The sequence below is a fragment of the Hyaena hyaena genome, unplaced genomic scaffold (genome assembly GCF_003009895.1).
Source record: "Hyaena hyaena isolate Hyena2069 unplaced genomic scaffold, ASM300989v1 scaffold_1508, whole genome shotgun sequence".
Lineage (NCBI taxonomy): Eukaryota > Metazoa > Chordata > Mammalia > Carnivora > Hyaenidae > Hyaena > Hyaena hyaena.
This window is the reverse complement of record NW_024082142.1, coordinates 264-72,352: the sequence shown is the minus strand read 5'-3', so window position 1 is coordinate 72,352 and position 72,089 is coordinate 264. Positions and strand designations below refer to the sequence as shown.

Below are 72,089 nucleotides of genomic sequence, written 5' to 3'. Positions count from 1 at the left end.
AAGTACACAATCTTACACAATAACATACAAAAAGAAGGAAATAGGGGCACCTGGGTAGCTCAGTAAGTTAAGCGTCCGACTTCAGCTCAGGACATGACCTTGTGGTTGTGGAGTTGGAGCCTCACATTGGTCTCTGGGCTGACAGCTCAGAGCCTGGAGCTGCTTCAGATTCTGTGTCTTCCTCTCTCTCTCTTCCCCTCCCCCACTCACGCTGTCTCTCTCAAAAAAATATTTAAAAAAAATTTTTTTAAAGAAGGAAATAGTGTAGTAGAACTGTGGAAAGGAACTTTGAGCACTAGAGATCCAGAACAGGGATTTTTAAAAATATTTTAACAATATTTTATTTATTTCTGAGAGAGAGAGAAAGAGAGAGGGTGAGCAGGGAAGGGACAGATAGAGAGAGGGAGATACAGAATCTGAAACAGGCTCCAGGCTCTGAGCTGGCTGTCAGCACAGAGCCCGATACAGGGCTCGAACCCAGGAACCGTGAGATCATGACCTGAGCCAAAGTCGGAGGCTTAACCGACTGAGTCACCCCAGTGCCCCTGGAACAGGGATTTTTATCCAGCACTTAACAGTGTCCAGACCAAAGAAATGGGAAGAATACTATGCATTCTTGCAAGCTTGTGAGGAATAAATGAGATATTTAAAAACCACTTTATGTACAACTTGGTGCTTAAGAAGTAGTAATAATAATTATATAATCATTTTTTTCCCACCGCTAGAGCATCTAGAAATGGCACTGACTGAGGGTGTAAGTAAATAACCCAGAAGCATAGCAGCCATTGCTATACTGTATTTTAGAGAATGAAAGCATAAAATGGTATCGGCTCTTGGTCAGACTTTTCAAAACTTTGATCACTCACGTATCACCAACATGATTTCTGAGACATCCAAGTATTGTAACTTAATACTTTTCTTTAAATCAACTCATTTTTCTTTAATTGGTCCCATTCTCAAAATAATAGCTGTGAACTGATGAGTTTTATGTGTTATCTTTTTTTAACCCTTAAAGTATTCATCCCCATAACCACCCCTATCGTTTCCCAAACCACATTCTAAAACTGCTTTTGGCTGCTCTACTTTTGACCCTGGCTAGCAATTGGTCAGTTTACTTCATTTTAATGCTATTGACGATTACCACTTACAAAGGTTTGCAGGACATACCAATGAAACCAACCAAATGACAAAATTCATGCCAATAGTTTTTTCATGGGAAGTCTTAAGTTGCCTAACGTTAAACAGACAACCCAGCAATTTGTCTTTTATTTAATCCTTCCACCTTTATTTTCACTATTACAAATGAAAATAAGATTAGGAATAAAGACTCATTTTGTGGCTTAGTCTGAAGAACAAAATTATGGGGAGGAGAAATACAGTAGTGAGTTTTGTTCTGAAGCATTGGCATTTATTTCAGTCAAAAGAAATGGTAAGCATGCAGATCATCCAAGTGAAAATATGCTATCTTCAAAACAGTGGAACACTCCTCTTTAAAAGCAAATCACAGCTATTTACTTCAGCTATTAACAAGTATCTTTTAAGTCTGCACTTAAAAGATAAACCAGGAGGCTCTCCATCATTTCACTAACAAAGATCACCAACTAAAACCAGGAAAGAGAACTTCATTCACTGATAACAACTATAATTTCTTTACATAGTGATTTTTGGAGCCAGTCTTAAATTCACTATATTAAGAGCCACACAATACACTTTTTAAGTTACTCATACAATCCACTCTCAGAATTACTGACCTATTCATTCAGGAAAAAAATGTATCCTAAACCCAAAATATACAAGACATTATGGAGAATATGAAAAGATCAAAGAGTGTTTACAATCTAGCATAGAGAATAAGATTTATATATTTCCCAAATGGTAGCTCTCAGGACTGCAGAGGACTGCTGGGAAGTTTCTCCCCAATATTTTTTTATGAAAAACTTCAAACAAAGTTGGCAAAGTTGAAATTTTACAGTGAGTACATAAATACCCACTGCTGAGATTCTACCATTTTCACTACACCTGCTTTATCACATATCAATCCATCTTATTGTGATAAACTGCTGGGATTTTAAAAATAAGACTATTTGTGATGGAGAATTTTGGTAAGCCATGTTAAGGTTGCCTCTCAAAACTTTTGACTGGGGCACCTGGGTAGCTCAGTCTGTTAAGCGTCCGACTTCAGCTCAGGTCATGATCTCACGGTTCATGGGTTTGAGCCCCGTGTTAGGCTCTGTGCTGACAGCTAGCTCAGAGCCTGCTGCCTGTTTCAGATTCTGTGTCTCCCTCTCTCTGACCCTCACCTGTTCATGCTGTCTCTCTTCTCTCAGAAATTAAAAAAAAATCATTAAAAAAAACTTTTTGATGACTGATGGGGGTACATGAATAGAGAAAGTTTGGAAACCACAAATCCATACTCCATATTTAACTCTCCTACCAACCTCTAATCCAAATCCATTCAGATCTCACGGCTGGCCATTTTAGGTCTCCACATCCTTGTCCACTACCTGAACTACCCTTCCCAGCCCTCTCCAAGGCTTAGCACCAATCTGTGAAGCCTGCCCCAACTTTCAAACCCTCACTCAGAATTAATTATGACCCCTGTAGGGGGCATATTTATCATCATTTGCAATTAGCTAACAGTATCTGTAACTTGGTTTTGTCGTTCACTAAACTGACCTCCTTAAGTATAGGGATTTTTTTTTTACCTCTGATTCTTCAGCAACAGGCACAATACCTAGCCTACAGCAAGCACTCAATAAATGAATATAAATGAATGACCCACCCCTGTATTTACCAAGGAGTCAGGGAAGATTTTAGTTGAGTATGGGAATGATCTAATCACACTGGCACTCTAGAAAGATTCATCTTAGACCACCGTTGTTAAGAGCATGGACTCTGGAGCCAGACTGCCCGGGCATGGATCCCAGAATCTGAGCTCTACCATTTATTGCTGGGTGACTTTGGGCAGATTTCTAAACCTCGTGTGCCTCAGTTTCCTCATTTGGAAAACAGGGATGATATTTCTTCACAGGTTATAGTGAGGATCAAATAAAAGAATTTTGTTGTTCAAGCACATAGATGAGCACCTGGCACATACTAAAGCATTCCATCAGTTAGCCACTGTTGCCAGCATCCAGGTTAATGACAATAAGGTAAAAAGTCCTTAAAGTTTAGGTGGCAGCAATGAAAACAAAGTGGAAAGAATCATCATGAATGAAGAATTTACTGAAAAATGGTCAGGAAGACAATCAAATGAATGGGTTTTTTTTACTTTATATGTTTAAGATAGCTCATGGCGGGATTTTTTTAATTATTAAAAACACCTATAATATACCCAGCCCAGGCACAGACGTGATGATGTGCACAAGGCTTTCTAGCATGACTGGACTGTAGCCACAAACTATGATCACTGCAAGCTTCTTGATGCAGGTCTTTCAGTTGCTCAGATGAGATTTTTTTTCCCTCCTCATTACTCCACCCAGGACCATTTTTTATGATTCTCAGAATTCCTTGTCCTGTCTTTTAACTGTGAACACACACCCAAGAGCCTCGGTTGGGACTGGGTTTGAGATTTTGTCCTACCCAACCCTGCACTTTCTTCTTCCTGCCCACCTCCTTTACTTCTCAAGCCTTGCTATTCCCTACACGTAAGAGCTTGAAACCTTAAGAGTATGAGAAAGCAACAGAGCAGCAGGAGTGGTGCCAAGAACTGGGGGGAGGCTGCCAAGCTGTTCCCCAGGCCCCATAAGCAGTGACCAACTACATGCATAAATTGGACTTAACTGCCCATGGGGCCTAAAATGCTTGATATTCCTTTTTGCTTCTTTCTGATCATTCTTTCTCTCACTTAAAGCAGCCTCCTCCCAAACCCATAAACCATTCAAATCCAACCCATCCCTGAAGAAATAGATGGGATTCAACTTCCTTGAGGAAGCCTCCCCTGACCATTTTAGTCCACAGTTATCTCCCAACACACACAAAACAGATACTGTACTTACAATCTGTACCATGAAGCATAACCGCATACACACTTATACCACTAAACAAATCTTCCATGTTTATATATTTGATTTTCCAAAGGTAGGACCCCATGTCTCACATGTCCCTTAAACCCCTTACTCTCAGTGGTCTAATAATTGTTGAACAGTGACTGAATCCGTGTGTTTTTAAAATTTTGTTTGGGCTAAAGCAGGAGGAGACAGAAGCATGTTCAAATGAAAAAGACTGAATGGACACATGGGTAAAAAATAAATTCTCAATGGATCAAAATGGGGAGAAAGTTGTAGAAGAATGGCATTCAACTAACATCTGTTTAACTGATTTGCTGCAAGGTTGGAAAGAGACATACGGAAGAGATGGCAACTGGAAAAATTTGGAAAAGGGCATTTTCAGCTTGAGGCAGAAGACAGCAGGAGAAAGATGGGGCAACCAAAGAAATTCGGCTAAAACCCAGAGACAGGTCACTGGATACGTGAAAGTAAAGAGAGTTATTGGGATGACATGGGTAGAGACGTAGTTTTGTTGGTGAGTGAGTGAATCGGTAGGGGGTGGTATGAAGTGGAGGGTGGATGGATAAAATGACAGAGGATAGTTAGGCACGCGGGTTAGCTGATTAGGCGGTGAGTGGATAGATGGGTGGCAGGTTAGTGGGTGGTTAGGTGTTTAGCTGGGAGGGAATAGGTGTGGGGCATATTATTTAAGATCCGGCCCCTCCCTCACCTTGACCCGGAAGCGGATGAGTGCTAGCCTCACGCAGTGGCTCAGGCAGGCCGGTGGCAGGAACCAGGCCCGTGGAGGAGGGGTGCCCTTGTTGCCCACGTGTCCCACGATCAGTTGCGCTGTCTGCCGCTCGGCCTGGCACCGACGGCCCCACTCGGCCAGCCGGTCCTTTCCCAGGCCCCCGGGGAACATGACCACCAGCTCCAGGCCGTCGCCGCCGGGATAGGCACAAGCCTGGCAAAGCGCTGACAAGTAGCCCAGCATGGCGTTCCATTGGCCACCACACACCCAATCCGTCTGGTAGCCACCATAAAGCCGCGGAAGCGCCGAGCCCGCGTCTACAAGCACCCGGGCCCCGGGCAGCGGAGGGGGCGGCGGCGGCGGCGGCGGGTGCAGCCCAGGGTGCGCCTGGCCGTGGTGGTGGAAGTGGTGAGCGGGGTGATGGTACCGAGTCGGCCCCGCGCCCCTGGAGTAGGTACCCAAGGCAGCGGGCGGGAGCGGCGGTTGCAGAGGCGCGGAGCCCCTGGCGGCGCGTGGAGCCCCGGGCGCTAGCGCTGCCGGAGGTGGCAGCTGGCGATGCTGGTGCTGTTGCTGCTGGCGCGAGACTGTGCGCGCGAGTTTGAGGAGGTCCACGGGCACCACGGCCCCAGGACAGCGCTTCTCCAGGAACTCTTGGAAGCCCTGGACGCCCATGCTTCGTCGGTGGGCAGACGAGACGGCGGCTGCGCGAGGTTAGGCGGCGATCTGGGCGCGAAGCTTGGGGCGGGCGCGTGCGCACTCCGCGGGGGGCGAGGGGGCGGGAAAAGGATTCCCGAGGGGAGGGGTGAGCGAGCGAGGGGATGAGGGCGGGGTGGGGAGGAGACCAACAGATTGGATTTGGATGAGGAGGTGGGGTGAGGCCGACTGGATTTAGGAGTGGCTGAGAGGATAAAAGCGATGACGGGCTCTAGTCACTTCTCTCTCTCTGTTTTTCCCCCCCCCCTCCCCTTTCCGGCCGCTCTTCACCGCTTCAAAAGGGGTGAAGCCTCTTCCTTCCACCGCCGGGAGCCATGTTGCCTCTTCTCTGTGGTACACGCTTTCTAGCCGGGGGAAGGGGAGCGGGGCGGGGCGTAGCGGAGGGGCATCCTGGGAATTGTAGTCTTCTCTACGGCTTCGGGATGCGGTCTAGGAACAAGATTGCTACTCCTTTCTGCCGTTTAGCTAACGGGATCAGAAGTGGCGGGGCGTGATGTGTGTTTAGGATTTGCACTCCCAATTCCTGACACCCGCCGAGTTGCTTCAGGCTGATTATCGCCTTTCCCAGGAAAAGGAGTTTGGGGAGAAGTGATGCATCATGGGAAGGGAAGTAGAATGGATTAATTGAATTCAGCTAAAGTATGCCAAAATTCTCCAGGAGGGAGAATTTTCCTTTGCTGGGGCTGAGGTGGGGGAATAATATGCGTAACTTTTAGTGAATGAACTGGGACACATGAAACGTAAAAGCGATAACCAACGTTTCTGTAGTAATCCACTTAACTTTTAACTACCGTAATTCTTCAGAGTTGTTGGCCCCAATTACTGAGTGGTGAAATTGACATTATTTGCCTGACGCAATGCAGAAACAAAATGAAATTGAGTATCCCTTTTCTTCAGAATCTCTTTGGTTGGGGAAATAAGCACCAATATAAATTAAACTTCAAGTCATATCTTTCCAGTACTCATTGAGCTAGTGTTGTACAGTTAGGACCTTTGTTTCTTTTTTTTCTCAGTTTATTGTCAAGTTGGTTTCCGTATAACACCCAGTGCTCATCCCAACAAGTGCCCTCCTCCATGCCCATTACCTCCCTTCCCCCCTCCCCCAGGACCTTTGTTTCTAAATCTTACTGTGAATCAATCTGTCAGGAAGCTCTTGCAAAACAACTGCAAGGGCTACAATTCCAGACGGACAGAATCGTAATCTTTTGAAAAAATCGATTTTCAGTTGATTTTGATGTAGCACCAGTTTTCTCACTGGCCTTTAGGGCCCACCCTTTTACGGGGAGGAGGACAGAAAACAAGATCTGTTTTGCAATAGTAGCCAGATCTGTCTCGGAACGTAATGAAAGATGGCAGATCATGGTAGGCGGAGTTAAAATGCAAAAGTGCAGAACCCAAGAGTAGTCAAGATGAATGAAGTCTGAGAACAGTCTATTAGGATGCAAAAGCTGTAAAAGCTTCTAGCTCCATAAAGGAATTTATAATAAAAGAATAGTGGAGCTAGAACAAGACAGATTGGTAAAGAATAAATAAATGTTGAAGCAGTGCACATAGGTAACTCTTGAAAACAAGCAGTTAAAATAGGGAACAGTAGCTTAAAGGGATGAAAGATGGAAAGAATAGAGGTTTTCTAGTACAGTGAACACCTTTTGGATTGTCTGCTTAGCTCTCCTTTTCTGGAAAATGACTCTCCTCCCGTTGACAGAGTTACAGCAAAAACTGTCACGTTCTTATAACCATAGCTCAATGCATTACAGGTGGACAAATAATTCAAGCTGGGTCGATCAGAATCTCATTTCCTAGAAAGCTGGAATTGGACCACAGAGATCAGTTTTTCTCTAAGCATAAAACATGGAAGCTGTCAGCAATTGTCCTACCAGAGGGACAGAGGTAAAAGATACTGGTCTACAGAAAGAGAATAAAAATGCAGATTCTCAGCACAGAGATGAGAGACAGTCTTCACTGTGTTTAACTTCCAGGTTCTTTATCATTGCTGAAACATTTCTGGTCCTTGGTTCCTGTGAGACAACCCCATATCCTTTATTTTTACTACTTTTACAAAGTGCATAGAAACTACCTATGACCAAAATAAAAGTTCAAGAACTGATATGAGAAATGGAATGTGGCAATTTTCAGACCCGAAAATATGAAACTGGCAGGGATAGGAGATATTCCATATCAATTAATGGGAAGTTGGCATTCTGTGTGATCTGGCAGTGAAGCAGTTTCTTACTGCTCTTGGGGCTCAAAACAGAGCAGCCCTTCTGCCTGTATCAAGAGATCTGCAATTGCTGACTGTCAGGTATTCGTGGGCTTTGCTGACTTAACATAGGTAGAACTCTGTCTCATGTCAAATGTTTTAGTGGTTAGGAAATTGGCACCTAAGTAATTGGAATAAGGTTATCTGTGGAAGCCTCCATAGATTCCTTGTTCTCCGAATCCCCCAAATGTGATGAGGCCTCCTTCTGCAAATGGATTTAGCTGGAATGAAAGGAAGAAAGGGTAGGCGTAACATTCCCAGAGCAGATCAGAAAAGAGACGCTTTACAGCCCTGAACACAGCCCATTATTTCCTCACCTAAGCTCTGAACTGAAGATGTTGAGCAGAATGCTAGGGAGAATGAGCCAAATCATTAGGTAGAGTGCTAAGAAATAGAAACTGCAACAAGTTACTCCCTTTAGTAGATCTGAAGATTTCAAAAAGCATAATTTGGCAAGATTCTTGGACTTGTTATTAGCATTCAGAGTCCCCTCAAATGAAATCCACAGGCAGTCAAATGAAGTTTTGAGGAAGTTTTATCATTAGAAAATCATATCTAGTGAATAGGGCCCAGGGTCAGAACAGTGATTTTCAAAGTTTGGTCCCTGGACCAGCGCATCAGCAGCACCTACAAACTGTTAGAAATTCTCAGGCCTCACCTCAGACCTCCAGAATCAGAAACTGTGAGTGGGACCAGCAATCCTTGTTTTAAGTAATGTCAAAGATAAAACTCTACATTAGTTAAAGGAGTGAAAACAGATTTTATTCAGTAACTACTGCAAGTAGGGGGGAAAAGCTCTCTTCCCACTTGTGCAGAGATGACTAGGTGTTTAAAGGGAGGATGAGGGAAGACAGAGAAGGAGGGGGCAAGGACTCAAGTAGAGTGAGGGAAGTGAAAAATTACAGAAAGCGGGTGAGAGTGTAAAAGGAAGTAGGCCAGCTAGGTCTGCTAGCTGGCAGTTGTTGAACTTAAGATGCTATCCTCTTACAGAGACTGGGAGGTAGAGGCCCTAGCCTTCCTGATGATTACATTTCAAAGGAATCTCAGGTCCTAAAGAAATACCTGAGTTGTAGGAGATACATATGTATCTCAAGGGGACAGGGGAAGAACTCACCAGCCTCTAAAAAAGGGAGGCCAGGGGCCTATCTTTTAAGTGTTGACTAGAGCAAACTATAAATTCTTTTGACAACCCTGAGCTTTCCAGATGGGAAATGGGTCATCTAGAGACTAGCCTTAGGCTGCTATAAGTCATACTAAAGTTTGAGCAAGTCTCTTGGAGCAGGTGTTTGAAGGGAGTGTCAAGAAAGTTTTTGCCGGTCTCACCTCCAGGTGACTCTAATGCAATCTCAGGTTTGAGAATCACTGCTCTTCTAGAGCATGTCCTAGGCGCAAGTACAGACTGGTTAAGTGAGAAGGTAAATTGACTCCCATAAATTTTCTATGCCTGTAATTTATTCCTTTATTCCTATTCAGGTGTAAGTGGTGCATACTTGGACCTGGTGGCTGATAATGGTGTGCCATTCTCCTTGCCTAAAGGGGAATTTTGATTGTGGTTAATCTGTTTCTCTATTTCTCATGTTAGACCTATTGGTAGTAGTTAACTTTATTAAAAGTTGCAGGATCAAGAGGAGCTACATTTAGCTTGTCGTTGAAGTAGACGTGGAAGGGGCAGGTCTATGCCATGCCATTGCTTCTGGATGCAGAAGTTACATGTGACTTGCAATTGTCCGTGGATTATGTTAGTTATGGGTATTTTGGGAATTGTAGATATGGGGAAATGGCATATGTGTTTATGGACCATGAAGAAGAGAAGTATAGGTAAACATCTGTTTTGTCTTCCCAGCACCCCTTTTCTACCACCTTCTCTACCTTATCCTCAGGGTTGCAGCAGGAGCCATCCTTTATGTACCTTCACAGAGAATTTGGGACTGAGCTGGAGGAGATGAAAAATCCTGGCTGCATGCAAGCATCTGATGTATTTGTTCCTAAGGCCCATCTACATTATCCCTGGGTTTTGTGAGACACCACCATCTTTATAATAAATTCCTCTTTTTGCTTAAGTTTGTTCACATCAGATTTCTATGACTTGTACACAAGAATCTTAACATACCTCATATAGGAGAAACTTTATGCTGGGTAGGCCAAAGACAGTTGAGATAACATAGGCCAAAGCCTTGAAAGCTGAAGCCCTAGATGGGGACAATAGATAATCACAGAATAGTAGTTGAAGTGCGTGCTTTGGAACCAAGATCTGGGTTCCAATACCAGTTCAACTCCTTATTAGCTATCTAAGAAGTTACTTAGCCTCTTGATCCCTTACTGTATCTGTGAAATAGGGACTCATTAATTTATTCAACAGATTTGACACCTACTACATGCCTGGAATAAAGCTAGGCCCTGGGGGAAAAGTAGTTTTCGACAGTCAAGGAGCTTAGAAGGGAAATGGTAATAATACTTACACCTCAGAAACTTGTGAAGATTAAATGATGTAAAGTGCTTAGCACAATAACTGGCACAGTAAGTACCTAATAAACATTCACTCCTATCTTGAAGGGTGGAGAGAAGCATAAAGAGGTTACATGGAGAGTTCACACTGGACTCAATCTTCTGACTTAAGTAGCAATCTTCCACTTAAGTAGCAACTAGCTGTTCAGTTTCTGAAAGGGGCCCACTTAGCTTTCTCTATTGCCCAAATCCTTGGGGCCTGTTTGAGAGGTTCATATGGTTATAGAAAATAGTTCATTAGAAGGTCTAATGAGACTGCCATATTTCTTTTCTTGAACCAACAACTGGCTAATAGCAAGTAGAGAAATCATTTGATTAGTAAAGGAAATGATGACAGTGGTTCTCAACCCTAATTACATTACTATGTGTGTAACAATACTGGTTATAGGGATAGGACACAGACACATTGTTTATTTTCAATTGTGGTAAAATACAACAGAATTGACTATTTTAACCATTTTCAAGTGTGCAGTTCAGTAGTGTAAGTACATTCACGTTGTGCTTTATGTAGTAGCGTTACATAGCTGCCCAGGTGATTTTAATATGCCATCAGGGCTGAGAACCTCTGACCTGGAACGGAGATCCCTTACAAATACTGCTTAAATTCTTGAGGCTAACATGCATGTGAGCTAGTCCTTTCCAATTCTTTATCACAAGGTCCTGCTCCTATTTGGACCATTACCTATGCTGTACATCTTCATTTCTGTCTCGAGCTTCCTTTGTAAGACCCCACCTTCTTTTCCCTAACCACTACTACTAGTTTGGCTCCTTCAAAACTCTTTAGTCACAGACAGTTCTACCATCTCATTCTTTTATCTAGTGGTGCACATTTTAAATGGGTTTTATATTGTCTTACCCCCCAACTTAAACACTTTCACCTCTGAACCTCACTCTATCACATCATCTAGCACCTTTTGGGGCAATACATAATCTCTACACCAACAGACCCCACATTGACTCACAAGTTGGGTCTAGTTTTGTCATCTGTTTCCTCTTCTCTTAAAATAGTGATATGTAACATCCCTTGAGTAGTCGTTACTATCATTTCAGCAAGCTTACTGTGTACAGGGTATAATGGTAAAATATGCTTTTTCATTTAGTCTGGAAACAACCCCACCAAGACAGCTATCCTTTTTACAGATAAGGAAATTGAAGCAGAAAAGTTAAGCAGTTTTCCCAAGTTCACAAAGATAGAATAAAAACCAAAGTCTGCTAGACTCTAAAAAGTATTTGTATTAACTGTAATAAGAATCAGGGCCCATTTCCAAACCAGCCTGGTTTCCCCAATACAAGTTTACTGTGGAAGTCACCAGAGGTATGTCACGGTGAATACAATTAACAATTTAGGGACAAGGTGGCTGCTTTTACATATCCTATTTAATATTCACAACCACCTCATTTTATAAACAAGAAAGTGGAAGTTTGAGAAGTCTGCAAATCAAAACCCATGCTTGTTCCATCATGTACCTTAGGTCCTTCCTTTAGCAATCACATAAGATAGAATGCCTTAGAGTTACTGGGTCAATAAATCAAGGTAATAGATGTTTTAAAACACTTTAAAAATCCTCATCTAATCTTGCATAGTTTTGATAAGCCTCTAACTCTTCCTCCAGGGCTATTTGCATAAACATGCACATTTCTTCTAAGCTATCAAGTGAACAAGTGATCTGATCTCATTTGGCAGTTTCCCAAGTCCCTGTAGTGTGGTAAATGAGAGATGTGGGAGAGAAATTTCAAAATTTACTTTTTTCTAAATGTGTACCATTGAAACATTGTCAGTATGAAAGGAAAACTCCTGAATAAGTTTGTGCAAAGGTCACATTTTGAATCCTTTATGAAACAAGCACTGGATATAACCTCATGAAAGATATATAAGAAAAGAGTACACACTAATACTGATAAAGATGAAAACTTATTATAAGTGTATTTGGCTTATTTTTCATGCAGTATATCTGAGAGTTGTATGGCCCGGGTTTTTTTCCCATGAGCTTGGGAGTCAGACAGACTCGGTGTGTATCCAGTCTTCACCATTTCCTAGCTATGTTACCATGGAAAATTCTTGAATCTCTCTGATCCATAAATTTTCTCTGTAAAGTGGAAACAGCAACAGACTTAGCTTATAGGATTGTTTTGTGAATTAAAAATATCACAGGTAAAAGCCTTGATAACACAATGGGAACTAAGAAAGTCATAGTGACTGTTACAATTATGGCTCATTGAGAAGAGTGGAGAAGAGGTACAGTTCAAAATTTGTTGGAGCTATAAATCAAGAGGTAATACACGGTTTGGTTAATTTGTTCAGCCAGCATAATCTATAGGATTAATTTTTAGATCTGCTAAATTACATTTGATGAATGAAGAACCAGTTTAAGGCAGGTGATTGCAGTGACTATGAAAGCATTTTAATAAGATAACATACTCATTTTATAACACAGCCTTTATTTTCTGTTTCAAAACAAAATTTCCAAGAAACAAAATACTTACAATGGCTGAGTACAAATGAAATAATCACAGTTTCAAAGAACCAAATCAGACAACTGCTTAAAGGCAGATTACTTGGTTTACCAAAACAACAACAACAAAAAAAAACAAAAACGCAAAAAAAAGTTAATTTCAAGAAGGATTAAAATTAAGTTTAACAACATACTATATAATGCTACATTCCCCAGTTAAGAAAGGAGAGTTCACATATACAACTAAATGTTAAGTGTAGAGAAGTGGCTGAAATTCTGCATACTTCATAGTAAATTATGCATGAAAGTTTATTAATTGCATAAACTTCCTGAGTGGCTCCCATGCTGCACTAGGTCTACATGCTTAATATTCATATCAAACAAATTACAGCTTTAAGTGATTGAGCATGACAGACCTTGAATAACTGCACTTTCCGATCAGTCACTATTTCTGCTGAGGGTATGTTCTGGACCACAAACCTCAATCTGAAATCTTAGCTTGTAGTGAAAAGAAATGCAACTTAAAAAAACCTGGAAGGATGACAAGCACACATTTAGGGATTCATTTTACACCAGCAATTTTTTTTCTTAAGAGCCCAGTTTCTCTCTTCCCTTCTTGCTTGACTTTTAGCCTTTTTTGAGGTGTTTTTTTTTTTTAATTAAAAGAAAACCTTCCATAATGGAAGCTGTTGGCTTGTACACTCCTCCAACTATCTCAGTTGAAAATAACTTGAGCATAACCTAGCCACTATCCCAGGGCCCTGCCTATCTTGGCTATCAAGGACCCTAACCAATGTATGTGTTCATCCTTCACATACAAAGACTATTTCCATGGTGATCTGAAGGCATCTGGCTCCATAAAAATGTCATACTAATTTCAAAGGATTTTACCAAGTTTGAGTGTTACAATTTTACCGTCTGGATTGGTTTAAAAAAAAACTGAATCCCAGAAATTACATTTATCAAATCAATGGCCTTTTCTACAACCCACCTCCTTTTCTGGTTCATCATCAAAACAAAGGGGGACCAAAAAAAAGTCTACAATAAACAAGAGAATAAAAATATGAACAACCTATTCTAAAAAAAATGGCCTGCACACCACCTCAAATCTCAAGTTTTTCTGAACCAGACAGAAGATTAAATAACTGAATCCCAAACCAATGCCAAATATACTTCAGGAATGTATACAGCCTGAAATACAGTATTTGCTAACATTACATATGCTGTAGTGTTACACAGAGTAAACATGGGAAACAAGGAACATGTGGCTTACAAACATTAGCTGAGTTTTCTGGAAAAATAAAAGGAATGCATCATTCAAAAAAGACTGCAAAGAAGAAAGTTAATGCTTCCAATAAACTTTAGAGATTAGATAAACAGTTGCCACCAACTACAATTCAACTAAAAGCATACAGCCATTTTAAGGTAATAAAATGCTACTGCAAATACCTAGCAATATGCTGAGTGACAGGCCACTGCTGTAGGATTTATCAACTATTTCACTGTGGTAGTTAAAGCAATTTCAACCCATAGCCCTTTAGGCACATGAGACAAGAAATGCATCTTTAATAAAAGATGCTAAGTTACAGGCACTGGACTGTCTAATTTAGTACTTTCTTACCATTTATTTTACAACAGACTCCTACAACTAAGTCCTACATTGCCACCAGCTGGATGTACTTCTCTGCTGTCCATCCCCAAATCCCCAAAGCTTATTCTGCAGACACACATGGTTCTTATCACTTAAACACAGATTGGTAGCAGAGTGATGGTCCCACTCATTTCAAACTCATAGTTAGCACTGGGACAAGGAGGCAGGCCAGATTTAGAACCTGAAAGAATACTGACAAGGCAAAAAAAAAAAAAGCAAGTTTCACAGGCAGTGTTTACTTGTGCACCCCCAAACAGCATGGAAAACGAGGTAGATAAACAAAAGTAACTGGACTGGAATTAAACCTGGGGTTCTTAAATGATACATCCCATCATACTGCATATAACACGCCACATTCAATCCAAAAATCACAGCGGAAAAGTGCCTTTTAAACTTTCACAGATAATTTTGCTGTCAAACCATTAGAATTCATGCTTGATATAAAACTGGCAAGAAAAGGATGAAAACCAAAATGGATATTTGTTATATTACAGCAAATTACCTTAAATAGAGATTCAAGACTGCTACAAATATACATAGGGTTATTTTCATTAGATTTACACCAATACTGGTTTCATATTCTTATGATGTTAACACCCAACTTCACAGACATAGCAGCATGTACTTCATGATGAAATGCTCACATTGCCACATATGGAGATACAGTACTATTCATCAGACTTGTACTGTGAGAAGTAAACATGGTGGTTGGACATACAGACTATCCCCCAAATAAACTTTACAAGCAGGATGGTTTAGTACAACTTTTTCTCTTCTACAAAAAGGAAAATGATAAGGACAGGTTTGTGTGGTTTTTTGGAAATAGGTAGAAGGCCCTTGTTATGTAGTAGGCTCTTTGTTAAGTAAGAAGGGAATTTCTGAGCTTCACCTCAAGTGTTAATTATTTCTGGGGAGGAAATTACCTCAGCAAGGATGAAAACAGCACTATTATATGGGTTAGCAAAATTATGAAATAATGCAAAACCCCTAGGTAAAAAACTAACCAATATTTACAGTCAAAGTGACTATTATCTGAATCAAACATTTAAGTAATGGGGGAAAAAACCCACAGTGATGTGAATAACACTGTTTTCTTCATTTTTGCACAAACTCACGTTTTTCTGTATTTTTAAACTTATACATGTTACATATACATAATGTATACATAACATATATGTTAACCCAACTACTGCAGTCAGCACGGAGACAGCAGTACGCTATTCACCATCTTCAGACTTTAGAAGACTACTTTTCTTTCCAGCAAAAAATCTGAAAAGATTCTAAATATTACAAGGCACTGCAAAAGTCTGCAGGCAAATGAATGATGAATTATACATAAAACAGAGGTGGTGGCAAAATGTGGGACATCTGATGCAGAGCAGCCATTAATAAATGTAATTGTGCATGTCATCCATGGAGGTTTTTTCATCCTGGGGTACACTGTTTAAAAGGATTACAAATGAAGAAGGGATCTTAAAACCTGCAGGATTTTCACTTTATAGGTTGTAAGTCTCAATGTGATTACACAAGCCAACTCTTATAATGAAACACGAGCAGTTTTAAAGAATTATGGATTTTAGGTGCATTGTTTTTGTACACACGGAAAACACTGTAATGCAAGCATTTGCATTACACTAATGTCCTAAAATCACTGCAACTTGCAAACCAATACTGTAGAAGAAATTTGAAGAATCTGTACATAAGATTTAGAAAGACTCACCCAAACCAGAGTACGTTTTCATTTATGAAAAGAAACTGTGGCTCTTATCAACAGCAATTCTGAAAATGCTGCGTTAGACACCCCAAATGATAGTGACAGAATCTTCATGATGGTTAGTGTGATCCTCAGGTAAGCAATATCAGACACATTTTTTGAAAAAGGGTACTGAATGTCACAAAGTAGACTATGCAAAAAATAAACAAACAAACAAAAAACCCCAAGAAACTACACCTATTAAGTTTTCCTTACCTGGCAAGCTCATGGGGTGAAAATTTTAGAGGAACTTGGAGGAAAATCTGTTAACAGAAATGTTGGGTGATAATTTGGAATGTTTACCAGTAGATGGAACTCATTATCAGGTAAATGTGTACTAGAAATGACCTTGAAAATTTCAGAGTGGAAAGTAAGTATTTTAAATGTGTATATCTGGTAGTTGATAAATACCATTTAAGAATTCTGTTTGGGTTTTGCAGACTGTGCAGTAGGAAACTCTGTGACCAGCCTTTTAAGATTATTATAGTTAACCTTCTTGAAAACCAAAAGTGTATATTTTGACATTGCCTCACTTCCTCCTAAAACTGGATAAAACCCAGTAAAGTGCAACTTGACAGTGATCTCTCTCAGATTCTAAAGAGGCTGCCAAAATAATCTAAGATCTAAAATCATCTAGGATGCTATATATACTAAGAAGAAATTATAACTAAAAAAATGGTAATAAAAAAAAGCTAAGGGCAACTTAAATAGTGTCCTTTGAGGGTCTACTATCTCACTGCAGGACAGTGTATACCCCACATCTTAGAACCCTGTAAAGCCAGTGTTTCATGTGTAAGTCTCAAAACCTACAACCTACTGTGTCAAGTACATTTTACTTCAGAAGAATGGATCAATAGAGGTGTAACTTGAATCCTCTTTGTTAGGAATACAAAGATTCCCCCAAAGTGAGATTCATATCAGCTGCAATATATCCCTTGCAAAAGAATGCAAGCCAAACCAATGCCTCTCAGATGCTCAAAAACAATGTAGTGTGCACATGAGAAACAAGGAGATAGCTACTTTGAATTACTATTGAAATTCTAAAGTAACTACAGTATCTGCAGAATCAAGGAACTGTTACAGTTCTGTTTTTTCCTTTCTCTCCGCCTCACCTAAAACAAGGCTTCACTCCTGCTGTGACGACGGGAAGAAAATCACATTAAAAAGGGCTCATGGTCTATATTGGTTGACAAAGTTATTCTAATTTTATATACCAAAACATTTCCTGCAGCAAGTTACCCTGCCTTCTGTGAAAGGTAAACCTAAGATAAATATGTGAAGAATCTCATAAGACTCTGGCTGTTGGAGGGTCTCACTTTGTCCACGTTTGGGGAATTTCAATTTAAATAGTTTTTATACACTTTAAAGTATCATCCAGCTGCAGATAGCAGCAGTAAAAAATGGGGGCTTCTCAGCAATTCATGGAAAGTGTCCTGGAAATGGTAATGCTCAAGCTGAGCTTATTAAAGCATTCTGAATGGTACTTTTAAAAAATCAAGTATCAAAGAGGATAGGATTTGAAGTGAAAAAAACACTTCTGTGTGCAGTGTTCTATGTACAAACTGCACAGTTTTATAGAACAATGAGCTATATAAAATACCACAATGAAACAAACAAACAAAAAAATACAGTGGAAAGTAAACTCAAACGAGGGAAAATATGGCAGAACCCAAGAAGAACATTTAGTATCTTACGTGTCCTGAAAATAATTCTGAAAAAAATCTCCCTTTTCTTCATCATCTACTCTGATTCATTTGGGACCAGGAGGGATGGCAGATGGATTCTGCACTGATGAAGCTGGAAATGCCTGCAAATTCATTCCCGGCTGGAATGGTCCCCCAGATTGAGTCGGAATTACTACAGACTGTTGTGGTGTTCCTGAAATTCCTACCCACTGTACTGGGTACCCTGGCCCCCCCACAGCATTATACTGACAAACATGGGGCATTCCATATGATGATAATGGCCCAGGAAATGAAGGGAGTGAGAGTCCTTGTGGCAAGGAGGTTGGGACAGCTCCACGGATTTGGGACAGAGAAGAAATCCATGTTGATGTGTAGCCCATAGTAGATGGAGTATTCTAACGAAAACAAAAATAAAAACAAAAGATCAGTTTATTTGGTAGATGCTTTAACCCATCTATATTCCTTCCTATTCATTTTGGCTTACTACTCCCATTATTACTAGAGGCGGCTACCATTTTTGGAGCACCTTTCTGTGTGCCAAGCAGAGTTGCATACTTCATTTTCTCTTCATTACTGCCCTGCAAGGTAGGCATTTTCAGATATGGAAATCAAAGCTCAAAATTGGTAACCCCCAATATCACTAAACAGCTTAATAGTGAGGTGAGGATTGGCTAGAACTCCAGTAAATAGAGTTAGGACTCTCTGTTCACAATTTAGTGTCTTTATGCTAGCACTACTCTTTATAATTTTACTTCTTTTGGCCAGCCCCATAAATTCTCTCATGTAGCACCACAGACCATAACCCAGGTTACTATATAATTCTTTGGAGACCGAGGAGCATGATTAAGTGTGGCCCAGGGGAAAGAGCCTGGCACACACAGTAGGTGCTCAGTAAATGTAACCCTCCTACTCACTCCTACTCATTGCCTTAAAGTCTAACATTTCTTTGCAGTTTTGGAAGTTTGTGGCAGTATTCTGAAAATATATTCCTGTCTGACTCTTATCATGTCCTACTGTGGTTATGCATATGTATAAATTACTGAAAACTTATGCACATGGTAATAATAAATCTAATGGAAGTAAATAATTCTCACTTAAAGGAGAATTTGGTATCAGTCCCTAATGCTTAGTTTTTCTAAATCGAATAGCCAAGCTAAACCCTTTCAAATAAACTTTCAAACTAAAGTTAGAATAAAGACTTTGCCTGACTCAAGAATGAATCTCCTGAAGTGGAAAGACACATTTATTCAGTAATGTCTTCTTCATATCAGTGTTTTTGTTCTGTTAGAGTAAAATTAAATGTAATACTTCTGAGTCAAAAGAGCACATAAATTACTCCTGAAATCATTATTATAATATGTGTTAACTTGGATTTAAATAATATATATGTATATATAACTAAAACACAAAAGAGCACACACATATATTATGACTTCATTTTTATAAAGTCATTTCCATGTATCCATATACAGACATAAAAAAGATATCTGAGCCCTGCGTCGGGCTCTGTGCTGACTGCCAGCTCAGAGCCTGCGGCCTGAGAAATAAATAAAACATTAAAAAAAATTTAAAAAAAAGATATCTGAAATGGTGTTTATCTAAAGCTAGTGACAATTATTTCTAGGTAGTGGGATTTGAAGGTGGTATTTTATTTTATTTAAAAAAAAATTTTAATGCTTTATTTCTGAGAGAGAAAGAAATAGAGAGAGAGAGAGAGACAGCATGAGCAGGGGAGGGTCAGAGAGAGAGGGAGACACAGAATCCGAGACAGGCTCCAGGCTCCAAGCTGGCAGTCAGAACAGAGCCCAATACAGGGCTCGAACCCACGAACCGTGAGATCATGACCTGAGCTGAAGTTAGAGGCTTAACTGACTGAGCCACCCAGACGCCCCTGAAGGTGGTATTTTAAAATTTGTACTTTTCTGCATTGATTAAATTCTATAATGAACATTATTTTACAAACAGTAATGTGATTATTAGTTTTAAAAGACCAGTGGAGATGATTTAATCTTCTCTTGCATATTTCAAAGGTGTCTGAGCTTCAAATGACCTATGGTCTTTCCTCTACAAAAACACACTGCCTACTCATGTTCTGTATCTTGGTGACTGGTATGCTGTAATGATAGCCAGTAATGCCAGCCAGAAACCTAGTCTTGACACCTTCCTTCTGCCATACATCTATCCCATCATTAAATCTTGTCAATTTTATCTCTTAAACATTTCTTGGAATCTGTTCCCTTTTCTTCATCTCAATTTCTCTTTAACTATACTACTGTGACTAACTCTTAGTTGGTCTATCAATTTCTACCCTTACCTCCAATAATCCTTTCTTCTTGCTTCAAGTCAGAGTGATCTTTTCAAAAAGCAAATCTGATGTCAACCCTAGGGCTTCAGGCTATCCATCTTTCTTAAAAACAAAGTTCCTTATCATCACCATTTTTAAGACCCTCTCAACCTCCTTAGATTCACTGTGAACCAACTCCTCTCTGCTCTCTTCACTTCAGCAAAACTGGCCTACTCTGAGTGCCCTCATGACCCTTTCCCCATACAGGGCTTCTGCATATGCTGTTCTTTCCACTAGGAATCAGATTCCCTCCCTTTTTTCACCCAGTTAACACCCACTCATCCTTTAGATCTCTGTTCAATCATCACCATCTCAGGGAAGCTTTCCTAGACTTCTCTTTACTAGATCAATTCTCTTATTATATGATATCCTATATTATATATGTCTGTTCATGTCTAATTGAGATAGGGTACATACTTGTTTTTGCTCATCAAACCCAGTGCCTAGCAGGTGGCTTGGCACAAAGTAAAGGGCCTGACATAATTGTGACATTTTCTACTAAGGCCACAGACCAGTAACAAGCAAGGACATTAGATAATGAGATGGGCTTTCCACACAAAATGTAATCAACTGAACTTAAAATACAAAAATAGTTACCACTACATGCCAGACACCTTTTGGTGTTATCTCATTTAATCCTCACAGTGATCTTTTAAGGCAGGTAGGAATTATCTCTGTTTTGAAGACATGAAAACTGAGGCACAGATGACTTGCCTACAGTCACACAACTAGTAAGTGACTGAGCTGACATTGGAACCCAATTCTGCTTAAAGACCTCTACCACTTTTGTTCATACTTCCATTTTCTACTCACTCTCCAAAAATCCTCCATTATACTGCAATAAACCACCCTCCTACTAGTCAACAAAAGCCTCCATTCACACAGTAGATCTCAGAAGATCTCTCACTGGCAGCACAAATGCATTTATGCCTTGAAATTTGCCTCTAAAGGCTTCCAATTTTTACAATGGTGATACTATCTGTATATAAATTCGTGACAGGAGTAAGATAAATACAGAGTCCCCAAGCAGAAATACTGCTTACTAGTTTGGGAAATCTAGGCTTTTGAAATTTTATTCAACATTAACATTAAATGTATTTTCAGACTTTCTTTACCAAATTATATGCAATGACTACAAACACAAACATACATGTACACACACACACATAGACACACATATACCTCTTGCAATTATGAGGGTTCAGATTCTAAGCCTTGATTCACATTTTAATAGATTTACTCATTTTGAAAAAGTGATACTTTAAAAGTTCAAACAGAGAAGTGCAAAGTAAAATAAGGCCCAAATTCCACCATCCAGTATATAGTTAATGGCTTCTAGTTCTGTGTGTATATATAAATATCTAATATACATAATTTTAAACAAATGCTGTATATAGCCTGCCTTCTTCTATAAGCCTGCCTTCTTCCCACTCCAGAATGCATTGTGGACATCTTTCTATAGCTCAACTGCAGGAACATCTGACTAAGGCCATATGCAATTAACTAAACTTAAGATGCCTTTTATAATATTCTAGCTTAAAAAGATTTAAAATTATTTTTCAAACTGAACAAATACAATCACTTAATGGTTCTAAGAATATTGATATACAACATATGATAGCTTTTCCTCAAAACTCAAACTCTTCTTGCACCACAGGACTGAATTAACCCTCACTCCAGATGCTTTCTTTTTTGATACTTTATGGTTATAGTTTCAGGTATAAGAGCCTAAAGCGAGGGTCAGCAAGCTACAGCCTGCCACTTCTTTTGTGAATCAAGTTTTAATGGAACAAAAGCCCTGTGCATTCATTTATATTTTGTCTATGGCTGCTTTTGCCCTATGACAGAGTTGAATAGTTGCAACCACACAGGTTGAGAGTACTTACTAACTGGCCCCTTCCCAGAATAAAAAATGTGCTGACCCTTGGTCTAAAAGACAATTTGCTCAAAGACAAAACGAATCTAGATAAAAGTCTCTATGTTGTCCAGTCACACCATTCTCTAATAGTGACTTTCACCATAGACCTAAGGAAATAAGTTTCTATGGTTTTAGTTCTTAGAAATAAAGAGAATGTGCAAAAACAACTTACTTCACATACTTTGTTCCAGTTTTCTGTCTCTAGTTTGTGTTGACTCTGTTTGAGTTGGTTTAAACTTGGCTTAATAAGAGAATTTCCGACGGTTTCCTTTGTCCAGTCATCCACCAGCTTATGTAAATCATCTGTGAACATCCCTTTTTTACTAGCTGGAGATTGCTGGCATGATGCTACATTACTCTCCATGCATAGCGGATCTAGAAGAAATAACAGGAAGACCATAAAAAGGAATTAAAACTGATACTGTTCTTTGAGTAATAATGCAGTTGACAGAACCTCACATATGGGCTACAGATAGGGTAACCAGACATTCCAGTTTATCTGGACAGTCCTGGAGTAATTATTAACAGTATGCCTTTCACTCTCAGAAGTTTTCTCTTGTTGGATGGCAAATTATATGGTCACCTTGTTATAAAGTCAAATAAGGTACAAATTATAAGTCAAATATAAAAACATTAGTATCAGTTTTAATCTTTACATTAGTTTCCTCAGATAAATACTTAACAGAGTTAAAAAATAAACAGAATGTTAAAAGTGAAAATGACCTTAGAAGGCGCAAACCACTTGTTTTATAATGGACAAATGAGGCCCAGAAAAAACACAATGACATGCCTGAGTTCTTGCAATTAGTTACCAGCTGAATCAGGCCTGGAACGCTTTAAGCATAGACAAGGATACTCTCTCTTTTCATTATATCATACTGACTTTCAGCAAGCATCAGAAAACTAGAATCTCATTTAATTTTTTTAACCAATATTTTTGTCTGTTAATGATAAACAAATGGCAGAAACAAGAACGCAGATGGTGTGTGAGCCTCATTAGTTCTAGAGCATAAGATGTCCAAATATAGGAAACAAATCAATTACAGATATCTCTATTTCCCAATCTGAACATCACACTGTCTTTAAATTGTTTAGTACTATTATACACATTTACTAAATCATTGTCATAGGAAAAATTCATAAAGTTCCAATTCCTCTGACTTACAAGCCAAAACTTACAGAGTGGGTTTAAAATAAATTTTAGGAAATACGAGTGTGAGATTTAGGCAAAATAACATGTTCAGAGGTATTATTAAACAAGCATATGAAAATTTCTTGTACATTTGTTACGGTACTTTAATTGCGAAAAAAAATGGAAATGGCAGAAGGTAATGTAAGAAGCCTCCAAATTAACACTTTCAAAGTCATTTTCTTTATCATTTTTGAAACTTATAACAAGTTTATGATATAGGCTCAGAATATATCATTCTATTTTTTGGATGAGAAGAGTGGGATCCAGAAGCTGAGGTTATATGTTGGGGCTAGAAATCAGTTATCCCGACACAGTAGTGTGCCTTCCATTATACCATGCCAACCCATAGAATACACTGAGAAATTAATGGGGAAATTGCTTAGTAAGGAGGACCATGATAATGTCAATGATTGCTTATATGTAATTTGTGATTCTCTATGAACTGCGCACTACTGAAAGCTTAGATTCAAGGAGATTAAATATTAAATGAAAACATATTAATGAAAACTGCTTAAGAAGAGTTTAATGAATTAATTGGACCATATTCACATATACAAAAGAGTTTTATAAAAATCATATATACTAAATTTGGGGCAATCATGAGGTACCAAAATGCCACACCAATTTGCTGGAATTGCCTCCTTTTCTAAGACTTAAAACTCAAAGACAACAATTCAGCCTATAATAACAATATTTTTTCCTGTTTTCCCTCTGCAAATTCATCTGATTTTCTGTCAATTCCAGTGATGGAATAAATAGCACAACAATATTGGGGAAGACTTTGAAGCTGAGTCTTTTTTAGATTGTCTTCTTGCCCTGGAAAAATGTCAGTGGATAGGAGCAAAATGGAGAAGATAGTCAGAAACATATACATATTAGTGCCAGGATTTTTGCCCACCCAGCTTCTCTTACGGAGTATTTCTGTACTCATTCCCTTCAGTTTCTAAAAAAAAAAAATAAAAAAAAAATGTTGCATAGAGCAAAGTTTGAATGTCATTCATTTAAGAACATTTCTGTACTAAGGGAAAGCCCAATGTCAGGATTTTTGTGTACATCTCTGATCTTGAACACTCAATTAGTGGTAATGATGGCTGCTGCACTAGTGGCACAACAGACAACAAGTGAAGAAATGATTAACAAACCAAATAGGTATTTATTTTTTAAAAAATGTTTATTCATTTTTGAGAGAGAAAGAGAGAGAGAGAATGCGAGTGGGGAAGGGGCAGAGAGAGAGAGGGAGACACAGAATCTGAAGCAGGCTCCAGGCTCTGAGCTGTCAGCTCAGAGCCCTTCACAGGACTTGAATCCGTGAACTGTGAGATCGTGACCTGAACCAAAGTCAGCCGCTTAACCAACTGGGCCACTCAGGAGCCCCCCTAAACAGGTATTTAAATGAAGTAGGAACTGAGGGTAAGGCTCATAAATAGGCAACATAAAGATATGCACACACATACAATCCAAAAATTATCAAGAAGAAAAAAATGTTATTTGAATGTTATCCAGTGCCTAACCATGCTTTATACACGAAAGGACAATTATTTATTGATTTCATTTCAGAGTTATACATATCATACTATAAAAGACCACTTTAGGGCGCCTGAGTGGCTCAGTTGGTTAAGTGTCCAACTTTGGCTCAGGTCATGATCTCACAGTTTGCGGGTTCCAGCCCGGCATCAGGTTCTGTGCTGATATCTCAGAGCCTGGAGCCTACTTCTGATTCTGTGTCTCCCTCTCTGTCTGCCCCTCCCCTGCTCAAACTCTTTCTCTCAAAAATAAATAAACATTAAAAAAGATTTTTAAAAGAGACCACTTTAATTAATTTTTTAATGTTTATTTATTTTTGAGAGAGAGAGAGACTGACTGTGAATGTGTGTGTGAGCAGGGGAAGGGAAGAGAGAATGGGAGACAGAATCTGAAAAAAGCTCCAAGCTCTCAGCTACTAGCACAGAGCCCCATGCAGGGCTCAAACTCACTAACCAAGAGATCAGACCTGAGCCAAAGTCGGACGCTTAACCAACTGAGGCACCCAAGTGCCCCTAAAAACCACTTAATTTATGGGGCGCTTGGGTAGTTCAGTCGGTTGGGTGTCCAACTTCAGCTCAGGTCATGATCTCACGGTTCGTGGGTTTGAGTTCTGCATTGGGCTCTGTGCTGACAACTAGCTCAGAGCCTGGAACCTGCTTCAGATTCTGTGTCTCCCTCTCTCTCTCTCAGAAATAAATAAAACATTAAAAATTAAAAAAAAAACAATTTAAATTTCACAAACTAGAAAATAGCTACAAGAAAAGAAGTTCTGTACAAATAAATGTTTTAGCACTTCTAAAAAATGTTAACATTACTTATTAACATTACTTAATAACTTCAAAGGTGTTCTTTAATATTCATTTCTTACTGATGAAATGAATTAAAAAAAAAAAAAACAGAGTATGGTCCTTTTTTAAAAAAATTTTCCCAAGGTGATGCTTTCATTCAGATAGTTTTAGTGATCACCTAACTGTAAATGTTTCCATCTCTTATCTCAAACCTTGACCCCTCTTCAATCCAATTTCAAAACTGCCTTCCAAATGTGCTTTTCCAAATGGATGTCAAGTTGCTCAATTCAATACACCTAGAATAAAAGCTATCATGGCCTTGGCATAACAGTTCACCAGAATTTTTGTAAAAGATATCACATTTTCTCTGAACCACTCAGATTCAGAACCTTTGGATCTCTCCCAGAACATACATATATCCAGTTTATCACATCATGGTAATTCATCCTATACAACATCTTTTATCTATTTTCATTTCCACAGTTCTCTAAGCTCTTAATCATCTCATACATGGAATGCTATGATTACAATGATCTAAATGGACTCGTCCCTAGCTCTACCCAATACATTCTTCACATTGCCACCAGATTATATCAGTTAAATGCTGTTTTCAGCATTTCAATCCTCTGCTCTAAAAACCAACATCCTCCTACTTTAATGGCTTCTTAATACTAACAACCGTGGGTATTTAACTTGTTTAGGTGGCAAAGTCCTTGGTAGTAGTCATGGTTGTCTTATGCAGAACAAATATATTATCTTTTCATTATCCTTAAACACCATCTCATTTATTAAGCTTGAATATATAATTATGTGTTAGGTCAGATATATGTTACCAGAGTGTAGCACAGACAAGCTATGGCAGTTGCCAAGAGTTCTTCTTTTTTAAGGTATGTAAGAAAAATCTAATGTAAACCCTCCATTTCACCCAACTGTTATATTCTCTTTTTTGCAAATAAATCTTGCATTTTGTCATTTGCATATCTGTATGTCATGCAATTCTACCTATTGACAATTCTCTTCCCATTGTGCTTCACCAATTTTAATCTTGTCCATTTATCCTTCAAGACCAACTCAAATACTACATCCCACATGTAGCAGTCTCAGACCACTATCACCCTCTATGATCTTCCATTGCCTCTTCTCAATCCACTGTGCACATGCTTTATAGTATTGGGAGGCAATGCAGAATAACAGTGAAGAACCAAGGTTTGGGGTCAAACAGATTTGGATTCCCTCTGTTATGAACTGAGGTCTTAGGGAAGCTGTTTAACCTCACTAACTTTCCTTCCTCCCTATAAGAGACAGACATTAATTTCTACCTACTTTACAGTTGTTTCAAGGATTAAGATTATGTAATGCAATTATGTTTCAGGGTTCCCAAGACCACTCACAGATTCCGTGATTCAACTGAAGGTCTCACAGGACTCAGCATATAGCTGTATTCAAAGCTAAGTTTATTACAGTGAAAAGGTGCATGACAGGATCAGCAAAAGAAAAGATACAGGAATCTAGGGAAATTAATGCACAGACTTCCTTATTCTCTCTTCCTGTTATAAGGGGTCATACTTGAGCATAATTTTTCTCTCAGCAATGAAAAATAGAGCATGCCAAAGATATGAGAACTGAAATAACAGACAACTGCCAAAGACTGAGACTGACCACTGTGAGAGCCACATGTGTGCCACAGAGGCAATGCAACTGAACTGACATTGGAACAAGAGACCACAGAAGATAGACTAGAACTCAAGGAAAAAATAACTAGGTCAATCACTTTCTATAAAATAATCTACATTTTAGATAGGATTTAAAAGACACCAGAGTCTCAAAACAGAATACTCAAAATGTCCAAAATAAAATCCATTATGACTTGGCATACAGAACCAGGACAATTTTTTTTTTTTTTTACAAATAGTTTATTGTCAAATTAGTTTCTACATAACACTCAGTGCTCATCCCCAAAGTGCCCTCCTTCATGCCCATCCCCCCCTCCCCCCCACATCCATCAGTCCTCAGTTTTTGTCAGCATTCAAGAGTCTCTCATGAGAACCAGGACAATTTTAACTCACATGGGAAAAGATAATGAACAGATACTATTCAGGATGATACAGATGTTGGGGAAGGGCAGACAGAGAGAGGAGGGGGAGGGGGACAGAGAATCCCAAAGCAGACTCTGTGTTGACAGCAGCAAGCGTACCCAATGTGGGGATTGAACTCACAAACCATGAAATCAGGACCTGAACAGAAGTTGGATGCTTAACAGACTGAGCCACCCAGGTGCCCCTCTAACAGACTTTTTAAAGCTGCAATGATAAAAATGCTCAAATAGCTCAAATCACAAAAACTACTGAAACTAAGCAAAGTAGAAAGTCGCAGTAAAGAAACATATACAGAGAAGAATATACAGGAAATTTTATTTTATTTTTCATATGGCTTTTTGTTTTGTTTAAATTTTTAAAAATGTTTGTTTATTTGTGAGAGAGAGAGAGACAGAGACAGAGAGAGAGACAGAGACAGAGTGTGAGCAGGGGAGGGACAGAGAGAGGGAGACACAGAATCTGAACCAGGCTCCAGGCTCTGAGCTGTCAGCACAGAGCCCAACGTAGGGCTTGAACTTGGGAACTGCGAGATCATAACCTGAACTAAAGTCAGACGCTTAACCGACTGAACCACCCAGGCATCCCCATACAGGAAATTTTAAAACCAAAAACATAAAATAACCAAAAACCAAAAAACCTCCTTGGATGGACTTAATATCAAAAGGGAGATGACAGAAGACATTTCAATTTTAACAGAGAGAAATAAGATTGAAAAACAAGCATAAATAGGAACTAAGGGACCTATGGGAAAATAGCAAAACATCTAAAATTTGTTATCAGAGTCCCAGAAGCAAAGTAAAAAACAAGAGAGTGATAAGAAAAAAAGATATTTGAAGACATATTAACTGAAATTTACTAAATTTGGCAAAAGACATAAACCTACATATTCAAGAAGCTTGGTGAATCCCAAAATGGAATAAACACAAAGAAACTCCTGCCTAAACACATAATAACTGCTAAAACTGAAAGTGAAAAATTGCTGAAACATGAGAAGGGAAAATTTTTTTTTTCAAATTTTTTAAATTTATTTCTAGGAAAGAGAGAGAGAGAGACAGCGTGAGCAGGGGAGGGTCAGAGAGAGCGGGAGTCACAGACTCTGAAACAGGCTCCAGGCTCTGAGCTGGCAGTCAGCACAGAGCCCGACGCGGGGCTCGAACCCACGAACCGCGAGATCATGACCTATGCGAAAAGTCGGACGCTTAACCGACTAAGCCACCCAGGCACCCCGGAAAAATTCTTAAAGTAAGCAGAGGAACCAGAGCAAAATAATGCATTTCATACAGGAAAACAATGATTCAAACAACTATGGATTTCTCATTATAAACCATGGCAGCCAAAAGGAAGTGGCACAATATTTTTTAAATGCTAAAAGACAGAACTGTCAAGGTAGAATTCTACATACAATAAAAGTATCCTTCAGGGGGCGCCTGGGTGGCTCAGTCGGTTAAGCTTCTGACTTTGGCTCAGGTCATGATCTCATGGTTGGAGGGTTTGAGCCCGGCATCGGGCTCTGTGCTGACTGCCAGCTTGGAGCCTGGAGCCTGTTTCAGATTCTGTGTCTCCCTCTCTCTCTGACCCTCCCCTGCTCATGTGCGCGCGCGCTCTCGCTCTCTCTCTCTCTCTCATAAATAAAACATTTAAAAAAAGTATCCTTCAAGAATGAAGGTGAAAAAAGACATTCTCAGATGAAAAAAAAAGTTAACAGAGTTACCAGCAGACCTGTTCTAACTAAAGGAAATTCTTTAAACAGAGGGAGACTATAGTAGTGGGAAACATGAAAGAGTAGGAATGAAGGAAGACCAACAAAATGGTAGATATAAGAATACATTCTTTTGAATTCTGAAACTCAAGCAAAACTGAATTATAACACTGTGATAGAGTTTACCATATATGTAGATGTAGTACATAAGACAGTTACAAAGAAGGAAGATACCTCTATGGATATAAGGTTTCTACATTCCTTTGGACAAATCCACAATTACAGTTGGAGTCTCTTACAATCTTCTCTCAGTAAACAATAGAAGGAGTGGACAGCAAGTGAGCAAGAACACAGAATAACTGAACAATACCATTCAAACATCTAGATCTGACATTTAGAGAACACTCTTCAAAAACAGGGTTATACATTATTTTCAATTGGACATAAAACATTCACCAAAATAGACCATATCCTGGGTCATAAAACCAACCTTAAGAAATTGAGAAGAATCAAAATGATTGGAAATATATTTTCTGGTCATAATGAAAGTAAAGTACAAATGAGTAACAAAGAGATAACAATAAGATCTCAAAACACTTGGAAATTAAACATCACCCTACCAAAATAAACTATGGAACAAAGAGGAAGTCTCAAGGAAAATTTAAAAAATTGGAACTGAAAAAAACCCCCAAAATACAACTTATCAAAACCTAGGAAATGCTAGAGAACAAAGAATAAACCTTACTGTGTGCAAATGCTTGAAAAATCATTTAGGAGGTCAGGAGATTGCAGAATGTGACGAAAGACTCTAATCATATTGCAATGTATAAAGGAACCTGCCATAATGGGGTTGGGCAATAAGTGCTGACCTACATAACTTTGGAAATGAGGGACACCTACAATGTCAAAGGCAAAAGAAACTGTACATCAGCACTGTATTGTAGTTGATAAATGTGACTCTCACTGGGGTATAAATTAGTAATTCTGAAACCACTATTATCTTATACTGGAATTGAACAATTAGGTAAATGAATGGAAGATGGTAGGAGCCAGGTTTCTCACTTTTGGAGTGGGAGGTTACAGATAAGCAAGGAAAGAAGGCTATAATGATCCATGTGGTAATGGATTGGACTTGGAGATAGCAATATGAATGCATGTTTGCCTTACTATGAATACAGATGTTTACATATGGAAATATTCATCGATATGGATATATGTCAGTTAGTATGCATACATGTACTTTCTTATCTGTTAGCTGAGAGAACCTAGAAACAATGATACTCCAGTAGCAATTAGCATACCAGGGCATCAGATCTTGGTTTCTAGTCTGTTCTCCAATAAAAGTAATTATGATCCCTTTTGGAAATGGTGGCTTTTAAGACTGGGGCAGGATATATACAAAATTAGCCTATTCTGGTGCCAGTAAACAAGGAAGCATTCAAAAACAAAATTCTACAAAATAACTGACTGGTACTCCTCAAAACTTTCAGAATCATCAAAAACAAGGAAGTTCTGAGAACATGTTAGAACCAAGAAAAACACTAAATATAGTATCCTGAGACAGAAAAAAGATAAGGTAAAAACTGAAGAGATCAGAGTAAATTATGGACTATAATGATACTGTATCAAGACTGGTTTCTTAGTTGTGACAAATATACCATACTAATGTTAAGATGTTAGTAACTGGGGAAAGTGGGTGTGGAGTACCCTCAGTACTATCTTAGGAAACTGGAAACTCTCTGTAATATCTTAATATTTTTTCCGTAAATCTAAAACTGCCCCCCCTCACCAATAAAGCTTAATTTTAAGAAACCTTAGTAGATGTAGCCAAAGTGGTACTTTTAGGAAAGTTTATAGCATTAAATGCTTGTATTAAAAAAATGAAAGAGGTCTCACATCAATAATCTTAGCTTCCATTCAAAGAAACTAGAAAAAGGGCAAAATAAAAACAAGGCATGTGTAAGAGGAAGAAAATAATGAAGAGCAAAAATCAGTGAAATTTGAAACAGGAAAATAATAGAGAAAAACAATAAAAGCAAACACTTGATATCTTTGAAAAGGTCAATAAAATTGATAAACCTCTGTCAAGACTGACAAGGAAAAAAGAGAAGATACAAACTACAAATATCAGAATTAGGTAATGTCACTACAGGTTCCCAAGACATTAAAAAGATAATAAATAATTCTAAACACAAAGATTCAACAACTTAGATGAAATGGACAAATCCTCAGAAATCACAAACTACCAAAACTTACTCAACAGGAAATGTATAACCTGAATAAATCCTGTAACTACTATTAAATCATTTCAATTTGTAGTAAAAAAACAAAACAAAACAAAACAAAACAAAAACTTCTCAAAATAGAAATCTCTGAACCCAAGTGGTTTCATTGAAAAATTCTTCCACACAGTTAAAGAAGAAATAGTACTAATTCAACACAAGCTCTTTCAGATAATAGAAAAAGAGGGAGGAGAAAGATTTCAAAAATGCAGAATAAGGGCCTAGGTGAACTTGCTCTTAAAACAATAAAAATATGGGCAAAACAACTCAAACTAACCATTTCAGAACTCTCACAATTATCCAAAGACACAGAATGAAATAAAAATCATTTATCCAAGACAAACTAATGAGATCTGTGACGTTTTAACTTGTGATAATTCCCCTCCCCACTTCTCTCCCAGCTCAGTGTTGGGATAGCTAAAAGCCAGCAGCATTGCTGATAATAGAGATCAGACCTCTTTTTGAACTCCCTTAAAACTACCATCCCCAGAGCACAGTCATCTGATTTTTGAGAGAGACACAGTGTGAGCAGGAGAGGGGCAGAGACAGAGAGGGAGACACAGAATCTAAAGCAGGCTCCAGGCTCTGAGCTGTCAGCACAGAGCCTGATTTAGGGCTTGACTCTCAATCATGAGATCATGACCTGAGCCAAAGTTGAATGCTTAACTGACTGGGCCACCCAGGCGCCCCCGAAAAAACAATTTTTTTAAGTTGCAAAGAACTCAATGGCCTACACTGCAGGGAATAGAGTAGTGTTGTTAGTGATTACTAAACAAATAAGCAGCGACAAGAAAATACCATAACAATAATAAACAAACAAAATACAACAGACCTTGGTGAGGAAGAGGGTGGAAGAATCTGATACCAGGGCTGTTACCTATAGCGTCCAGTTTTTAATCACAAAATTAAGAGACATGCAAAGAAAGAGGAATGTATACCACATATACAGAAAAAAAAAGTCAACAAAACATCCTGAAGGGGGCCTAGATTTTGGTCTTAGTAGACAAAGCCTGTATTTAAGGAAACTATGCCTAAAAATTTAAAGGAAAGTATGCTACAATGTCTCATCAAATAGAGAATATCAACAGAGATAGAAATTATTTTAAAAAACAAATTCTGGAGTTTAAAAGTACAGTAAGTGAAATAAAAAATTCAGTAGAGTGGCTCAACAACAAATATGGGAGGGTAAAAGAAAGAATCAGCCAACAAGAAGATCAATCAATGGAGAAATCCACTCTGGGGAACAGAAGGGAAAAAGAGTAAAATAAAATAAATAGAGCCGAGTCACCCGGGGAATACTATTGTTGCAGGATTTTTTTTTTTTTACCTCAATACCTGAGTTCGTTATCTTGCCTTCGTTATTTTGCTGCTTTGAAGAATGAAGAAGCAAACACAAAATAAGCATCAGGCAAAAGCTTATTAGAGTTTAAGATCAGAAAGGAAGAACAGTATGAAAGCTCTCTTCACAGAAAGGGGGCATTTGAAAGTGAATAGCCCTGACTATAGGCAAGTGACTTTGTTTTATAAGGTTCTGGTTGCCTCCCCTTGTTTCTTTTCAGGTTCTACCCTTACTGGCTTGATAACTCTAGGTTCTGGGTTGTCCATTCCTGATTGGCTCAATTGCATCATATGAGGGATAGTCTATGGCCATATCATTCCTTGTGGGTCATACCTTTTATGGTCTACTTATTTTTAGTTAGGTCTTTAGTCAAATTCCTGAGGGACACCTGAGAGGGAGTAGGTGGTATCTGTGATATTCTTAAGAGGCACCTAACCCAGAAGTGGTTTGCTGTGATCAGACACTCCTAGCATTGTTCTAAAATATGTTTATCCCCACCCAGGGACCACAGGTCCTAATCTTTCCCTCTCTGGCTACTGAATCCTCTCTTTTCCTATCACACAATCGAGCATGAGATATGCATGAGAGTAATAATGAAAAGGGACAGAAAAAAAATATCCATGAGATCTATACCTATACATACCATGATTAAATTGATGAAAGTCTATCATGTATCTAGGTATGGATCTCACTGTATTTATTCTAGAGAAATTAGGAAAAGAACAGTAAACCAAACTCAAAGCAAGCAGAAGGAATAATAAAGATTACAGTGGAAAAAAATGAAATACAGAAAAGCAATAAACAGAATCAATGAAACCAAAAGTTGGTTTTTTAAAGATCAATAAAACTGATAAACTTTTAACTAGGCTGACCAAGAAAAAAAGAGAAGACTCAAATTACTGAACTTAAAAATAAAAGAAGGGGGAAGCCTAGGTGGCTTAGTGGGTTAAGTGTCTGACTTCAGCTCACATCGTGATCTTGTGGTTTCTGAGTTCAAGCCCCACATCTGGCTCTCTGCTGTCAGTGCAGAGCCTGCTTTGGATCCTGTCTCCCTCTCTCTCTGCCCGTCTCCTGCACTCTTGCTCTCTCTCTTTCAAAAATAAACATTTTTTAAAAATGAAAAAAAGGACATCACTACAAATCTTCCAGAAATATAAAGGTTTATAAGAGAATACAATTAACAACTGTATGCTGACAATTAGATTAATTTAGGTGAAAGGGTCAGAGTTCTATAAAATTACAAACTCTGACTTAAGAGAAAATTTTAATGGACCTATAATAACCAAAGAGATTAAAATAGTATTTTTATTTTATTTATTTATTTATTTTACAAATAGTTTATTGTCAAGTTGGTTTCCATATAACACCCAGTGCTTATCCCCACAAGTGCCCTCCTCCATGCCCATCTTGAAATAGTATTTTTAAAACTTCCAACATAGAAAACCAAGGCCCAGATGGCTTTACTGTTTAATTCTACCAAACATTTAAGGAAGAGTTAATACCAATCTTTTATAAATCTTTCTACCTCAAACAAACAGGATACAAAAAATGGTAAAAGACTTGAATTGGCACTTCACCAAAGAGGATATATGGATCACAAATAGGCACAAGAAAAAAATGTTCAACATCACTAACCATTAGAGAAATGAAAATTAAAACAACTGTTATACCACCACATACTTATTAGATCAGCTAAACAAAAGAAAGAATATTGATAATACCAAATGTTAAAGAACATCCAGAGAAACTGGAAGTCTCATATACTGTTCATGGGAATAGAAAATGATACAGCTGTTTGGGAAAACAGTTTCACAGTTTCTTAAAAACTTTCAGTATATATACCATATGACTCAGCAATCTTCTGAGTATTTTATCCAAGTGAAGTGAATAGGTATATACACTCCAAAAGCTATACATGAATATTTACAGTAGCAGTTTCATTTGTAAAACCCAATACTGGAAACAACCCAAGTGTCTTTCAACAGGTCAATGGATAATCAAGCTGTGCTACATCCATACCTTAGGCATATTACTCAGCAATAAAAAGGAACAAGCAATTATAACATAAAATAATTTAAAGAATCTCAAGGAGAATTTTCTGAGTCAAAAAAAAAAAAAAAAGCCAGTCTCAAAAGGCTTGTATTTACCATAAGATCCCATGCTTCTGGCTATAGCTGATTAGAAAGAAGTGATAGGGTATAAGCCTGACAATGAGCTTTTCTGATTGTAATGCAAGGGCCTGACATTAAGCTTTTGATTTCCAAGGCATCCACTTCAAAGATATCTGTTTCTAATAAACAGATTGCCAGCTATTCAACTAGATAAAAACTCTGGCTACCCACCCAAGAAGTTCCCCTTTTAGTAAGCCCTGGTTAACCTAGGTAACTAAACATGTGTGTCTCTGCTTTTTCCTTTTTTGTGCTTTAATTCCTGCTCTTTATGTTCTAAATTCACCAATAAAAAGTGAACCTGCAAAATCCTCAGCACCCCATCCTCAACCCCAATAAAAGCAGAACTTGGCTCTGTTTGTATGCTCACTCACTTGTACCCCCAACCTCTCTCTTTCCCCATGACCCCTCACTGGGTGGACCCCAGACATGCCATGTACCCTCCAGGACCTGTGAATAATAAACCTTGCTTTTTCAAAGTTCCCTGGTAGTTGTTGCTGAGGTGTGTCTTGCAATCGTAAGAACCACAAGATCCAATCCAGTCACAATACTGGCTCCAGTCAGGAGAAAATGTCTGGGGGGCTCCCCACAAGTTGTATAGGGCAAGGTGAGTGTCCCCAGGCTAGGGACAAGTTCCTAGCCAAGAACATCACTATCAATAGTCTGAGACACAAAACAGGGAGACAACTGGTTGGAGAAGAGCCCAACAATAGGCCAGGCCATGGCCTCTGACCCATTCCTTGGCATGAAAAAGATAAACAGGGTGAGTCAATTTTCTATCTCTGGAATCTGACAAAGCCCAGTTAAATAGGGATTGGAAACTGAAAGATACTTTGGATCATAAGAAATCAAAGACATGTGTAAATCAAAGTTCTGGGGAAACAAAAACTACATAAAAAACACAAGTCATTTAAGAACAAAACAGAGTAAAATAAGGTATAGCAATTCATGGTAGAGCATTAGACTGAAAGTCCATATGCTTCTGCTATTAAACTCCCAAATCTGCCCTCAATCTAAGTCTACACTTCAGTTCTATCTTTATGAGGATCATTAAAGTAGAGTTCCTGTTCTTGAGTTCTATATTAGTTTTCTACTGTTGCTGTAACTGATTACAGCTTAGTGGCTAACATTTATACCAAGACAACACAAATTTATTATCTTATAGTTCCATAGGTTAGAAGTCCAGCATGGGTCTCGGTGGACTATAATCTCGGTGTTGGAAGGGCTGCATTCCTTATGGAGGCTCTAGAGCCAATTTGTTCCCCAGCCTTTTTCAGCTTCTAAGGGCAGCCTGAATTCCTTGCTTTGTGGCATTCTTCCTCCATCTTCAAAGTCAGCAATACTGCATCTGTCTGACACAGCTTCCCTCCTCACATCTTTTCTCTGACCCTCTCTTCTGCCTCCCTCTTCTACTTTAAAGGACCCTTGTGATTATACTGCGGCTACCTTGATAATCCAGGATAATCTCCCTATTTTAAAGTCATTTGATTAGCAACCTTAATTTCATCTACGACCTCCATTCCCTTTTGTCATATAACTAAACATAGTCACGGGTTCCAAGAATTTGCACAAGGACATGTTTAGGGGCCATTATTCTGTCTACCACAAATTCTGTTGAGATCTCACATATATCCTTATATATTGAGGGGGACCTCAACCTCCACCTTGACTATGCACATGTAACCAAGGAAGTCTGACTTCTTTATTAGTTAAGTAGAAGCTGATCCTTGTTTTGTAAATCAAAGAAGTACATTTTTCTAATATCCTCATAAATAATAAACAAAGATCTCTTACATTACATAGAACATGACTGTATTTTTAAGATTACCTTTGTTAGCAACAAATCCTCAACAAATTCAAAATGCTAGACCCACAGTTCTCACTATCTGCTAACATTTCAGAAACTATTTGGGGGATTGAAATTAGGCTTCCAGGTGTTTGTTTTCCAAATAAAAACATAAAACACACTCATCTGCTCTCCAAAATCTATCATCTATCCTCACCATTATTTCATAAAAGAACACTTAATACCAAAAAGGTAGAAAAGAATCTCAGGATAATGTGCACTTCTTTATAGCATCTAAGCTTAATAAGAAATAAACTTTATATCATTATATTTCTATTTTGCTGATCTTTCACCAGTTTTTAAAAACCACTTTCAGGACTGATTTACCTGTAGCAACTGCGACACTGTCCATATGTGTCAAGGACTGGGGGCGGCTGCGAAGTTTGCTTTTGAAAGATCTTGGTCTACGTGGTGATGAAGGTGGCAGAGGAACCTCTGATGATTGGATTTTGCTATCTTTAATTGCCCGAAGGCGTTCATAGAGCTCCTGCAGCTCCTTATTCTGCTGGGTTTGAAGATTTACCACCTCCTGAATATGTCTAAATGAAAATAATGCAGAAAGCATTTTAATAGCATTGACAGCATACAGATAAGCCAAGAAACTCTATGCCAAATACAAGTAACATTTAGAAAGGAATTTAGAGGGGCGCCTGGGTGGCTCAGTTGGTTAAGTGTCCAACTTCGGCTCAGGTCATGATCTCACAGTTCGTGGGTTCGAGCCCTGTGTTGGGCTCTGTGCTGACAGCTAGCTCAGAGCTTGGAGCCTGTTTCAGATTCTGTGTGTCCCTCTCTCTCTGACCCTCCCCTGCTCACGCTGTCTCTCTCTCAGAAATAAATAAAATTTTTTAAAAAAGGAATTTAGATTAAGAATGTAAAAATACAGAATATTCACAATTTTAGGATGGGATATGCTTTCCTAAGCACAACATTAAATTAATCAGACATTAAGAAAAAGTAAACTGATGTGCCTAGGTGGCTCAGCTGGTTAAACGTCTGACTCTTGATTTCAGCTCAGGTCATCTCATGATTCATGAGATCCAGCTGCACCTCAGGCTCTGTGCTAATGGGTGGGGGGTTACCGCTTGGGATTTTCTCTCTCCCTCCCTCTTGGGTGCTTTCTCTCTCTCTCTCAAAATAAATTTTAAAACCTGTGAAATGATTTTTAAAAAATTGAAGTAAATAAATTGACAAGAAAAAAATTTTAAAACTTCAATATAGTGAAAGACAATAAAATAAAATTTAAAGTCACACAGTATTGATAATATGAACCTTTACTTTATTATATGTTCCAAGTATAAATAAGAAAATATTTGGAACATATAGTAAACGGTTCATAGTCAGAATATACAAATAGTTCCTAAAACTCAATAAGGAAAAAAAAGAACCTAATAGGAAAAGGGGGAAAGAATATGAGAAGGTGACTCCAAAGAAGAGGAAATACAAGTAGCCAATAAATATGAGATGATGTACAACTTCACTATTAAGTAGGAGAATACAATTATTTTTTAAGAAATATTTTTAATTCATCTGACTGGAATAAAATGAAAAGGTTCAATAATATCCAGTCTAATGTTGGGGTGCCTGGGTGGCTCAATTGGTTAAGAAGAAATGGGAAGACAGGCACTCATATATTTTTTAAAGTAATCTCTATAACCAATGTGGGGCTTGAATGCATGATCATGACAGAGCCAGCAGCAAGGCACCTCACTTTCATATATTTTTAATTGGTGTATAAAATGGTACAGCTACCGTGGACAACAATTTTAGCACTATCTATCAATTTCAAGTGCACATACTTTTAAACCCAGAAATTCTATTTTGGGGCATCTATCCTACAAAAAGTACTCACATAAGTAAAAATATAAGGATGTTTACTTTGTTTACTTCAACAAAATATTATTGTTTTTTAATATTTCAAATTTTATTTAAATTGTTTACATAAGAAAAACATGGAATAAAAGTATCTATTAATGAGGAATTAAATAAACTTTAAATGGCTATTCTAATGTATGGAACAAAGACTATTTGTGCAAGTGTGTGTGTGTGTGTGTGTGTGTGTGTGTGTGTATGCAACAATGTTAAGTAAAAAAATTTTAGAATAACATGTATGACCTCACTTTTATAAAAAGCAAAAAGTATGTATTTGTAAATGCACCGAAAAATGAAAGGCCAGATACAAACCAAACAGTTCACAGTGGTTGCCTCTGAGAAATGAGATTAGGGCATGAGAAGTAAGAGACTGTTTTGTGTGCTTTATTACTGTTGCGTTATTATGATTTATATTAAAATATATATATTTGGTCTTAATCCCTGTTCCTGATACCCAGCTCCTAAAACTCTTATAATTTCCTAAGCTATAAAGAGCAGTAGGAGAATCTTTCATTTTAATATTTGGTCTGTTGTTCTCAAATAGTTCCAGTTCCTAAAATAGCTCCAGAGTGATAAAGGTGAATGGAATCTTATTTATATCAAGCCCCTTGGAATCACACCTGAGTTTATAGTAATGACCTGACTTTTGAAAAGCCACTAAGGATGGAGGCTGTTTGCCAGGAGAACGAACTCTGTGATTACAGTGGGACTTTCAGCCCCTCCCACTATACCTCTGGGGAGGGGACAGATGCTAGAGGCTGAATTTATTAATTGCCAGTGGTCAATGATTTAATCAACCATGCCTACCATAATGAAGCTTCCATAAAAATCCATGAACTATAGGGTTTGGAGAGTTTCCATGTTGATAAACACATGCAGATTCCAGGAAAGTGGCACTCCCAAGAGGGTATGGAAGCTCCATGCCCCTTTCCCTACACCTTGCCATCTGATATTCCTCAGTTGTGTCCTTTTCTAATAAATTGATAATCTAGTAAGTAAACTGTTCTGAGTTCTGTAAGCTGCTCTAGTAAATTAATCAAACCCAAGGAAGGGTTTGTGGGAGCCTTTGATTTATAACAGGTTGGTCAGAAGCATAGGTAATACTACCTGGACTTAGGATTGGCATCTGTGGGACTGAGACCTTAACCTGTGAGATCTGATGCTATCTTTGCAGTTCTCAATCATCAAAAATGTTCAATCATTACAATGTCACCAATTGTAAATTATCTATCTGTCAAATACTTTGTCCTATAAAACTTGGAGCACCCAGATTTGTGACAAAAGAGAAACAATCCTTACTTTTCTCGCAGTCTTTGAAGCTCCACCTTCAAATCCTCATCCTCTATTTCTGAGTCATCATCACTGCTCATTGGAGAAGATGGTGAATAGAAGAGTGAGCTCTGTGTTTGAGCACAGGCTTTTTGTTCACGGAATGGTAAGCATTGATCACTCATTGAACCAGTCTTTGCCACTGACTTTCCTCTGTCAGCAAGAGTGGCTGAAAATTCACTATCAGAGCTAGGCTGTTTCCCAGCAGTAAATATCTCTTTAAGCAACAGTTCAGGTCCAGAATGCATACTACTTCCCATGGCTGAGTTTTCATCCAGTTCCTTTTCTGGGGTCATCGAAGATACATCAGTCTCACAAGCTATGTTGAAAGATGAGAAGTTGTCACCTTGTTTGGCAATTCTTTTATCTTCTTTAAAGGTTTCATGATGACCTTGTAACTTCTGAGAAGAAAGTGAAGTTTGTGGATTGCGCATGGCAGGTTCCATTTCCTCTAACTGAGACTTTGCTATTTCGGTAAAGGCTAGAACCTCTTCACTAGAATGGGTTGTCATTTTATTGAATGCTGGTATGTGTTCTATTCCAAAAGATGTGACTTTCACTGCCCGCTGCTGAGGAACTGTAATCACCTGAGATACAAAAAGGCAAAAGTGGCTGGCTCAAACCAAAGAGTAAACCCACAAAGAAATTCAATATCAAAATATGGCACAGACAAGTGGATGGTGTGCTGTGATGTATATCTATCGATAATACCCAAACAAAAAGCACCATCTGGAATTCCCATATTCAAAGTCTTTCAAGTGGGCCCCTTGGGTAAAGAAAATTGACCATATTGCTCAAACAAAATTCCACAATTTAAAAAATTCAATAATTCAAGTTGCTGAGATTCTAAAGAATAAGAAATTACATTTATAAAAAAGATGACCCAATTACCCACCAAAAAATGATGACTCATTTCTGTGCTCTTTTCCAGCTACAAAAATCCCCATTTCTTTAGACTTGCCTTTACTGGGAGGCTACAAAAGGTGAAGGGATGTGTATTAAATATGACAATAATCTACAGTGAAAATAAGTATCATCTAAATACCAAGATCTTCAATGTATTACCTTTTACAATGCACTTGTAGATAAAGATTCAACCAAAGACACAAACCTGGAACCGACCCCGCTGAAATGATCCACTCATCACTTTGCATCTACTCAAAGCCCTAGTATCAGCTGTGGACTCTCCTGTCAGAGGAATGGGATCAGGAGCAATTGCTGATCTCATATCTTCTGTTTCCACTGTAAGTTTTGCAAAATTGTAAGCAGAAAAGAGAAAATTATTCGTTAAGACTAAATTTGTTTATATTACCCAAAATGAAGAAAAGTAGAAAAGCTTAACCCCTGCTAGATAATTAAAAAGTGTTAATGTAATAAGCAACATTGTAGAAGTCCCTAACTCAAAATCAGACATTGTAAGATTTATCCCGAGACTTAGTATCTATGTGAAATGAATAACTGTAAAACCAAATTAGTTACAAAAGGAAAAATAGAATGGCAATGACATTAATGGGACATGTCACATACATGGGCTATGTGGAAAAAGTGGTAAGATTTGTATATGGACAAACAAACAAACGAAAAAAACAAAACAAAACAAAACAGAAGTAAATGAAAAGTGATGTTACCTAGTCTATGTCCCTGACTGTAAGCACACTACCTTGACGGACTTTTGATCTCTTGAAAAAGCTGGTTGACTGCCGTAGCCTGTATGCCCAGCTTTTTAATTTGCGAGTCCAGGATTTCTTGCTAATAGGATTTTTGAGACTAGGACAAGTAAAGCTTAGGCCAAAATATCCACCTCCTGTCTGCAGATGAATGGCTCCACCGCTTGACACAGCAGCAGGGTAGGCCTCTGGATCCCATGGAAGTGAAGCATCTGGAGACATCTCCTAATGGAGACAAGAAGAGAAAAACCACAATGGTAATAATTTAGACATGGTGAAGCAGTTGCTTATACCACTGGAGTTTCTTGCAAGGACTAATCAGTAATCAAAAATAGAATGCTATGTATACTTGCATTAATAGTACCATATCACACTGAATCTGAAGTATTTAACTTACAGGAATTAATCCTTCCCCTTTCTTTAAAAATATTATTTAGAATTAGGATAAATAAAAGAGCAGAATATAAATCTTCCAGCCTAGAACATTTTTCATTATAACAACTTTGAAAACTGAAAATTAAATTTGTTTCCTTCATATGCTTCATTTACTAAAAAAGTTTACTGAAACCCTATACTCTTAAAAGGAAACTTTTCATTTATGCTCATATTATTTAACAGAGTTAAAGATGTCTAATACACATGATAACATAGAAAAACAAGATATCTAGGTATTTAGATTTCTAGAGAAATATTATCAAATCAAATTTCTTAACTTTTATGTAAGCATAAAATTATTTCAAATTCTTGCTCTAAAAATTATTAATATCAGACTATAGCTGGCTATAAAATCAGTCTTTCCTCTTCTTGTCCTCCCATCCCTCCTACCAAAATGCCAGAATACAACTCATTGTATTTTCAATGAGTACTTTAAAAATAAATCCTCTATAGTAATATAAAAATGCACAATCACAAATACTTCAGGAAATATGAAAATTGTCTCTACTAATATAGAAAATTAAATGAGTATTTAAAAAGTTCAAAGAATTGGATTCAGCATTTGTCTGCAAGAAAGATAGCTTAAGTTGCACTAAATACACTGGAGTCTTCTTTTTTTTTTTTTTTTACAAATAGTTTATTGTCAAATTAGTTTCCACATTAACACCCAGTGCTCATCCCCACAAGTGTCTTCCTCCATGCCCATCACCCCTCCCCCCCACATCCATCAGTCCTCAGTTTTTGTCAGCATTCAAGAGTCTCTCATGGTTTGCCTCTCTCCCTTTCCCCCACCACTTCCCCCCTTCTTCTCCCCCTTGTTCCTCAGTTAAGTTCCTCCTAATTCTCCTATACATGCAAACATAGGGTATCTGTCCTTCTCTGCCTGACTTATTTCGCTCAGCATAACACCCTCAAGGTCCATCCATGTTGCTACACATGGCCAGATTTCATTCTTTCTCATTGCCATGTAGTATTCCATGGTATAGATAAACCACATTTTCTTGATCCATTCGTCCGTTGATGGACACTTAGGCTCTTTCCATGTTTTAGCTATTGTGGAGAGTGCTGCTATGAACATTGGGGTACATGTGCTCCTATGCATCAGCATTTCTGTATCCCTTGGGTAAATTCCTAGCAATTACACTGGAGTCTTAAATCAGCATTATTAACACTTAGTGCAAGTCAACAGTTATTAAAATTCTGAACAACCAGTTCTCATTTTCCAAAGCCCCATTTTGGACTAGTAATAATGCTACTTTCTTAAAGAGAAAAAAAAAACCCTCTCAGTAATATTATAATTTAGAAAATGTTGCACTGGTCCCACTGTAATTACAGAAAAATTTTAATAAGTAATAACTGGATCAAGATGATAAATTAAATACAAGTTCTAGCCTACCTTACCAATCCAAATTCATAGATACAACAGAAAAAAAAGATACAGACACATGCATATATGACTAAAGGAGGAAAAAGCAGCCCATGACACATGCAGGAACTGTTTCAAAATACTGTAAACTTGGGTGACAGATACGGACAGTAGAAGAGAGCCCTGGCCAACCTAAAGGAAGAGTGGTTGACTAGAATGCTTACAAAGCTATACCCAATCTGTCTCCTATCTGCCTCCTAACATCATCTCACAACGCTCTCCTACTTATTAGATTTCTTTTGGTTCCTTGAATAGGTCTCCACCTGTGAATGTCACCACCACACACAAGTTCTTCCCTGACCACCCTCTACTAAAGTAATCCCCTATTCATTCCGTCATAACCCTTTATTTGTTTAGGGTCTATCTTCCCCTACCACAATTAGAGGTCCACAAAAAAGAGATCTTGACTTACTCACTGAATGGGAGAGTAAACTGGTTGGGGTACTAAAGAAAGAACAGCCAGGCAGTTCTCTTTCCCTCCTGACCTCCACAGCAAGCAAAAGATGGGAGAGGCATCTGCTCCCAAATAAGAGTAGTGAGAGGCAAATGTTTGTGGCCATGAGAAAGATCAGCAATGGAGGAAGGAGACAACATCCAGGAGGAAGGGGAAGCCCTTCTACCTTTGAAGACTATTATACCACCCTCCAGTCAGCATTTAGAGAAAAGGTATAATATCCGGAGCCAAGAAGCCTGTCCCATGCCTCTCCCACAATTACTGGAGGAAAGCTACAGCAATTTTATATAACATTTAGAGAGACAAACAAGGAATCTTACATAGGGAAAAGAAAATATGAGTACACAACTAAGAATCACCAAACACTTATGGGAAATCAATACTGTAAGAAAACACTAGGGATGGCTGGCTGGCTCAGGTTGTTAGAATGTGTGACTCTTGATCTCAGGGTCATGAGTTCAGGCCCCACAATGGGTGTAGAGCCTACCTAAAATGAATAAGTAAATAAAAAGTTAACCCACTAAATTCAATAAACAGAAGAATGGCCAAGGAAATAGCATTAATAACAGAATAAGACTGTAGTATCTCCAGAAAGATGTGTGAATATACTACAACCATAAGAAAAAGAATGAACTACAGTTACTGGAAATTAAAAACATGATCCCTTACATTAAAAAAAAGTTGAATAAAAAGTCTGGAAACAGCATAAAAAATTGAGAAATTCTGCCAGTACAAAAAGCAAAAGGACAAAGAGATGGAAAGTATTCAATGGAAAGATAATAGATAAGAAAAACAGGAAATGAAGAAATAAAACTATTTTTCACAGATGATATGATCTTATATATTATAAAGAAAATTCTAAATAATATACTCAGCAAAATTGAAGGTACAACATCAACACTTAAAAATTAGTTGTATTTCTGGGGCACCTGGGTGACTCAGTCGATTAAACGTCCGACTCTTGGTTTCGATTCAGGTCATGATCTCACAGTTCATGAGTTTGAGCCCCGCATCAGGCTCTGCACAGTGATAGTTGCAGAGCCTGCTTGGGATTCTCTCTTTCTCTCTGCCCCTCCCCCACCTGCTCTCTCTCTCTCAAAATAAATAAATGAAGAAATTTAAAAATTAGTTGTATTTCTACAAACTAGCAATGAAAAATCTTAAAAGGAAGCTATGAAAACAATTCCATTTAAAAATAACAACAGAAGATATGGAAACCAACTTGACAATAAACTATTTTAAAAAAACAACAAAAGAATAACAATAGTGCTGAAACAACTGGAGAGTCACATGCAAAAGAATGGAGTTGAACCATTATTACATACCATATACAAAAATTAACTCAAAATGATCCTACCATGTATACTTAATTAATCAAGTATGAAGCAAAATAAAGACATTTTTGGACACTGAAAAAAAAAAAACAAATTAGTCACCCATCTTAATAATAAGATACTACTCAGAAGCATTTCAGAGGGGAAAAAAGAAATTCTAGGACACCAGAAACAGTAGCATGTAAGTTTGATCCAGATGTAGCAATGGACACTTAAAATAAAAGATTTCATTTGATCTTGACACTTGAGTATCTTCTGAGGAAAAAAGTTTAAAATTATTAAATTATATTTCATTTTTTAGGATTCTAATATTTCATGATCATAGGATAACACATATAATCATAACATAAATGTTGTTTATTGATCGTCAGTTCCTCAAATCAACCTACAAAGTACAACCAAGTGTTACAGAAAAAAAATGTAGATGTTCTAAACTTTGCCAATGTTAAAAATACAAGTAAGAAAAATCGAGAGGTGTACGGGAAAGAAGAAAAAGGGAAAATATTGTAATTTCTTCACCCTTCATAGCAGTGAATTAACAGGTATTGTTGAAAATTATTAAATAAAAAAATAGATAAGTATATTATTTACAAGTTATTAATGGCAATGACCTCAAGAATTAAAACCAGGACCTTAACAGTGTCTGGGGAAGGGAATGGAGTATAAGAAGGTGTTAACATAAATTACTTTTAATTTTACCTCCTTCTGAATTGCTTTCTTGTTTATATATTAACTGCATAATTTAAAATTTCTAGTTTACAAAAATATAAACATTTGTTATATCTATTAATGGAATATTATGCTATTGTTAAAAGAAATGTGAAATGAGGGGCGCCTTCAGTCGGCTAAGCGTCTGACTTTGGCTCAGGTCATGATCTCATGGTTCGAGGGTTTGAGCCCCACGTCGGGCTCTGTGCTGACAGCTAGTTCAGAGCCTGGAGCCTGTTTCAGATTCTGTATCTCCCTCACTCTCTGACCCTCCTCTGCTCATGCTGCCTCTCTGTCTCTTTCAGAAATAAATAAAACATTAAAAAAAAAAGTGACATGGAACTCTGTGTACTAACACAGATAAATGTTCAAAATTGAAAAAAATTCAGGACAGCACATATATGAAAGAAATATATGTATATAAACATATACCATATATTTATATATTTGTAAATATATAACAAAGAAATATATAAATATTTGCAAGTTAATTAAAACAATGTAAAGGTTCATTAACAGCTATGTCTATGGGTTCGGAAGTGGGATGGATTTTACTTTATATACATGCATATGCTACTTATATAATAATAATAAAGAGATACAGTGGTAAAGATTTAGAAATATATCTATGATATACTGTAAAACGAAAAGATAAATTTGCAGACAAATATGTATATAGCATAATCCTATTTTTGAGAATGAAAAGTTGTAGGTATGTAACTAGTCCATGTAAGCTTAAGTAAAGAAGGTTAAGTATCAAATAGTGGATAAACACCAGATAGGCATTACCTCTGTGATGTGAAGGAACAGAAAAGGGAAATTAAATTCCTTTGTTACATAACTTAAAAAAATACTGTATGATTTCACTCATATGTGGAATTTAAGAAACAGAACAAATGAACATAGAGATGAAAAAAAAGAGGAAAAGAAAAGAAACATACTCTTAACTATAGAGAACTGATGGTTAACAGAGGGGAGGTTGGTGGGCGATGGGCAAAATAGGTGATAGAGATTAAGGAGGGCACTTGTGATGAGCACTGGATGTTGTATGGAAGTGTTGAATCACTATACTGTACACCTGAACTAATGTTACACTGTATGTTAACTAACTGGAATTTAAATAAAAACTTAAAAAAAAATAAAGTCAGTTCATCCTACCCACTAAAACAATCTATAAATCAGTCCTATTCTGTCACTAATATTAAAAAAGTCACTGCTTGCAAGTTCCTAGCTAATTCACCAGAGGGCTCTCTCACCAAAGATACTTCTGTCATCTCTATGAACAAATTCTGGGCACCTGTAGCCTAAGTCATGGCTTCCTAAATACCTGTGACCTCAAAATCTTGTGATATACACGGATTAATTTCAAAGGATACAACTTTAGAAAAGAAGGAATTTCTTTAAAAGAATATGAATAAGAAATTGATTAGAAAGAATAATACTTACATGTAAACATATTTCGCTGGGTATAGAAGTTATCACATTCAGGTCCCTTTTGAACACTGATATGTTAGCAGGCTGACTCGCAGCCACATTGGACAGGATCTTAGAGCCTGTCTGCTGAAAATTAGGGGACTGTGCAGGACTATCTTGAATTCCACTGTGACTGATGCCTATGACTTCTGGCACTGGACATGAGAGCGTATCTTCAGCAGAGGAAGAAAATGGAGAGTCTATGCTTTGGGTATCCTTCTGACTCTCAGGATAGATGCTAGATATGCTATGCTCCTGATAGAGCAAGTTTCTTAATTTTTCATCCAGAGTTTTAATTCGGTTGTCTGCAAACTCCATTTTTGGAGGTCTTTCCCCATCTGATTCCAAGACAGTGGTGGGTAGAAGGGTAGTCAGTTCAAGGCCAGGGGTCTGAGTGGGAATGACCATCTTAGGAGAACTTGCTTCAGTGTTCATTGTGGTTTCTCCTTCTTGGGAAATCAACTCTGCATCCATAGTTGGCTGTTGCATTGCTAAGGATTGAGGCTTTTGATCAGACATAAATGCCAGAGTTGTAAGAGAGTTACCAGCAATCTGAGTTGACTCGCCAGGAGGGATCGTAAGTACATCAGCCTGACTGGCAGCTTGGTGACATGGATGTACAGGTAGAAGTATGCCTGCTTGGTTGGTGAGTCCCTCACATTCAACTGGAACTGCACGAACTGAAGCAGCAGTATGACTTGAACTACTAGCAACTGATGCCATTATCTGCCTGTCATCTTCCATTTGATAAAATACAGCTGGCTGCTTCGTGTCTACACTGGCATATTCGGAAATCTTACCATCAACTACATCCTTGAGTTCTGATTTGGAGGCAAAAAGTACATTCTGGCTTGGATTATTTTCTAGAGTGAGCAGTGTATCCTGTGATACTTCCTTATTACTTGTGGTTCTTGGACCTAGAACAATAACAAAGAATAGCTAGGCACATATAAATAAATACAAAGCATGGATTAGTACCCAAACTCAAAGGGGACAAGAAGAGTAAGGGACAAACAAGAACCTGTGTGAATAAGTGTTATAAATAAGACTCAAAATACACAGAATCCAACCTGCCAAGGAAAAAAAAAACCCTTATTTTTTCATAAATATTACATTTTAAAACGGCTTAAGTTACACCCAAACAATAGCATCTTCAAAAATGCTTATGAAAATTCTCATAAGAACAAATACCCACAAGATAAAGATATGGTATAAGTTTTGTATCCCCATCCTCCAAGTCTGGATGAAGTTGACAGACAGTGAACACTTACCAGAAAGTAGAGGTAACCCAGGAACTGTAGACATGGACTGCTGAAGAGAAGGAGGAGATTGAGCCTCACGGTTTCTTATTGTTTGATTGATACAGAATCTCCACCGACCAACCGGAGATGACTGAGGAGCAGATTCATCTGTAGAAAGAATTTGCAAAAATTAATAGGCTAAGAAATTGTAAACATGTTTACCCTATTCATTAAGGAAACCAGGTTAAAGCACCAATTTGTGTTGTACCTCCATTTCCAATAGCACTAGGATATGTGCAAATTTTATAAGACCAGACCTCCCAATGCTGGCAAATACTCTAAAGAACTGAGCACAAGATATCTTTAGGGAAGGATTTTAGAATCTACGAAACAAACACTGTATCAATAGGAATTAGAAGTAGGCCACAATTTGGGGGAGAAAATAGAAAATACTTTCTCCAACTGTTCTGATCCTAATTATGATGATGCTTATGCAAATCTATGAGTATTAACATTTATAGAACTGGATCCCAAAAGAAAAAAAAATCAATTTTACTGTATGACAACTTAAAAATAAAGTAAGTCCCTACACCTTTACTCCTACTTTGTAAACTTATTCCAATAAGTAATTCTTTTTTAAACTTTAACCTACTTTATCAGTTAGAAATCTGCTCAAATTCCTCCTAACAAGAGAAAGAACATAGAGGAGGACCCTGGCATCCTAACACAAAGTAAATTTCAGGGTAATGGTATCTGATTTCATGACTCCCACACCACCTGTTGTTCTTCATGTTGTTATAATTCCTTCACAGGTCCTCATTTGTCTATGGCTCTTCGCCCCCTCCCAGATACTCTAAATATAACCATGACCAGAGCTGAAAAGAATGGAGAGATAAAGTCATCAGAAAAGAAAACAGAAGACCCCAGTTTTAGTCCCTGGAAGTTTATCTAGTATCTGATTTACAAAAACTTATCAGTGATCAAAGCAGGTAGAAGCATAACATTAGTGGAAGGAAATCAAGATATAAATGACTATATTAAAAAATGAGGCAAACTTAGAACATAGTGATATTAGTTAAGAAAGGTTCTGTCCATCTCACATCAGTGGTTAAAAAAAAAACTTACCAGTTGATTTAAAACAGTAAAGCCATGAAAGGTCATAAGTTACGTGACTGCTTTTCTGGTAACATACCATGCAGCAACTCAGAAATAAACTAATTGGATAAAGAACCAACATTTGAAGGAAACCTACAGAATGGTTTTACTTTTTACATTGGGGCTAAAAAGTCCTTTCAAAGTGTGGGAAAACCTACATTACCAATATATTAATTTCCTTCATGGCAAACATCTTTCCCAACGAAGATACATGAATTGAAGTTTCCAAATGTCTTGCTTCAAAAGCCACATGGTAAATTTAATTAAATATACTTACTGCTGGTCTGAGTAGATGCAGAATTTATCTGTACTTGTTCAGATGATCCTGTCTGAATTAAAAATGAACAGATAAATAAAGAAGTTCCTGATATATATCTGAGAACACCTATTTGCTAAACAATTGCTCTTACTTGGCTACTGTTGGATTCCACAGTTATAGAGTCAGTTCCGATGACCCTATCTGTAGCAGAGTGGGCATGAAGGATCTCCTGGGCCTGACCTATAATAGCCCTCAATTCTTCTACAAATTTTTCTTTCTCACTGTCCAGCACAAAGTTATCTTCAACCTGTCCAAAAGTAAAAGTAAGTCTTTTAGTTTCCTCAAAATTATAATACTGTATCAACAGTGACTACCTTAAAAAAAATAAAATTAACTATTTAGACACAAATGCCACAAAGAATTAAAAAATGAACAGCACTAAAGTGCCACATAGTACATTAAATTATTCTATTTGGAGACCACTGATGTTTGTCAGATTGATGATACCTACCAGAGAAGAAGCCAGCATTAAAAAATATATATATCTTGCATTCTATAAATTATCATTTGAGGAATGTAACTGAGACAATGTTTATTTTTAAAACTAGGATGTCCAAACCCAAAAGTTCTTAAATCACAAATCACAAAATGAAACATCTCTAAAGATGACAAAGCATGGCCTGGAGACAGTTCATAAAATATTATGTTAAACAAGAGGCAGACTGACAACATTAACTTTTTTTTTTTAATGTGTTTTCTTTATTTCTGAGAGAGAGAGAGACAATGTGAGTGGGGAAGGGTCAGAGAGAGAAGGAGACACAGAATCTGAAACAGGCTCCAGGCTCTGAACTGTCAGCACAGAGCCTAACGAGGGGCTCGAACCCACGAACCGTGAGATGATGACCTGAGCCGGAGTCGGACGCTTAACCGACTGAGCCACCCAGGTGCCCCCAACATTAACTTTTAAAATGTTTAATTCTGGGGGCGCCTGGGTAGCTCAGTCAGTTAAGTGTCCAACTTCAGCTCACGTCATGATCTCACAATTTGTGTGATTGAGCTCTGCGTTGGGCTCTGTGCTGACAGCCCAGAACCTGCAACCTGCTTCAGATTCTGTGTCTCCCTCTCTCTCTGCCTGTCCCCTGCTCACATTCTCTCTCTCTCAAAAAAAAAAAAAAACCTAAAAATAAACAGTTAATTCTGTTTCTATAGGAATATATATATAAAGAAAGTTGGCAGAAAGAAAAGCACTATGTACTCTTCCTGCCACCCTTACCTATTCCCATGAAAATAGGGCAAAACTACTAACTTAAGCCTAACAATTCAAGAAAAAAAAAAGCAAGCAAGCAAGCTAAATGAAATGATGAACATTACTTGACACCTATATGTAAGATGGTGTAGTAGCTAACACATTAGAATTACCTGGAGTATTTTATAAACTACTGATGCTTAGTCCTTAACTCCAAAGATTCTGATTAATTAGGGACCCAGGCAATAGATTTTTTTTAATGTTTATTTATTCTTGAGTGATAGAATATGAGCAGGGGAGGGAAGGGGGGTGCAGACACAATCCGAAGCAGGCTCCAGGTTCTGAGCTAGCTGTCAGCACAGAGCCCGACACAGGGCTCAAACCCACGAACTGTGAGATCATGCCCCGAGCCGAAGTCAGGCGCATAACTGACTGAGCCACCCAGGCGCCCTGGATTTCTTTTTAAAAAGCTCTTAAGGTGATAAGAATCACTGACCTAGATAATCTTTTAATAACCCCCCCTCATATTTTAGAGATAAATATAATGAAATGAAAGAAAGTACAGTGACTTACTCTTGATCATAAGCAATTTAGCTTTGTGCAAATTTTAAAAACTAATCGTACCCTAAAATAAGATAGCTCTGAATAGATGAGGGGAAAGGATGAGGGGAAAAAAAGAGACAGAATGCCAGAGGGAAGGTAATCTGGTTTCATTGTACTTACCATATAATCTGCAATATCTTCTGGTGCATCACCATCAGCATCAAACTTGAAGGTGACCATCTTGTTGTTGTGTGTCTCCAACTGACACTCCACCATGTTGTCTCCAGATGTTGACACCTAGGCACAAGAATTCCACCAATTTAAGGGTCAGTTATTATCTTCTACTTGCAAATGGACCAAGGAATATCAAGATGAGCTTATATACAATATACGGAAAAATAGCTTAAATTGTTGAGATTCTAAGATTGTTTTTCCCTGTTGAAATACTACCTTCACACCCATTCTATGACAAATACAAGAGTTAAATTAGCAAAATAGAAGTTAGAGTTGTGATCCTGTGGAAAAGAAATGTAACTTTTATGAAAACACAAAAAAGTAAGAAGAGTTGCTGTATTTTGCCAAAATGCAAGTTTGTTTAGTCCTTCATTTCTAAAATTCCCTTAATCCCACAAATTGGCACTTTAAGCAATAGAAAACACACTGTAATGGAAATGTATACTGGTTCAACCTTTCTGGATGGCAATCTAGCAACATGCATTTTAAAAATTGTTAAATCTTCACATATTTTCACTAGTTTTATTGATATATTTTTTTTTTACAAATAGTTTATTGTCAAGTGGGTTTCCATATAACACCCAGTGCTCATCCCCACAAGTGCCCTCCTCCATGCCCATCTCCCTCATCCCCACCCCACACCCATCAGTCCTCAGTTTGTTCTCAACATTCAAGAGTCTCTCAGGGTTTGCCTCTCTCCCTCTCCCCCACTATTTCCCTCCTTCGTCTCCCCCTTGTTCCTCAGTTAAGTTCCTCCTAATTCTCCTATACATGCAAACATAGGGTATCTGTCCTTCTCTGCCTGACTTATTACACTCAGCATAACACCCTCAAGGTCCATCCATGTTGCTACACATGGCCAGATTTCATTCTTTCTCATTGCCATGTAGTATTCCATTGTATAGATAAACCATATCTTCTTGATCCATTCGTCCGTTAATGGACACTTAGGCTCTTTACATGTTTTGGCTATTGTTGAGAGTGCTGCTATGAACATTGGGGTCCATGTGCCCTTATGCATCAGCACTCCTGTATCCCTTAGGTAAATTCCTAGCAGTGCTATTGCTGGGTCATAGGGGAGTTCTATTGTTAATTTTTTGAGGAAACTCCACACTGTTTTCCAGAGGGGCTGTACCAGTTTACATTCCCACCAAAAGTGTAGGAGGGTGCCCGTTTCTCCACATCCTCGCCAGCCTCTAGAGTTCTCTGATTTGCTCATTTTAGCCACTCTGACTTGCGTGAGGTGGTATCTCAGTGTTGATTTAATTTAAATTGAAGTATAATTAACATACAGTTATATTAGATTCAGGTGTACAACATACTGGTTTAACAATTCCACACATTACTCAGCACTAACCATGGTAAATGTAGTCACCATCTGTCACCAAACAACGTTATTATACTGTCAGTGACTTTAGTCCCTTTGCTATACATTGCCCCCCACAACAACCTCTCCTCTGCCAACCACTTTTGTTCTCTAATTTTTTTTAAAGTTTATTTACTTATTTTGAGAGAGAGAGAGAGAAAGAGAGAGAGAATCCCAAGCAGGCTCCACACCACCAGTGCAGAGCCTTATGCAGGGCTCGAACTCACGAACTGCAAGATCATGACCTGAGCCAAAGTCAGACGCTTAACCCACTAAGCCACCCAGGATGCCCTGTTCTTTCAGTTTGAATGTTTGATTTTCTGTTTGTCATTTTTTCACCTATTAATTCTACTTCTAGGAATGAATCATTTAAAAAAAAAACAGGGATCTTTATATAGGTCTGTGTTCAAGAGTGTTTACTACAGAGAAAGAGATATGCACAGACATACAGACAAAAGGAGAAAGAAAGACAGAAAGTTAGAAGAAACAGACTGGTACACAGAGACAGACTGATAGAAACAATCTAAATGAGGAATAACAGAAGTAATGATTAAAATATGATATCTCTATACAAGGGACTATCTAAGGCAACAATTTGAAATATTATATTACTGGAGCACCTGAGTGGCTCAGTGAGTTGAGCATCCAACTCTTGACTTCAGCTCAGGTCATAATCCCAGGGTCAAGGGATCAAGCCCCATATAAGGCTCCTAGCTGAGCATGAGCCTACTTAAAATTCTCTCTCTCTCTTCCTCTGCCCCTCTCCCCTGCTCACTTGCTCTCTCTTTAAAATAAGAAAAAAAAGATTTAAATATTATGCTACTGAAAAATTACATAATGACACAGGAAAATGCACTTGATATATCAAGTTTTAAAAAAGGTAGAATATGGGGCACCTGGGTGGCTCAGTCAGTTAAGCATCCAACTCTTGATTTTGGCTCAGGTCATGAACTCACAGTTTGTAGGTTGATCAAGCCCCACATTGGGCTCTGCCCTTACAGCACTAACCCTGCTTGGGATTCTTTCTCTCAACTTCTCTATCTGCCCCTCCCCTGCTTGTGCTCTCTCTCTCTCCTAAATAAACAAATAAATAAATAAGGAGAATACGACTTCTCAAACTATTGCAAAAAATAGAAGAGGAAGGAAAACTTCCAAATTCATTCTATGAAACCAGCATTAAAAACCAGATAAAGACACTACAAAAAAAGAACTATAAGCCACAATCACTGATGAACATAGATGCAAAACTACCCAACGAAATACTACCAAACTGAATCCAATAAGACATTTAAAAAAATCATTCCCCACGATCAAGTGGAAATTTTCCTGGAATGCAAGGTGGCTCAATATTTGCAAATATATCAGTGTGATACATACATCAACATGAGAAAAGATAAGAACCAGATGATCATTTCAATAGATGCAAAAAAGCATATGACATAGCACAACATCCTTTCATGATATAAATCCTCAACAAACTAGGTTTAGAGGGAACATACCTCAACATAGTAAAGGCCATATATGAAAAATCCATAGATAATATCATGTTCAATGGTGAAAAACTGAGAACTATCCCCCCAAGGTCAGGAAAAAGTCAAGGATGTGTATTCTCACCACTTTTATTCAACACAGTTCTGGAAGTCCTAGCCTCAGCCATCAGACACAAAAAGAAATAAAAGGAATCCAAATTGGCAAGAAATAAGTAAAACTTTTGCAATTTGCAGATAACATGATACTCTATGTAAAAAACCTGAAAAACCACCAAAAAACTACTAAAACTGATAAATGAATTTACAAATGTTGCAGGATACAAAATCAATGTATAGAAATCAGGTGCACTTTGGGGCGCCTGGGTGGCTCAGTCAGTTAAGCATCTGACTTCGGCTCAGGTCATAATCTCATGGCTTGTGAGTTCAAGACCTCCCGGTGGGCTCTATGCTGACAACTCAGCCTGGAGTCTGCTTCAAATCCTGTGTCTCCCTCTCTCTCTGCCCTTCCCCACTCATGCTCTCTCTCAAAAATAAACATTAAAAAAAAAAAGAAATCAGTTGCATTTCTTTTTTTTAAAATATTTTTATTTATTTCTAGGAGAGAGAGAGAGAGACAGCGTGAGCAGGGGAGGGTCAGAGAGAGAGGGAGACACAGACTCTGAAATAGGCTCTAGGCTCTGAGCTGGCAGTCAGCACAGAGCCCGACGCGGGGCTCGAACCCATGAACCACGAGATCATGACCTAAGCAAAAGTCGGACGCTTAACCGACTAAGCCACCCAGGCGCCCCAATCAGTTGCATTTCTATACACTAATAATGAATCACCAGAAACAGAAAGTAATCCTATTTACAGTTACACCAAAAATAATAAAATACCTTGGAATAAACTTACCAAATAAAAGATCTGTATTCTGAAAACTGTAAGATGTTGATGAAGAAATTGAAAACAATGCAAACAAATGGAAAGATATTCCATGCTCATGAATTGGAAGAACAAACATTGATAAATGACCATATAACCCAAAGTAATCTATAGATTTAATGTAAACCCCATCAAATCATTTTTTACAGAACTAGAACAAAATATCCTAAAATTTGTACGCAACCACAAAGACCCAGATTTGATAAAACAATTTTCAAAAAGAAAAATAAAGCTAGAGGTATCACAATTCCAGACTTCAAGTTATACCACAAAGCTATCATAATCAAAAGAGTATGGTATTGGCACAAAAACAGACACATACAGATCAACAGAACAGGACTGAAAGCCCAGAAATAAACATCCAGTTATATGGTAAATTAATTTTTGACAAAAGAGGCAAGAACATACAACTGGAAAAAGGCTCTTTGAAAATTAGTGTTGGTAAAACTGGAGAGCTACATGCAAAAGAATGAAACTGGACCACTTTTGTACACTATATACAAAAACAAATGCAAAATGAATGAAAAAGAACTAAATGTGAGACTTGAAACCATAAAAGTCCTACAAGGGATCACAGGCAGTTATTTCTCTGACATTGGCTATACTAATATTGTTCTAGATATGTCCCCCAAGGCAAGGTAAATAAAAGCAGAAATGAGCTACTGGGACTACATCAAAACAAAACGTTTCTACATCAAAATAATACAACAAAGGAAACAAATCAACAAAACTAAAAAACAATGTACTGAATGGGAGAAGACATTTGCAACTGACCTATCCAATAAAATGTTAGTATCCCAAATATATAAAGAATCAACAATAGGCAAACTATGGAGAGAGCCCAAATGTCCATGGACTAATGAACAGTTAAAGAAGATATGGTATATAAGATTAAGAACATACTGAGGGCAGATGGGGGGGGGAGGAAAGTAGGAGATAGGCACGGAGGAAGGCACTTGTTGGGATGAGCACTGGGTGTTATATGGAAACCAACTTGACAATAAACTATAAAAAAAGAAGATATGGTACACACACATATACAAACAGGAATATTACTCATCCATCAAAAAGGATGAAACCTTGCCATTTGTAACAATGTGGATGGAGCTAAAATATATTATGCTAAGCAAAATAAGTCACTCAGAGAAAGACAAATACCATATAATTTCACATATATGTGGAATTTAAAAAACAAAAAAGATGAACATATGGGAAGGGGAGAAAGAGAAGAGAGGGAAATAAATCACAAGAGACTCTTAATAATAGAAAACAAACTATAGGTTGAGGAAGGAAGGTGGGTGGGAGAGGAGTTAGATGAGTGATGGGTACTATGGAGGGCACTTGTGATGAGCACTGGGTTTTGTATGTGAGTAATGAATCACCAAATTCTACTCCTGAAACCAATATTGCACTGAATGCTAACTGGAATTTAAATATAAAAAATTTTAAAAACAGCAATATATACATGTATCAAATCATTATGTTGTATACCTTAAATGTATGCAATGTTATATGTCAATTATAGCTTAATAAAACTTAAAAAAATTAAAAATTAAAAAAACCCAAAATATATGAAACACATAAAACTCAACACAAAAATATAACCCCATTACAGAATGGGCAGAAGAGAGAGTCAGAGCTTGGGAAGATGGTGGAGTAGGAGGATGCAGAGCTCAACCCTTCCTACATTTTCAACTAGATATAATCCACATCCAAGTCAATAAACTGGAAAGTGATCCAAAGACAGGCAAAACAAACTCCACAACTAGAGATGAAGCTGCATTTGAAAGGTTAGGAAGGTCAGAGGCCAAAGAGGCTGCCCACAGAAGGGACGAAGCTATGTGCACAAAGAGAGCAGAGAAATTGACCCTCACCCCAGGGAGTTCACAGGAGGAATACTGATCCCCATAAAATTTAGCTTTAAGAACCAGAGGTGGAGGGACACCTAGGTGGCAAAGTCTGTTGAGCGCCCAACTCTTGATTTTGGTTCAGGTCACAATCCCAGGGGCAATGGGATCAATGCATGCTTAAGATTCTCTACCTGCCCTGTTCCAGCTCTCTTAAACGTGGCACGCGTGCACACACACACACACACACACATACACACACACACATACACACACACAGAAACCAGAGGAACTAAATTCTATGAGTTTGTAAAAACAGTGGAACTTACAACCTGGAGCTTTATAGGTCAGCTTACCCAGCACTGGGCAAGCCTAGTGGGGGAATGACAGGTGGGTTGCCACACTTAAAGAGACAGCAAACTGCAGAGAGGAAACATAAAAATGGCAGTTTACACAAAGCCAGAGAAAACAGGAGTCAGATCTGTTCATACTGATTTTGGACTGTGTTGGGGACTTTTCCTAAAATGAGGGAGCTGGCAGGAGCCATTTTTCTCTCCTGCCCACAGCATAAGCATAGAGACACCTGCAAAAGGCAAGACTACACAGACACTTGCTACCTAACCTACCAGCAGTGTTTTATACCCATGAGTTCTGCTGAGGACTGCCTATTCCAAGCCTGCAAGCCTTGGCCCTAGACTCAAGGCAAATTTAAAAGACACACAGGTACCCTGCCTAGAGCCAGGTGTAAAGCTGCCACAGGGTGACAGGCATATCTGCAGCACCACGTCAGGCTATGCACACCCACTCACCTTCAATATCTTGCCCAACTGTGATCCCCAGCCACCATCACACATTGAGCCCAAATTCATGGCCTGGTCTCGATGACACACAGTCTCCAGATCCTGCAGCACTTTGGGGGAATCCTGCATAGGACTCATGGTCCAGTACAAACTTTGCTAACACAGCAGCCCCACACTCAAATTCCCCTGTGGGCATGACCTCCCTGACAGACCTGCCTGGGCCCAACTAACACCACAGAGACCAAGCATAGCCACAACAAGCAGAGAGTCATGGCAGATGACTGGACTAAAAGGAAAACTGACTCAAACACAACAGGAGTGTGTAAGCAACACACACCTATGATACTCTCCTGAAATGTCAGGTGCTGGTGAATAGGGGACACTGCACAGCATGGCATTCCAGGCCTTCTTCTTCATAAAGTCACTACTTTCAAGAATAGCATACATAGAGGACTTTCTTAACACAGAGAAACAAAAAAAACAGGCAGACCAAATGAGGAGACAAAAATTTATCCAAAATGAAAGAACAGGACAAGGCTACAGTCAGAGAGTTACGTAAAACAGATATAAGTAACATGCCTCATAGAGAATTTTAAAAGATGATAAGGATATTCAATGGACTTGAGAAAAGAGTAGAAGACATCAGTGAGACCCTTACCACAGAGATAAGGAATGACATAGCAGAGATAAAGGTAACAATACATGAAATGAGAAACACGCTTGATGGAATGAACAGCAGGATGAAAGGTTCAGAGGAATGAATTAGTGACCTGAAGACAAAATAGTGGAAAGTAATCAATTAGAACAAAAGAGAAAAGAATTATGCAAAATGAGAATAGACTCAGGGAACTCAGTGACTCCATCAAATATAGAAACATTTGAATTAGAGGAGTCCCAGAAGAAGAAGAGAGAGAAAAGGGGGGTGGAAAATTTATTTCAAGAAATAATAGTTGAAAACACCCCAAATCTGGGGAAGGAAACAAAATCCAGTTCCAGGAGGCACAGAGAGCCCCCAAGAGAATAAACAAAAGCAGATCGACACTAAGATATATTGCAATTAAATTTGCAACATATAGTAACAGAAAAAACTCATAAGCAGTGAGAATAGTCCTTAATTAATTTTTTAAAAAAAATTTTAATGTTTTATTTATTTCTGAGAGAGAGAGACAACATGAATAGGGGAGGGTCAGAGAGAGAGGGAGACACAGAATCTGAAGCAGGCTCCAGGCTCTGAGCTGGCTGGCAACACAGAGCCCGATGCGGGGCTCAAACCCACGAACTGTGAGATCATGACCTGAGCTGAAGTCAGACGTTTAACCGACTGAGCCACTCAGGTGCCCCAAGAAGTCCTTAATTTAAAAGAGATAAGCCATAAGGCTAGCAGGAGAGTTTTCAACAGAAACTTTGCAAGCCAGAAGGGAGCGGGGCATGACATCTTCAAATTGCTAAATGGGAAAAATCTGCAGCTAAGAATACTTTATCCAGCAAGGCTATCATTCGTATAAGAGAAGATAAAGAGTTTCAGGGACATCTGGGTGGCTCAGTCCCTTAAGCAATCAATTCTTGATTTTGGCTTAGGTCATGATATCGCAGTTTGATAGATGGAGCCCTGTGTCAGGCTCTATGCTGACAGCCCAGAGCCTGCTTAAGATTCCCTCTCTTGCCCTCTCCATCCCACTCCTGCTCATGCATGCTCTCTCTCTCTCTCTCAAAATAAATAAACATTTAAAAAAGTTTCACAGACAAATACTAAAGGAATTTATGATCATTAGACCAGCCTGGCAAGAAATATTAAAAAGGACTCTGAGTGTAAAGGAAAAAGCTAAAGTGACATTATAGATGTAGGTAATAGAAAAGCAGTAAAAATGAACATTTCTCTAAAAAAATCAGTCAAGGAATTCACTAAAAAAAGGATAAAATGAACTCATATACACAAAATGTAAGAAGCAGAGGAGTGAAGATTGGGTTCAAATTTAAACAACCATGACCTTAATTATCAATTCCAATATGTAGAAGATGTTATATCAAATAATATCATGTATCCAACATTACATCATATATCAAAGCCACTAATACATATTCGAAGAATAAAGAGAGAAAAAATCCAAATACATCACTAAAAATCCAGCAATACATGAGAAAGACAAGAAACGATCAGAGAAAATCTTCATAAACAACCCCAAAATAAGTAACAAAATACAATAAATACATATCTATCAATTACTTTGAATGTAAATGGACTAAATTCTCCAATCAAAAGACATAGGGTAACAGAATGGATAAAATAAAAAAATGCCCATCTACATGCTTTCTGCAAGAGACTGATTTTGAACTAAAGACACCTGAAGGTTGAAAGTGAGAGGATGGAAAACCTCTATCATGTTAATGGGAGTCAAAAGAAAGCCTGAATAGCAACACTTATTGGACAAACTAGACATTAAAACTATGAAAGGAACAAAGACAAAAAAGGACATGATAAGTACTAAAGGGGACAATCCAACAAGAACCTATAACAAATTGTAAATATTTATGAACCCAATCCGATAGCATCCAAAGACATAAAATAGTTAATAACAAGCATAAAAGAACTAATCAATAATAATAAAATAATAGTAGGGGACTTTAACACCTCACTTATATCAATGGACATATCATCTAAACCGAAAATCAAGAAGGAAACAATGGCTTTGAATGACATACTGGACCAGATGGTTATAACAGATATATATTAAGAACATTCCATCCCAGAAGAGCAGAATATACATTTTTCCACATGCACACAACACTCTACAGAATAGATCATATTAGTCCACAAAATAAACCACAACAAATTCCAGATGAAAATCATACCATGCATATGTTCTGACTACAATGCTATAAAACTATAAGTCATCCACAATTACAAATCTGGAAAGACTACAAATACATACAGATTAAATAACATGCTACTAGTAAATTAATGGCTCAGTTAGGAAATAAAAGAAGAACTAAAAAAGTACAGGGAAACAAATGAAAGTGAAAACACAATGATCCAAAACCTCTGGGATGTAGCAAAAGTGGTTTTAAGAGGTAATTTACAATAATACAGGCCTAACCTCAAGAAGGAAGGAAAATCTCAAATAAACATTCTGACCATGCACCTAAAGGAGGTAGATAAAGTACAACAGCAAAACCTAAAACCAGAAGAAAAAAGGAAATAATAAATATTGGAGTAGAAATAAAAGAAACAGAAACTAAAAACAAAAAGCAATAGAACAGATCAATGAAACCAGGAGCTGGTTCTTTGAATAAAATTATAAAATTGATAAACCTCTACTCAGACTTATCAAGAAAAAAGAAAAAGAGCTCAAATAAATAAATCACTAGTGAGAAAAGAGAAATAACAACCAACACCACACATACAATCATAAGATAATACTATTAAAAACTATATGCCAACAAATTGGGTAATCTGGAAGAAATGGATAAATTCCTAGAAACATATAAACTACCAGAACTGAAACAGAAGGAAATAGAAAATTTGAACGGAGACAACCAGCAAAGAAATTGAGTCAATAATCAAAATATTCTCAACAAACAAAAGTTAGGGACCAGATGACTTCAGAGGTGAATTTTAACAAAATTTAGAGAAGAGTTAATACCTATTCTTCTCAAACTATTCCAAAAAAAAAAAATAGAAAAGGAAGAAAAACTTCCAAATTCACTTTGAGACCAGCATTACCCTGATACAAAATCCAGATAAAGACACCACTCAAAAAGAGAACTATGGCCAATATCCCTGATGAACATGGCTGCAAAAATCAATCTTGAAAAGAAAAAACAATGTTGAAGGCATCACAATTCTGGACTTCAAGTTATACTCCCAAGCTGTAGTAATCAAACAGTATAAAGAGACACAAAAACCAATGAAGAGAAATAGGAAATCCAGAATAAACCCACAACTTCAGGGTCAATTAATTTTTGACAAAGCAGGAAACAATATACAATGGGAAAAGGACAGTCTCTTCAACAAAAGGTGTTGGAAAAACTGGACAGCAACATGCAAAAGAATGTAACTACACTTTTCTTATACCATAAACAAAAATAAGTTCAAAATGGATTAAAGATCTAAATGTGAGACCAGAAACCATAAAAGTCCTAGAAGACAACACAGGATTAAATTCTTTGAAATAAGCAGCAGCAAATTCTTTCTATTTACGTCTCCTGAGGAAAAGGAAACAAAAGCAAAAGTGATCTACTGGGACTATATCAAAATAAAATGCTTCTGCACATCAAAGGAAACAAACTAAAAGGCAACCTATGGAATGGGAGAAGATATTTGTAAATTACATATCCAATAAAGGGTTAGTATGCAAATTATACAAATAATTTATAAAACTCAACATACAAAAACAATCCAATTAAGAGGTTGTCAGAAGACTTGAACAGACATTTCTCCAAAGAAGACATTCAGGCCAAAAGACTCATGAGAAATGCTCAGCATCACTTATCATCCCAGGATTGCAAATCAAAACTACAATGAGCTATCACCTCATACCTGTTACAATGACTAAAATCAACAACACAAGAAACAACAGGTGTTTAGGAGGATGTGGAGAAAAAGGAACCCTCATGCACTGTTGCTGGGAATGCAAATTGGTATAGCCACTGTGGAAGACAGTATGGAGGTTCTTCAAAATGTTAAAAACAGAACTACCCTACAGTTCAACAATCACACTACCAGGTATTTGCATAAAGGATACATAAACACTAATTCAAAGGGATACATGCACCCCTATGTTAACAGCAGTATTATTTACAATAGCCAAGATATGGAAGCAGTCCAAATCTCCATCGATTGATGAATGGATAAAGAAGTATGGGGCGCCTGGTTGGCTCAGTTGGTTAAGCATCTGACTTCAGCTCAGGCCATGATCTCACAGTTCATGAGTTTGAACCCTGCATCAGGCTCTCTGCTATCAGCACAGAGCCTACTTCTTCAGCACTCGGTCCCTCCTCTCTACCCCTCCTCCAATCGTGTTCATGTACTCTCTCTTAAAACTAAACAATAACAAATTTTTAAAACAGATATGGCATATACATAAAATGGTATGTTATTCACCCATAAAAAAGAATGAAATCTTGTCATTTGCAACAAAATGAATGGAGTTCAACATTATAATGCTAAGTGCAATAAGTCAGTCAGAGAAAGACAAATACCATAAGATTTTACTCATGTGTGGAATTTAAGAAACAAAACAAAAGAGCAAAGATTAAAATAAAAGAGAGAGGGCGAGAGAGAGAATCATGAAACAGACTCCTAACTATAGAGAACAAACAGACAACCACCAGAAGGCAGGTGTGTCGGGGATGGGTGAAATAAGTGATGGGTATTAAAGAGTATACTTTTCATGATGAGCACTAAGTGATGTATATGATTTTTGAGTAACTATAGTGTACACCTGAAACTAATATAACATTGTATGTTAACTATATTGGAATTAAAATTAAGAAACTTAATGAAATTTAAAAATATGTATGTATGTGTGTGTGTGTCTGTGTATCTGTGTTCAGGAAAAAAAAGGAAGAATATGAAATTATATAACAGTTTAGGCATCCATCCAAGATGTATATACCACATTAGTTAGAAATATCAGCTTTATGGAGAAAGGGAATTGAAAAATGTACACATGTATACATATGCACAGTAAAAGTATTAATAGTGAGATATTCTGTCAGAAAAAAAAAAAAGAAATATCAGCTTTAGCACTCTGTGCGCGGTCATAGGTGGGGGTGGTACAGCCGGCTCTCCCAGGCCTCTGCTCTTCCTGGTGGTGTCTGTGCAACCTAGAACGTCCGCTTCAGGGACTGAGTCTGGTGGGGCTGTGCTCGAGGTCGCTTCCCCAACCTCCCGGAAACTGCTAAGTCCTCCATGATCCGGCTACCCACCCCCACCCCACTAGCTCGGGTTTTGGGGAGGACCAGGGCTGGGGGCCAGTGGGCAGCAGTAGAGATTGCCCAGCCTAGGAGCCCCCAGACCGTCGGGCCTCTGGCAGCCCTTTTGCCATGTCCTCAACCCCGCGTCTTGCCCCTACAGAAGGGTTAAAAGTTAGCGGAGATGAGTGGGGAGGTAATAACTGGGTAGTTTATTCAAATTAAAACATCCTTTCAGGTAACTCAGTTGAGCTCTGGTCTTTCCTTCCCGCCTCTCTCTTGTGAAGTTTCATTTGCCTAGAATGACTGAAGGACGGCCAAGGTCGTTACCTAGGATCATAGAGGCCACTTGGTGAAGGGGGCGGGAGTGAATTAGTTCGAGAGCTGATTAATTAAACGTGTGTTTTAGAAGTTCCCTTCCACAATCCTGTCGTTTTCAGTGATGGGGCTCAGGGAATTCTATTCACCCTCCAACCAAAAAATAAAAATAAAAAATAAAACTCCCTAAAAGAAATATCAGCTTTAAAGTCTGGATTCCAATCAGACTATCAACTGCTAGTTCAACGACTATAGGCAAATTGCTTTACCCTTCTAATCTTCAGTATCTTCATTTGTATAGATGAGTATGCTAACACCTATCATACAGGGTTACTGAAGGATTAAATGATTAAAAAAATGCATAACATTTAAGGTGTCTACCAAAAAAGAATACATTTGCTATGATTACTAGCACTATTACATCCTTAATAATGTAAAATACTATACATACATACAGAAAAAAGATGAAAAAAGTGATTTTTATTTTCTTCCTTATATTTGGCCTATAGTTCCTAATGCATAATATTCTTTTTTAAAAAAAATATTTTTATTTATTTCTAGGAGAGAGAGAGAGAGACAGCGCGAGCAGGGGAGGGCCAGAGAGAGAGGGAGACACAGACTCTGAAATAGGCTCCAGGCTCTGAGCTGGCAGTCAGCACAGAGCCTGACGCGGGGCTCGAACCCACGAACCGCGAGATCATGACCTAAGTGAAAGTCGGACGCTTAACTGACTAAGCCACCCAGGCGCCCCCCCTAATGCATAATATTCTTATCAGAAAAAATTTTAATGAAAGAAACATTAGTGCTTTACAATGCTTTATACTCACCTCTGAAGCAACACGGCCCCTCTCTGTCAACACAGACCTCTATAAAATCTCTTAACCAAATAATATTTACACACTGACCTGAAGGACAGTAAGTTGGAATTTAGTCCCTTTCTCTGGTCGAGGACAAGAAGCTCTTCTTTGTTTGATCCGATCTTGTTTGCCATTTCCACATAGGTTATCAGGGGTATTGATGTTTTCTTTCACAGCTGCCATATCTTGATTCAAACTAGTTATTTAAAAAAAAAAAACACAAGAGCAACTCCTTTTTCAATTTCTCAGAGCAAACATTATTTCATGATTCTCAAAGCCCAATATTTAACCTAAATCAGAATTATCATTGGAAATTCTATGATGGCTAGAATAATCCCATTCTTAAGGTAAAATTCTAGAAAAATTCCAATTATAAAATAATACATAATGATTTTAAGGAAAATAAATAAGAAATATGTGAGAAGATATAAACACAAATTATACACCCATTTAAGGGTGAATTTAATGGTAAGTGAATTGTATCTCAATAAAGATGTTTTTAAAAGTTATGAAACACTGAGAAAATATGTATTTATTTGGCAGTCACCTGACACTTGTGGGAATGAAAGAAAAACACTGTCAGTGATGGACCTCTGTGGAACCTTTTATCAGAGGATTCCCTTGATCAGCTTTATCTTTTTTGTTTTTGGGTATATTATTAATTTGTTCAAGTAAAATTTCCAAAAACCAATCTTCACTGAAAATATATGTGTTTATGTGAAAAAATCAATAGGGTATAGACAGACCAAGTGAGGAAGGCAGGAATAGGGCAAGAGAAAGAACAAAAATTGAAAATCAAATAAAGAAAATATAGTAGTGGATTGCTGGAAGACGGTAGTGGAGTAGGAGTACTCTAAGCTTACCTCGTCCCACAAATACAACCAGCTAACTATCAAATAATCCTAAGTACACCAGAGAATGACCTGAAGACTGTCAGGGCAAACTACACAACTAAAGGTAGAAAAGAGGCCACATCGAAGAAGGTAGAAAGTGCAGAGACATGGTTGGGGAGTAAAATGGACCATGTCCATGGGAGTGGAGAGGATGCAGTGGTTCCAGAGAAGGGTGAGACAGACTAATATACAGGGGAGTGCTTGAGGGAAACAAACACCATAGCAATTGGCTTGTAAAGCAAGAGGGGCCAAATTTCATGACTTCTGGCAACTAGAGGGGCATAAAGCCTGGGGTTTTAAAGGCCATGGGGCTTGGCTAGGATAGCGCCTGGAGGGCATTATGTTGCTCTTGCAGAGAAGGCAGGCTAACAATCTGTGGGTATACAGCACAGAAGCAGTGATATGAAGAGCACCTGGTGTACACAGTGGAGAGCGTTGTTTATTTTGGACCACATCCAAAAGAGGCAGTGCTCATGGAGAGAAATCTTCAGAAAGTAAAAAACAAAGTGGTGCCATTTCTCTCCGCTGATCCTAAGCATAAGCACAGGGAACCTACAGGAACCAGGACAACACCAACACTTGCTTACACCAAGCCTTGTCCCCCATATTCCAGTGGAACTGCTCTTCTCATTTGCCATTAATGCCTTGGCAGGCCCCTCCTCCAGAAAACTGGCCCCGAACTCTGCTCACACCACACCTCCCTTCTCAGAAGTTTTAAGGAGCTTCAGTTATAGCAGCAGTGGCAATAGATCTCATTTCACAAACAGACCAGAGCACATCTAAGTTAAAATGTGCTATATTCAGTCCAGGGACCAGACATTTCCCATAACAGGCAAATAGAACCTTTGTAGACAACTGACCTGAAGGATAAAGTGGCTAAGACAAAACATAAGAGCACATGCAGTACACACTGGAGATACTCCAGGAAGAACCAGGCCCGGGGAACAGGGGACACTATATTGCAGGGCACTACAAGATCTTTTCATCATAAAGCCATTACCCTCAAGAACAGAAGACAAAGCATATTTCCTAACGCAGACAAATGGGCATAGAAATGTAGGTAAAATGAAAAGACAGAGAAATTTATCCCAAACAAAAGAACAGTACAAGGCCATGGCCAGAGATCTAAGGAAAATAGAAATAAGTAACATGCCCGATAGAGAATTTAAAATAATGATCACAAAGATACTCACTGGTCTTGAGAAAAGAATGGAAGACATCAGTGAGACCCTTAACACAGAGATAAAGAATAACATAGCAGTGATAAAGGGCTCAATAAACCAAATGAGAAGCACGCTTGATGGAATGAACAGCAGGATGGAAGAAGCAGAGGAATGAATTAGTGACCTAGAAGACAGAATAATGGAAAGTAATCAAGTTGAACAAGAGAGAAAAAAGAATTATGAAAAATGAAAATAGACTTAGGGAACACAGTGACTCTACCAAATGCAATAACATTCATATTATAGGAGTCCTAGAAGATGAAAGAGAAAAGAGGGTGGGTACAAAATTTACTTGAAAAAATAATAGCTGACAATTTCCCTGATTAACAGACATCCAGATCCAGATGGCAAAGAAAACTCCCATCAAAATTAACAAAAGGAGAGCAACACCAAGATATACTGTAATTAAACTGGCAAAATGTAGTGATAAAGAAAAGAATTTTAAAGCAGCAAGGCAAAAGAAGATATCCAAAAGGCTAGAAACCCAAAAAGGTTAGCAGGGGATTTTTCAGCAGAAACTTTGCAATCCAAAAGTGAGTGGCCCGATATATTCCAACTGCTGAGTGGGAAAAATCTGCAGTCAAGAATACTCTATTCAGCAAGGCTATTATTCAGAATAGAAGGAGAGATAAAGAGCTTCCTAGGCAAATAAAAACTAAAGAAGTTCATGACCAAAAACAAGCCCTGTAAGAAATATTTAAGGGGACTCTTTGAATGGAAAGGAGAGACCAAACGTGACAGTAGGAAAGTAGGAAACAAAAGGAGTAAAAAATAATATTTCTGTCAAAAATCAGTCAAGGCATTCACAAAATAAAAGGAAAATGTGTAAAATATGTAAATATGTGAAATATGATAAAATATACCTAAAATGTGAGCAGGAGAGGAGTAGAGAATGGTTCCAATTTTAAATGACCATAAAATTAATATAGGCAGCTATATGTATAAGAGGTTATATACAAACCTAATGGTAACCATATACCAAAATCCATTAATAAGTATATAAAGAACAAAGAGAAAAATCCAAATATATCAATAAGGAAAATCATTAATTAGAGAAAGACAAAAAAGATCAGAGAAAATCTTCAGAAACAACAACAAAGCAAATAATAAAATGAAAATACATTATCAATAATTACTTTTAATGTATATGGACTAAATGCTCCGATCAGAAGGCATAGGAGGACAGAATGGAAAAACAAAAAGACACATCTATATGTGGTTTACAAGAGGTGGGACCTTTAGACCTAAAGACACAAGCAGAATGAAAATTGGGGGGGTGAACAAACATCTATCATAAAGATGGATATCAACAGAAAGACGAGGAGCAATACTTATATCAGAGAAAACAGACTTTAAAACAAAGACCGTCAGAAGAGACAAAGGACAGTATATAATCATAAAGGGAATATCCAACAAGAAGTTGTAACAATTCTTAATGACTAGGCACCCAACTTATGAGCAACAAAAAACATAAAACAGTTAATAACAAACATAAATATCAATAATAAGACAATAATAGTAGGGTACTTTAACACCCAACTTACATCAATGGACAGATCATCTAAACAGAACATGAACAAGGAAACAATGGTTTTGAATGACACACTGGAACAGCTGGATTTAACAGATACATTCAGAACATTCCATCCCAAACAGCAGAATACATTTTCTTTTAAAGTGCACATGAAACATTCTCCAGAATAGATCACATGTTAGATCTCAAAACAAGTCTCACCAAATTGAAGAAAATTTAAGTCATACTAGGCATATTTTTGGCCACAATGCTACAAACCTACAAGTCAACCACAGGAAAAAATCTGGAAAGATCACAAATACATGCATGCTAAATAACATGCTACTAAACAATGAATGGCTCAACCAGGAAATCAAAGAAGAAATAAAAGCACATGGAAACAAATGAAAATGAACACACAAGGTTCCAAAACCTCTGGGATGGAGCAGAAGCAGTTCTAATGAGAAGTTTAAAGCATTTCAGGCCTACCCCAAGAAGAAGGGGGGAAAAAGGATAAAGGACTCAAAATATACAAAATCACAAATAAGAGAGGATAAATAACAACCAACACCACAGAAATATGAACAATTATGAGAGCATATTATGAAAACCTATATGCCATCAAATTGGACAATCTAGAAAAACTGGATGAATTCCAAGTAACATATAAACTCCCAAAATTGAAACAGGAAGAAATAGAGAATTTGAGCAGACTGATAACCAGCAAAGGAATGGAATCACTAATCAAAACACTTCTGGCACTTGTTGGGATGAGCACTGGGTGTTGTATGAAAACCAACTTGACAATAAACTATTTAAGGAAAAAAAGGGGGGGAGGGCGCCTGGGTGGCTCAGTCAGTTAAGCGTCCGACTTCAGCTCAGGAAGTGATCTCACAGTTCCTCGGTTCAAGCCCAGCATCGGGCTCTGTGCTGACAGCTCAGAGCCTGGAGCCTGCTTCAGATTCTGAGTATCCTCTCTCTGACCCTCCCCTGCTCATGCTGCCTCCCTCTCTCTCTCTCTCTTTCTCTCTCTCTCTCTCTCAAAATAAATAAAACATTAAAAAAAGAAAACTTAAACAAACAAAAAGGGGGGGACCACTCTCAACAAACAAAAGTCCAGGACCAGATGGCTTCACAGGCAAATTCTACCAGACATTTAAAGAAGAGTTAAGGGGCGACTGGGTGGCTTAGTTGGTTAAGCATCCGACTTTCGCTTAGGTCATGATCTCGCGGTTCGTGGGATCGAGCCCCGCGTCGGGCTCTGTGCTGACTGACAGCTCAGAGCCTGGAGCCTGTTTCAGTCTGTGACTCCCTCTCTCTCTGACCCTCCCCTTCTCACGCTGTCTCTCTCTCTCTCTCCTAGAAATAAATAAAACATTAAAAAAAATTTTAAAAAAAATAAAGAAGAGTTAATACTTATTCTTCTCAAAGTATTCCAAAAAATAGCAAAGGGAAGAAAACTTCCAAATTCATTCTGTGAGGCCAGCTTTACTCTGATACCAAAACCAGACAGAGACACCATCAAAAAGAGAACCACAGACCAATATCCCTTATTCCTGCTGAATATACATGCAAAAGTCCTCAACAAAATACTAGCACACTGAATCCAATAATACATTTAAAAAATCATTCACCAAAATCATGTGGGATTTATTCCAGGGTTGCAAGAGTGATTCAGTCTTGGCAAATCACTCAAAGAATTACATATCAATAAGAAAAAGGATAAGAACCATATGATCATTTCAATAGATGCAGAAAAAGCATTTGACAAAGCACAATGATTCTTGACAAAAACCCTTAACAAAATAGGTTTAGAGGAAACATCTCAACATAATAAAGGCTGTCTACGCAAATCCCACAGGCAACATCATACTTAATGGGGAAGAACTGAGATTTTCTTCTAAGGTCAGCAACAAGACAAAGATGTCTACTCTTACCACTTATTTTTTAAATTTTTTTTTAATGTTTTATTTATTTCTAGGAGAGAGAGAGAGACAGCGTGAGCAGGGGAGGGTCAGAGAGAGAGGGAGTCACAGACTGAAACAGGCTCCAGGCTCTGAGCTGGCAGTCAGCGCAGAGCCTGACGCGGGGCTCGAACCCACGAACCGCGAGATCGTGACCTAAGCGAAAGTCAGATGCTTAACCGACTAAGCCACCCAGGTGCCCCTACTCTTACCACTTTTATTCAAGAGAGTACTGGAACTCCTCGCCACAGCAATCAGGCAACAAAAATAGAAGGCATCCAAATTGACAGAAAGAAGTAAAACTACTATTTGCAGATGACATGGTCCACAATATAGAAAACCTGTAAGACTCCACCACAAAACTACTGGAACTGATAAAGAAGTAAGGTCACAGGATACAAAATCAATATACAGAAATCTGTTACATTTCTATACGCTGATAATGTAGCATCAGAAAGAGAAATCAAGAAAACAATCCCATTTACAACTGTACCAAAAATAATAAAATACTTAGGAATAAATCTAAACAAAAAGGTGAAAGATGTATACTCTGAAAACTATAAAACACTGATAAAAGAAATCCAAGACGACACAAAGAAATGGAAAGACATTCCATACTGATGGATTATAAGAATAAATATTGTTAAAATGTCT

The 72,089-nt window shown here is 38.0% G+C and overlaps 2 protein-coding genes and 1 long non-coding RNA gene across 4 annotated transcripts in view; 1 reads left to right on the top strand and 2 right to left on the bottom strand.

The window, feature by feature from the left end:
• The window catches only part of FAM120C (family with sequence similarity 120C), a 127,076-nt gene extending 121,626 nt beyond the window's left edge, over nt 1–5,450 (bottom strand). For both annotated transcript variants that reach the window (XM_039223924.1, XM_039223925.1), the window contains exon 1: nt 4,720–5,450. In XM_039223924.1, coding sequence (XP_039079855.1) covers nt 4,720–5,412 — 693 coding nt within the window. In that variant the 5' untranslated portion in view covers nt 5,413–5,450. The remainder of the gene's footprint in view (nt 1–4,719) is intronic.
• A 433-nt stretch (nt 5,451–5,883) lies between these two features.
• On the top strand, nt 5,884–9,774 carry LOC120225763. Its single transcript, XR_005526889.1, has 2 exons — nt 5,884–6,093; nt 9,558–9,774. It is a non-coding gene; the product is annotated as an uncharacterized LOC120225763 (long non-coding RNA).
• A 7,892-nt stretch (nt 9,775–17,666) lies between these two features.
• On the bottom strand, nt 17,667–66,038 carry WNK3 (WNK lysine deficient protein kinase 3; the record flags this gene model as incomplete). The annotated part of the gene is made up of 12 exons (XM_039223923.1): nt 17,667–18,156; nt 22,196–22,398; nt 37,285–37,496; nt 40,126–40,742; nt 41,267–41,397; nt 41,816–42,047; nt 47,626–48,569; nt 48,924–49,061; nt 50,326–50,377; nt 50,459–50,614; nt 52,277–52,393; nt 65,891–66,038. Coding segments are annotated over 12 exons (3,280 nt in total), but the record flags the coding sequence as incomplete, so codon positions are not given.
• Between the last annotated feature and the right edge of the window lie 6,051 nt (nt 66,039–72,089).